Genomic DNA, 72,089 nt, shown 5'->3' with positions numbered 1-72,089 from the left:
CGTAAAGTTCTATTTTATTTTTGAGCTCATACAAACCTAGGTTAATGTTTTTCTGATCAGTTTTATTTTTTGACTGTGTTTTATTTTTTGACTGTGGAGTTTTTAAACATTGCAATGGAGATTTCACCTAGGTAAAACTACAAGGCCTTTATTGTCTTATGTGTTGTATGTTATGTGTGCACTGTTTTGTGTTGTATGTCTGTATGTGTGTATGTCCATATTTCATATATGAGAAGCGCTCATAAAAAAATGGATCCAAATTTTTTTTTATTCACGTGATTTAAATGGTTTAATTTAAATTAGGTAAACAGCTGTTAATGATTGTTTTTAAAGGTGGTTAACAGATCTGTTTGCTTACTAATTTAAATTAGGTGAACAGCTGTTAAGGATTGTTTTTTAAGGAGGTTAACAGATCTGTTTGTTTACTTTCACCTTTCCTTTTCATTATATTTAATAATTCTGTTCAGGATAATGTCTCTTTAGCATCATTGCCAGAATTTCCATCTCCATCCCAGTGCCGGTGAAGACTAAGATAAAACCAAACTACAGCTTCTATGATAGCCATCACAGTAAACTGCATAAACTGATGCATCAATGAAATTAACTCAACAAGTAATGCTCAATCAAGGACTCGATTTACTTTGGGAGGATATGGACATATTGATAGACTCCTCCGATTTGAACTGCCTGCAGAACTTGCCTGGACTATATATCAGTTGCATGCATTGTGAAATATCATCTGATGCAGCGAATTGTGGTACTGCTGGCATATCTTTGCTGATGGTGTCACCAGTGATGCAATTTCCTTGCCAGCGCACCCCATGTTAATTGTGGTAATGCTGGCATATCTTTGCTGATGGTGTCACCAGTGACGCAATTTTTCCAAAGGAGCCGTCAATTGGCTTGGTGTCGTGGCATTTCTGTATCCTCCTCCCTTCTACTAGTGATGGTCTAAAATTTGGGGGCCAACAGAGGTGAGGCAAGAACCTCACCCCCCCACTGGCACCAAGGATATTTGGGGGCCAACAGAGGTGAGGCAAGAAACCTCACCCCCCCACTGGTGCATAGGCCTTTCCACAAGCATGGCTGAATGCTGGACCGGTAGTCAGTGACGGGTTGATCTGATTACAGTGGATTCAACCTAAGACAGGAGGCTGACGCCTAAAGGTCAGTTTTCCCATGACGGGTAAGAACCATATGTTGAATTGGACAACCTACCAGGCACGGTCCTTAAGCCACATTGCTTGTTGTTTAATTAATCAGAAAGGGGGAGATGCTGAGGGCCATTACCAAGTAGGAAATTTCCTTGCCAGCGTACCCCATGTTAATTTCGCTGTTGACATTGCATGTTAGGTGACCCTGCCCAAGGACGAGGGTGGATCCAGGATTAGGGTGTATCCTGCAGTTTGAGGAAGTATCCCAATCCTTGGGTTTAGGGCGTTCCCGGTTTAAGACAAGGCGTTCCCAGTTTAAGACCTTGGATTTTAGGGAAGTTCGATGTTGAGGATTATTGCTGCTGGAATTAGGGCGTTCCTGCTGCCTAAGCTCCTGTTGAACTCTCGTGAGATTCAGAGAGCATTTTGGGAAATAAGCCTCGTGGAGTAGGTGAATTGGGCGGCAGCAGAACTGGGATTGCCAGAGAACGTGTGTGGAGGCCGGTGTGAGTTCGGGAATAAAGATTTGCTGTTTGAATCTACAAAGCTGTGTGGTGGCTCGTGATTCTGTGCCCAGCCAAGACTGCGGCATGAATGGGTACTGAATTGTGTCAAAGGCCTTCTCTGCTTCTATTGAGATGACTAGGTAAATTTTGTTTTTAATTCTTTTTATGTGATGAATTGCATTTATTGATTCAGTATATTAAAGCATCCTTGCATCTCTGGAACAAAACCAACTCGGTCGTGGTGTATAATATTCACATTTTGTTGCTAAACAGGATTTGCTAATATTTTATTAAGTATTTTTGCCTCTATGTTTATCAGGGATATTGATCTGTAATTTTCTTTCCTAGATTTCTTTCTTATCTGGTTTTGGTATGACTATGATATTGGCTTCATAGAATTAATTTAGACTTGTTCCATCCTGGGTTGGGGTTGTGACTCAGTTGTAGAGCATTTGCTTCACATGTGTGAGCCACTGTTCTCAGCACTGCATATAAAAAAATGAATAAAATAAAGATTCATCGGGCTGGGGATGTGGCTCAAGCGGTAGCGCGCTCGCCTCGCATGCGTGCGGCCTGGGTTCGATCCTCAGCACCACATACCAACAAAGATGTTGTGTCCACCGAGAACTAAAAAAATAAATATTAAAAATTCTCTCTCTCTCTCTCCTCTCTCACTCTCTCTTTAAAAAAAAAGATTCATCAACAACTAAAAATATTATATATTTTTAAAAAGAAATATCCCATCCATTTCTAGTTAAGAGAGTAACTTGAGGAGTATTGGCAATAATTCTTCTTCTTTTTTTCTTTTAACTTTTTTAGTTGAACAACTTTGTTTTACTTATTTACTTATTTTATGTGGAGTGAGGATCAAACCCAGTGCCTCACAGAGGCAAGGCAGACGCTCTACCACTGAGCCACAACCTCAGCCCCAGCAATAACTCTTCTTTAAAGGTCTGTAGAATTTAGCTGAGGATCCAATTGGTCCTGGGGTTTTCTTTGTTGGAAGGCTTTTTATTACTGCTTCCATCTCATTGCTAGTTATTGGTCTGTTTAGGTTTACTAGGTCCTCTTGATTCAATTTTGGCAGATCATATTTGTCTACAAATGTACCCATTTCTTCTAAGTTTTCCAATTTTTTGGAGTATGAGTTTCCCAAATAGTCCCTAATATTCCACTGGACTTTTGTGATGTTTGTGGCAATTGCTACTTTTTCATTTCTAATTTTATTAATTTGAATTTTCTCTTTTTCTTTTACTTAGTTTGGATAAGGGATTATCCAATCTGTTTTATCTTTTCAAAGACCAAGTTTTTGTTTCATTGATCCTTTGTATTATTTTTTTTCTTCTCAAGTTCATTGATTTAGGTTCTAATATTAACTATTTCCTTCCTTCTATTGGTTGTGGAATTGGTTTGTTCTTCTCTTTCAAGGGCCTTGAGATGCATCATTGCATTTTTATTTGAGATATTTCTGATTTTCTTATGTAGGTACTCACAGCTATAAAGTTTCTTATTAGAACCACTTTCATAGTGTCCCAGAGGTTCTGATATGTTGTATTACTATTCTCATTTGAGTCTAAGAATTTTTAAATTTCTCCCTTGATTTCTTTTATCACCCATTCATCATTCAAAAGAGTATTGTTCAATCTTAATGTGTTTACATAGTTTCTGTAGGATTCTGTCACAGTGGTTTCTAATTTCATAATATTATAATCTGATAAGATTCAAGAAATTATTTCAATTTTTTGTTGTATTTTCTAAAAGTTGTTTTGTGGCCTAAAATATGGTCTATTTTGGAGAAGCTTCCATGAGCCGCTGGAAGAAGGTATTCAGTGGTTGTTGGATGAAATATTTATAGATGTCTGTTGAGTTCATTTGTGAAATTTTGTAAGGATGCTTAGAATCATGGGTAGCAGGGTGAAGCATATTAAAACAAGGGAAATAACTCCATTTAATTACTCATAATTATCCAATTTTTATATTCCCCTGTGCTGAGGGCCATTGCCAAGTAGGAATGACGCATCGAAATTTCCTTGCCAGCATACCCCATGTTATATGGACTTGCCTTAGAATTTCGCTGTTGACATTGCATGTAAGGTGACCTTGCTCAAGGACCAGGGCGGATCCGGGTTTAGAGCTGATCAGGTTTGAGGAAGTATCGCGCTCCTTGGGTTTAAGGCGTTCCCGGTTTAAGACAATAGGGGTTTTAGGGAAGTTGGAGGTTGAAGATTATTGCTGCTGGAATTAGGGCGTTCCTGCTGCCTGAGCTCCCATTGAGTTCTCGTGAGATTCAGAAAGGATATTGGAAAAAAAGCCTCCTGGAGTGGGTGAATTGGGCGGCAGAACTGGGATTGCCCCAGAACGTGTGTGGAGGCCGGTGTGAGTTCGGGAATAAAGATTGCTGTTTGAATCTACAAAGCTGTGTGGTGGCTCGTGATTCTGTGCCAAGCCAAGACATTGGCATCCTTACATTGCCTATAAATTGCAGGGAAGAAACAGAAGTGTAATTACACAAAACAGGCAATATCTTGACTGGGTGACCAGAATGAATGTCACTGGTTCATGAGGGATAGAGAGGTCATGTAACTCCAGAGGTGATGTCCTGACACTTCCTATGTGGTATTGCTGCGGAAGATTCATGATGTCAGTCTAACCATGAGAAAATGTGAAAGGCAAAATAAAGCATGCTTTATGACTAAAAAAAAAAATATAGTGTGGGGTAGACCATAGTCTTCAAACATATCGTTGTCCTAAATATCTATTGTAGATAAAAAGGAAGGTAAAGAGAATACAACTAAATAAGAAACTTGAATCTGAATGGATCCCTTTTTTTTTTTTTTGATGGAAAGAGAATTCCATAAAGAACATTTTTAGATGAACTGAAAAAAATCGGTATATGGATGGTAGATTAGATTAAAAATGTTTCATCCATATAAAGTTGAGATTGACAAGTATATACTAGTCATGTAAGAAAATAGCCCTGTTTTTAGGTAGTGTACACTGATGTGCTTAGGACAGTAGGGAGAGGGTTTATATATTTAAAATATTTCAGAAAGAAAATGGTACGGAGGAGGGTTGCAGGTGTGGCTCAGTGGTAGAGCACTTGCCAAGCATGAGCAAGACACTGGGCTCCAGCCCGAGCGCCAGAAAAGGGGAATTAAAAAAAAAGATAAATGAGATTAAAATAATAAGGTAAATTCGGGTAAAGGGTACATGGTGTCACTTTACATTTGCAAGTTTGAAATTTTTTTCCAAAGGAGTTTAAAAATCAAGTAGGTAGTGAACATACTTGAATAAACATCAAGAATCAGAAAGTGTCAGTCTAGAGTTGCTTAGCAACTCCCCGTTACTGAGGCTGCCTTTGAACTCTCAATCCTCCTGCCCCAGACTCCCAATCAGCGGGGATTATAGACGTGCATCATCATGCCAGACTCCTCTGTCTTTTTGTTCTGTCTGGGGTTAGTAAATTGGATGGTGCCTGCCCACATCAGGTAAGGGCAGATCTTCTTTACACAGTCCACTGATTCAAATGCCAATCTCTTCCGGAAACTCTTACAAACAAACCCAGAAAGAATGATTTACCAGCTCCCTGGATATCACTTAGCCCACTCAAGTTGACCTTCAAAATTAACCATCACAGGGTCCCTGCTTTGATTTGTCCTGAAGCCCTAGCAAGGGTGCTTTTGCAACATCAGTGGAAATGTCCAAACTGTAAAAAAGTAAATAGCATTAAATAAAAATAATTAAAACACACACACACACACACACACACACACACAAAATGTCAGTCTAAATGTGTGTGTGTTTTCTTTTTTGGCCCAAGGGTTGAACCCAGGGGGTTTTAACAACAGAGCCATCCATATCCCTAATTTTTTCTATTTATTTATTTTTAGGTGACACAATATCTTTATTTTATTTTTATGTGGTGCTGAGGATCAAACCCAGTGCCTCAAGCATGCTAGGCAAGTGCTGTACCACTGAGCCACAATCCCAGCCCCAAGTTTTTTCTTTTTTATTTTGAGACAGGGTCTCACTAAGTTGCTTAGGGCCTCACTAAGTTGCTGAGGCTGGCTTTGGACTTGCAATCTTCTTGCTTTATTTTCCTGATGCACTGGGATTACAGGTGTGTGCCAAGGTGCCCTGTCTAAATGTCCTCCATGTTTTCCATGTATGTCAGTGGTAGGGTGAGTGCCTGGCATGCACAGGGTTGGGGTCCATCCCCAGCACTGCACACAGACAAACAGAACCTGCACTGGTATCCACACTACACCTTCTGGCATTCTGTGGGGACTGCATGATCTGAAGGAGCAACACAAAGTTGTTTTTATTTTTGCTATATGATGAGTGTTGACAACATGATGTATTTTAGACCATGTTAGAACACACAGTAATCACAGAGGTCATGGCTCACAGAGCCAATGGCTCTCGAACTTTTGGGTACACTGAGATCACACAGGAAAGTTCAGACGCTACTGAAGCCCGGCTCACATGCACAAATATTATGATTTAACTGGTTTAGGGTGCCCGCAACTGCACTGAGGATGATAAAAGCTCCCCAAGTTACTATAATGTGTAGCAAAATTTGGAAACTTCTGAGAGCTTCTGAAAGTTGGCTCCTGACCCAGCAACATGTGCATCATCAGGGAGCTTGTTAGAGATACAGGATCTCCAGGCAGTCTTCAGATCTACAGAAACAGAATCTGCATTGCAACAAAATATCCAGGCTTTTTTTTTTTTTTTTCCTTTTTCCTTGATGAGTTGCTAGGGGCCTTGCTAACTTGCTGAGGCTGGCTTTATCTAGTGACCCTCCTGCCTAGGTCTCCCAAACTGCTGGGATTATAGACCTATCCCACCTCAGCCAGCCCTCTGTACTTTAGAGAGTTAAAGGCCTGGTTTTGAGCAGTGTAACTCAAGGGAGCATCAGCTGACCAGCGTTACCAACAGCACCAGAGCCAAGGAAAGCTGCAATTTGGGGCCTTTCTCCAGCTGCACTAAATCAGTACTTCTGGGGGTTTTAAACTGTTTTAACAATTGTTCCAGATAATTCTTATCTTTTAACTTACGAAATTAAAATCTACATTTTAATCAGATTCCCACTGATTTGTAAACTCTAAGTGAGAAAAGCTCTGGCCTACAGAATTTTATAAAGGCTGCTGTTCAAGCTGCCTCACAGCATGTAACTCAGCCATGGTAATCACCAGCTCCAAGTAATGGTTTGTTTCAAAGGTTGTTCAAAATCTTTGAAAAGGTTTGAAGATTTGTTTCATAGTTATTTTTCAAACATTCTTTGATAAATGGTAATCACTTGCAGAAGAGTGGACTCTAGCTTATGAGTCAATCACGTGTGTGTCATGTAAAGTAGCTATCATCACCAACTACTTTTTTCTCCTCCTCCCCCCCCCCCCTCCTCAAGAAGTTCAAATCTCCCTTTAGGACATCCTAATATAACTCATTTCAATTGCACAAATCTAATTAGTGAGAAGAGCCTTTTGACCTTGGATGTCTTTCTAAACTAGGACCCACCTCCCTCCCTCTCTCCCTCTCTTTCCCTCCCTCCCTCCCTTTCTCCCTCCCTCCCTTCCTTCCTTCCTTCCCAGGGTCATTTTATCACTGATCTATATCCTCAGCCCTTTTTATTTTTTTAGTTTGAGGCAGGATCTTGCTAAATTGCTCAGGCTGGCCTCGAACTTCCCATCCTCAGCCTCTGGGGAGGAAGAGTCTTAAATAAATCTGCCAGAGAAGGCTTTTGTTTTCATTATCTTCATCCTTTTCAAGAGTCCATCAGAAGCAGGTGAACTAAGGAAATACTGAAAGTATTCAAACACCCCAAAGCAAGCATAGCACTGAAGCTAGACACACACACACACACACACACACTCACACACACACACACTCACTCACACACACACTCACACACACACTCACACACACACTCACACACACACTCACACACACACACTCACACACACACTCACACACACACACTCACACACACACTCACACACACACTCACACACACACACTCACACACACACACACTCACACACACACTCACACACACACACACTCACACACACACGCGCGCGCACACACACACATGCACAAATGGATCCAAGGAGGACCAGAATTGAGTGACCTGGTCAAAGCTGTGTCTACCACTTTTTTTTTTAACAGCTTAATTTGAACAGTGCAAAATACCTACATAAACTTTCAAATGTGTCAGGAAAGTTTGTCAGAGACCTGGATGTAAGCAACAGACACTGGGGGATGGGATGTTCATTCAGTGAAGTTTGGGCATTCAGTGAAGCCTCTGGACAGTCTTAATGGGCACCTTTTACTGAATTTCTATGCATTCAACTATTCTAGAGCTCTGTAGGGGGGAAGTTGTTTTTTTTTTTTTTTTTACAGTAACTGATAGTAAATTATATTTATCCATTCCAATTTAAAGTACGTTTTGCCCAATAAAAATAGAATTGCAGTAGAAAAGACAACCAAGACATTAGATTTTATTGCCTGCGGATTATAAACCTGTTTTCCATTCATTCATTAATCTTCCCAGGAATTCCCGATAGGAATCGCTAACTAAATGTATAGATAAAAGGAGGGGACAGAGGGGCAAATAGCCAAGACGCCACCCAATTTGCAAGTGATGCAGCCCAAATTCGAACTTGAGGCCTTCGCGCAGGTAGCGAGCCCTGCCGGCAGGTGCCCGCTGGTCGCCCAGCTCCCGCGAGACCCAGTGCTCCCGGGACGCGCCGCAGCAAAGGCGCACCTCCCAGGCCTCCATCCCAGGGCCGCGGAGCAGCCCGGAGCCTCCCGGCGAGCAGGGTCGTGGCTCGAGACCCCTAGGGTGGAGGGCCGCCACCCCTGAGAACGGAACTAAACGACAACCGACGCAGGGCGACAGCGAAGGCGACTTCCCTGCAACAGCCAGAAGCGTTACCATTGTGGCTCCTGGGACAAAAAGGGAAATACTCCCGTATCCTCCCCGTCGGGGAATCGAACCCCGGTCTCCCGCGTGACAGGCGGGGATACTCACCACTATACTAACGAGGAAGGTGGTGAGGTTTCCGAAAGAAGCGCTATTGAAGGGATTTCCGGCACATTGTAACCCCACCTGCACTGCTCTTCACAGAGGATTCCTAAGAAACCTAACCGTTTTCACCCTGGAAACTGTTATAAAATTCTTAAAAACAAATTCCCTACGTTACTCAACAAATATTAAAACAATTCTGCGGAAGTTCATGAATATTACTGTAAATAGGTCAATAGCAAAGAAAAGTTCATTAAGAGTAAAGAATGCATTAAACTTTAAGAACTCCTTCCACTCCATCCTCCCACTCTTCAAGTCATCCGACCGGAGATTTACTTCAAGGTTTACCTTTCCCTAGAGTGGTTATCAGACTACTATGAGTTAGAAGCTTCCCCTGATTCTGTTTGTGTGAATGCACGCATAAAATAATGAAGCATATATTGATTTATGGGTACATATGTATACACTTTTACATGGAATAAAGGCAAGTTCTTAATCTAAAGTTTGGTTCCTAGATTTTTCAGCGTTGGTATTAAATGCCGTATAACCTTTTAGCACTATTCCCATTCCTTGGAATATTCCAGGTGAAATTCCAGCTGAGCTCCCCAAGTGGCTTCACAGAAGATACTCATTGTTGCAATTCAAAGTGGCAGAAAATTGGAGGCAACATCGATGTCTACGAGAAAAATGAATGTGTGCCCTGCGAGGAAAGCAGTGGATTTCCTAGATCAGCCATAAGAAATCACCACAAACCGTGTGGCTTAAAACAACAGAAATTTACTCTTAGTCTTGAGTCCGAAACCAAAGGGTCAGCAGAAGCACCTTCCCTCTGCAGTCCCAGGGACGACTCTTTTTTTGATGCTGCCTGGTTGCTGGTGTCTTCCGACGGTCCATCCTTGACCTTGGCATGAGAACCGCACTGTCATCATTTATTTCTGGAGTGGGAATGCAAATTGATAGTCTTTATGAAGAACAATTTGACCAATTCCATTTCTAACAACTGATTCTTAAAATTGAAATCCAGCAGCAAGAAAGTGCACCTGACCAGCCTTTTAAATCACAAGGAATCAGAGACAGGTGGTCAGGTCAGTTGCCAGGACTGAAACTGGCCCAAAACAAACGCAGCTCGCCTGAACAGGGACTTGAACCCTGGACCCTCAGATTAAAAGTCTGATGCTCTACCGACTGAGCTATCCAGGCTCCGTAAGGGCCCCCTGAAATCGTTGTATGAAGTGACGAGTGAATCACCAAGCTGCCAGGGAGAGCTGGTCCCCGAAGTCACCAGGGCATTCCAAGGGCGCTGGGCCTCACGGCAACCGACCTCCATCCCCTCGAGTTTTCCCTTCGATCCCAAGCGCCGTGTGGATCACACAGATGGCGTAACGTCTCTCGCAGGGAGCGAGGCAGAACAGGCTCGGAATAGGGCGACCTCCACGGGGCCGTGCACGTTCCCGGAGCCGAGACGCCGACGGCGCCCTTCGAGGCCGCGCTTGCGGGCGGAGGCGGCCTCGGCGGAGGGAGGTCCAAGCTTCCGCTCACCCAGGGCTGCCGTCAGGAAGCTTCAGCGGGACCGGAACTGGGTGAAGGAGCCGACCGCTGCCTCCAGTGTTTCCTCTGCTCTCGGAATTGGCGGCTTCCCGTTGTCCTAACGCCGGAGCAACAGGTTGGCTCTCTTCCAAAGGCCGTTCCAAAGAACGCCCTCAAACCACCTCTCCTCGAGCTGCTCACGCCTTCGGCTCCCGGTGCCACCCCGTCTCCTCCCGCCCGCCCCGCGCCGCGCCTTTCGCGGCTCCGGATTCGCGGACTTGCTCCGCGGCTCCCGCCGCTCGGCTCAGGCCGGCAAAGCCGCCAAAGCTGGACCCACTTGCTACGGCACCGGAGCGCTCGTTTGTCCTTGCTCCCTGCGCCTGTGTTTAAAGACGGGGAGACTAAGCAGTGAGCGCGACGTGGCCTCGGTCACCGTAGCTTTCATAGCAAAGAACATCTGCAGGGCGCGAAGTGGGGGATGATCAGACGCCAGGATTGGAAAGTAGGAGCCGCGAATCTTTCCAACGCTGCTGCACAGTTGGAAAACGGTTCACTTCAACAAGAAGCAGAGGAGGAGAGGACGTCGACCTCCTGCGCGCTCCCCAGGGCAGCGGCCCCTGCCCACATTCCTGCAGAAACCTCGGGCCGTGGAGAAAGGTGAAGGTTTTTGGAAAAAGGCAACTAGCAGAGGATGGTTTCGATCCATCGACCTCTGGGTTATGGGCCCAGCACGCTTCCGCTGCGCCACTCTGCTTCCCCTTGGCGGGCCTCCTCTTAGATCCAAATACCTCCCTTCTCCGCCCTCTCCTGCCACCCCGCTCCTCCCCGCCTCCCCGCCTCGCCCGCCTCCCCCGGTGGCTTCCCGGCGTCAGCTGCGCCTCTCCGCCGCAACCTGCCATCTACAAGCCACCGAGACGCCTTCTCTCCAGCCTCGGAACCGGACGCGCGCGGTGGGGGGCGACACACCGGCTCCCGGGGCGGCTCGCGAGCTCGGGTCCCCTCCGCTTCCCCCCTGACTTCCACAAATCCAGTCCTGGAAGAGGGGTTGGGCAGCTGGTCAGCTAAGAGTGGGACAGCAGGGAAGGACCCAGGAGGGCCCAGGGAGCCTTCCTGATTTGTCACCCCCTGCCCCCTCGGCCACCCCCGCTTAAGAAAAGCTATTGTTTCGAAATCAAGCCACGCCCTATAGGTGGCCTGGTCCCTCCCTAATCACAGAAAGTGTCCTCACCCTGGCAACCAAAATATCCAGAGCCCCACGAGGCAAGCTCGAAGGGGGCTGTTGGAAGGGTAATGGGGAACCGGATTTCCCTAACTCTAGCACCACACTACCCTATCAGGCAGTCCCCAGCTGTCAAAGGTCAGTAGGTGGACCTGGTTGGGACTTCCTGGAAGCTTCCCTGGGAACTCTAATAAAACTGGAGAGCAGGAGGAACACCGGTCCTTCTCCTCTTGGAGGGCACACTCTCCCTCAAGACTGTCCTCTTCCCCCTTGTCTTATCCCTTCTAATAAACTGTTACTCAAGCGACTGGTCTGAAATCTTTCTGGTTTGTTTGCAAGGGTCTCTCAGGTCATCTCAGCTTGGGCCACAGGCCTTTTTCCAGTAACAAACCATGCTCCTTTCTTTCTTTTCAAACTCTAAACTTTGTTAGGAACCAGAAACCACAGTTCTTCAAGGGCAGAGAGAATGCCATTTCTTCAACTGAACTTGGCCATTCATACTCTGAAATCAGAAAGGTGCTAGAGTTGCTGCATGCACCCCACCTGGGGGTATGCTGACTGGTCCCTTAAATCATTGGAGAGGGAAATGTCCATGATGCTTTCAAAGGAAGCCACATAAGGTCAGCAAGACCCTGACCTTTTTCCTAGCAGATGGCACAACTGATAGAGAAAAACTTAATGAGTCAAGAGTTTTCTCACACAGCTGACCCTAACAGTAGATAGGAAAAAGAGTGATTTTTGAGCAACTTGGTTAAACATCTGGCTGGAGAGTATGACCAAAAGTCACACATGGATATTTAAGAAAAAGGTAACAACTCTTATAATGTAACTCAAAATATACACTTGGGTCAATCCTCCCACAAGTAAAACTGGGAGGTTGTAAAGGAAGTGTTACAAAATATATTTCCAGAGTCACGAGTTTGTTCTAATTCAGTTTGAGACCTACAAATTTTCTGAACCAGGGCTGGGGATGTGGCTCAAGCGGTAGCGCGCTCGCCTGGCATGCGTGCGACCCAGGTTCGATCCTCAGCACCACATACAAAGATGTTGTGTGTCCGCCGATAACAAATTTTCTGAACCTACTATATACATAAAAAATTTACTTTTCACTGGTGATAACTAGTTCTAGTATTTATCCCCTCATATTGGTATAAAAGCAAAATCTGATAGCATTCCAGAGCTCAAGGGAACACCTGTGCCATTATAAAAGTCAAATGTTGTGTTTCTAGAACCCTACTCATGTTTCTGAAGCCTTAAAGAACCTCTGCTCACAAATTTGTGACATGTCAGACCACACCCTACACTCCAATAGGTTACTATCCTTGAGGTCTTCTAGGCTGGCTGAGAACAATGATCACTTTTTGTGCTAATTATTTGCAGAAAATACTGCTTTGCTGCTTTTTTCTTTTTTGGTCTTGCCACACTCCCTCCCTCATTTATACCTTGTCTAGCCACCTGCCAACCACCATCATGGTCCTCTGGAGCACAGTGATGTACCAGATGTCCAGAGTCCACAAACCTTAGATGGTCTTAGAAATATGACCCATGTGAAACCAGAGTTCTCAAATGAAACTCACTTTCCACTTCTGTCTGTATAAAGTTGCAGGCCTCTGCAGCCAACAAGCATTAAAGATTCTAAATGACAGGCTAGCCCCTCCAATGCTGCAGGAGCTCCACACCAATTTCTTCTAATTTCAAGGTTCTCCCCTCTGAAACCAAAAACTGAAACCCACAGATTATAATGAATGAATGCTAAAGGCAGAGACTTATTGAATAGAAACCCTTGCAGTACAACAAAAAATCTCACCAGGTTTTCTCTGACTAGTGGTCTGGTCTAGGGGTTTATGTAGAGCTTGGTTAACGGCCATTGGTCTAAACTTATGCTAATTATGGTTTGAAAAAAAATACCAATGCTATTGGTCCAGATTTATGCTAATTGGGGTCTGGAAATATCCTAACACTATTGGCTAATTCTCCAGTCCACTTCCATTCAGGTCTGGCCCTTTTCCATTTTCTGGTGGCAGGTCCTGGGAAGTGGGGAAGGTCATGGGATGGTTTAGGCCTGCAGGTTCAGAGTTGCAGTGCTTGGTGCAGGGGCTTCTGCAGCAGGCATCAGCACCGTGCCCAGGCCTGGCTACCAAAGTTGGAAAGGTAGGCCCACCCTAGCTTGCAGCACTGCAGGGCCTTGGTGCCTGCCTGGAAGGCTCCATGGGCTGCGTGCTCCAGCCCACTCTGGCCACCTCTCTGCTACTCAGCTGCTGCTACTTAACAGGGACCAGTAGGCTGGCTGCCTGTCTTGGCAGCCCAGGAGCCCTGTCATGTGGGTCTGCCTCCCAACTTGTACCGAGGTCCCCAAGATAGACCAATGGAGGGTTTCCCAGACTTCCACAGCCAAAGCCCACCATTAGCTTGAAGAAGCCAGAGTGATCATTACCCCCTCACCCCTGACCACAGTCATGGACTTCTTCAGAGGGAGGATTGAGGCCGGAGACAGATTATCTGTAGGCAGATAGAAATGGGAACCTGGGAGAACAGGATCCCCCGACCCCAGATTAAAACCAGGCTAAAGCTTGTTTTATTTGTTATTGGCTGCCTACTGGAAGGCCCCACCTCCAAGCCCATAGTGGCCACCCACCACACTGCCCCCAAATTTTGCTTCAAGACCCTACCTCCAGCTAAAGCACATTGTCTCCTATCACTTCTTTGGCTGGTTGAACTATAATCAGGAAATCTCCTTCCAATGCAGAAATAATGCTTACATCTGTTTACCCACCTACTGGACAGGAACTTGTCTAGCCTCTTTCTCTTCTCAATTCTGCCTATCATTATTGGCCTTTCTGTTGGGTCCTCCCTGTCTGGGCTGTCCATCTCCTTTCTTTACAGAGGACGATCGGTGCCCCTACTTATCAAAAGGTCCAGAATATCCTCCTGCTGAGCTCCATTAGAATTGCTCAATAGCAGCACCTACAGGAATACTCAGCAGACACCCCCTCTCAGCAGGAAGTAGCTTAAGAGGCATCACTGCCCTTTCTCCTATAATCCCTTTCTCATCAAATAACAGGAAAAAGGCAGGAAGGTTAGGAAGACCTTGACACAGGCAATACCACTTTGAAAACATCCTCCATCTTCGAACAAGAGTCATCTCAATGTCACTCTGACTCAGCCTGACCTTAAATCTCAGACATTATGCCATTATCACACAAAGAAAGGAAATTGCTATATGAGATTGAAATCCTGAAAACATCTGGTTCATTATGAAGATTGCTGAGGGCCATTGCCAAGTAGGAATGACGCATCAAAATTTCCTTGCCAGCATACCCCATGTTAAATGGACTTGCCTTGGAATTTCGCTGTTGACATTGCATGTGTGTTTAAGAAAGGTGACCCTGCTCAAGGACCAGGGTGGATCCAGGATCAGGGTGTATCCTGCAGGTTTGAGGAAGTATCCCGCTCCTTGGGTTTAGGGCGTTCCCAGTTTAAGACAATATGGGTTTTAGGGAAGTTGGATGTTGAAGATTATTGCTGCTGGGAATAGGGCGTTCCTGCTGCTTGAGTTCCCGTTGTGTTCTCGTGAGATTCAAAAAGTATTGGAAAGCAAAGCCTCGTGGAGTAGGTGAATTGGGCGGCGGCAGAACTAGAATTTCCCCAGAACGTGTGTAGAGGCCGGTGTGAGTTTGGGAATAAAGAATTGCTATTTGAATCTACAAAGCTGTGTGTGGCTCGTGATCTTGTGCCCAGCCAAGACTGCGGCAGAAGATAACATCAAGGACCCTTCCCTGACCACCCTCAGCAACAGCTAATTACAAAAGTTCCCTCCTCCCTCACTCATAAGTACCCCAGGCTGTAAGCAGATGTCTCAGTCTCCACTGGGCCCCCTCCGCAGGTTTGTCCTGAAGAAACCTGTGTGGCTACTGAGCCACCTCCTCTCTTTACTTCCTTCATTTGGTTCTTACAGGAATTTCCCCTTAAATTTACAGAAGAAAGTGGCAAAAATAGTATGAAACATCACATGTCCCACTTTTGAAATGATAGAGTTTGGATTCCATCACACGTCTGATGAAGAGGCCCGTATTTTCTACTGCACAACCTTGACTTTAAAATGGCATTTCAAGTTCTCTATTTGAAGACCAAGAAGCAAAAAACAATAGCAAAAGCCCAACTGACTTCTGATCATTGGGCACCAGATAGGCTTCTGCAATTGCTGTTTGTGATGGCCTTTCTGCAGGTGTCAGGGTGGACATGAGTCAGGGCCTAGGATGGCTAGTTGATCAGGCAGTGAGACATCAAGGGTCCTGAAGACTCTGACAAGGAAGCAATGGGAGGGGAACTGGCACTTCCATTGCCTCCCGTCCTTAGCTGAGGTCCAGGTTGTGAGGGAAGAGTGTCCCCATATACATCTGAAGAGTTCCACCTGAACAGGGGACATGCAGCCTGTCCTGCAGCTTCCCCAGCTTGCAGGTGCCCTGTGGCCTTTCATCGTGTCCTGACTGACCCTGCCCCACAGGAGCGTGTGAGAAATGACATGTTCAAAGCATCTCCACCGAGTCCTCCAGGTTCTCGGGATCAGAAAACAGTACACTGGGTCTTGCAGCGCTGGGTAGAACAGCAGGAAATGATAAGCTTCTGAAAGCCATTAACTTGGGGTAGTAAATGAAAATGTTACTACGGGAGAGAATGGAAGGTAGACACTGGGCCAATACCTCTCACCTTAACCAAAGCAGGAGATATTAAATTTTTAATTTACTTTTTTACTCTGCAAATATTTTAGACCAAGACAAAGTGGCATGGCTGCTGTTCCTTCCACCTGTCATATCTGTCATATGTGTGGTATGATAACCACATCCTGTATCCGAACCACACATCCCTTCTCCCTCAGGCAGAGAGAAGTGAAGGGGGTTAGGTGGGTGAGGGGAAGGGAGAACAGGGAAGGGGAGGAAAGAAGAAGGAGAGGAGGAGAGCAGAAGAGAGGGCAGCAAGGGTGGGAGTGGTGAGGTGGGAGAGAAGACACCAGGAGAGGTGGAAAGGAGACTTGTGGGACCACGCCACAGTGGCCATGATTAGAAGTCTACAAATGTTGATCACAAACAGCACATTGAGTCAATTATTAGAATTTATCCAAGGTACCCAACATAGTACTGTTCAAGTTCACAAAGCAGAACATATCTAAGACAACAGGGGAAAAGAGATCTTTCCCTCCTGATAATGGTCAACAAGTCAGTGAATGGCCCCTAGGCTGCAGTGGTTAATAGGTCAGTAGGTAACCCCTGTCGATGTCAGGGACTCTCATGTCCTGGTCACATAACCTGGTTAGTACATAACTGCAGTGCTGTAATGGTCAGGGTGTTGGTAAGTCGTCCCCACCACCCCCACTCCCCCCAACCCCTGGCCGCAGTAGTCAACAGACCACTTGCCAACATGAATGAGAGCTGGAATAGCTTCTCAGCTATTTAAGTGTCCTTGAATTCCTTTCCATGGCAATGTCAAGGACTCTCATGGCTTGAGTTGAGATCACCTCCTTTATGGGACCTCCTCGGGACCCTCACCAGGTGACAGTGTGATCTTTGCCTGTTGAACTCTGTTTTTTTTTTTTTTTTTAAATTTATTTGTAGTTGTAGATGGACAACATGTCTTTATTTCATTTGTTTATTTTTATGTGGTGCTGAGGATCTAACCCAGTGCCTGACACATGTGAAGCCAGCATTCTGCCACTGAGCTACAGCCCCAGCCCTGGAATCTGTTCTAACAAGTGTTTTCAGAACACCCACTGAAGTGATTGCTGAAGTAAGAATTGTGTTCAAGTGCAAGGAATAGACAGCAGGGCTGGCATTCCTCCAAGATCGTGTTGCTTGCAGGCTCTGTGTAGCCACCAAAACTCTTGCAATATTGCATGTTTGCACGATAAGTGTTGCACTATGTATGCTTTGCATGGTAGGAATTTGAATGAATGCCCTGCTTTTTAAACTATGGATTTATTTATTTAGGTAACAGTAGAAGCAGTGGGTATTGAACCCAGGGGTGCTCTCCCACTGAGTTACACCCACCCCCACCCCCTTTAACTAATTTATTATTATTATTTTTTTTTAAGTTCTGAGATAGGGTTTCTAAGTTGCTCAGGCTGGCCTCAAACTTGTGATCCTCCTGCCTTGGCCTACCTGGGATTCCAGGCGTGGTCCACAGCACTTGGCTTAGAGGGAACATCTTGAGGCAGAGAAGTAACATCTATAGCCTCCAGTCCTCAAATTGCTCATGTGTTTGTAAAAACTTAATTGAATGAATGCGTTTAAGGATCAGAAAACTTAATCTCAGCACACAAGTGAAGAAAGAGCCCTGAGATTCTGTAAGAGCATTAAAAACAAGACACCAGCCTGGTGCAGTGACTGATGCCTATAATCCCAGGGACCCAGGAGTCTGAGGCAGGAAGATCACAAGTCAAAGCCAGCCTCAGCGACTTAGGGGTGCCCTATGCAACTGAAGAGACTCTGTCTCAAACTAAAAATAACTAAAATAAAATAAAACAGCAAAAGAAAAAATAGGTTCATGTGATTCTTCTGAGCATAAGAGACCTGTGTTTCACTGAAGTTGACACTAGGTATCTACTGGGATTGGTCCCAGGAGCTTCCAGCAGATATGAAACTCTGCAGATGCTCCAGTCCCTTATACGAACCGCCAGAGAATTTGCAAATAACCCATGCATCTCTCCTGCAGGCCTTAAGTCATCTCTAGGTTTCCCCTCACATAATGAAATGCTATGTAAGTCCCTGCTGTTCTGTATTGTTTCAGGGACACTGGCAAGAAAAAAAATCAGTCCATATTCGGTTCATGTGATTTCCCCCCCAATATTTCCCAGAGCCGCGGATAGCGAGGCAGGGCACCTTTCTTCAGGCCCCAGAAGACAGAGTCGAGCCCTGGGCCCAAGCTCGGGGTGGAGTCTGCTCCGCACGAACTGTGGACCCTCCCGGCCGGCGCGGCCCTCTTCCCCGGTGCTCGGACGACGGGCGCTCCGGCGGCGAAGCGGTGGGAGTTGAGGGTCTGGGGGAATCGGAACGAGCGCGCGGCCGCTCTGCGTGACGCAGCTTCGATCCGAAAACGTCTCCACGGAGGACGGGGACGGGGCGACCGTCCTCTGTGACCCGGCCGCACTTCTCCCGGCTCCTTTCCCCTGCAACCTGCGTCTCAGCGAAGGCCCCGGGTTCTTCGCCGCCTCGACCCGACGAAGGTCTTGGGTCGGGATCGCGGCGCGAGGGCGCCGGCCCGGGGGAGCGAGGGCCGCGGCGGGAGTCGGCGGCGCCCGGTCCGAGCTCGGGCGGGTCCGGACGCCCGCGGGGCCCCACTCTCCCGACCAGGCCCCGGCCTCGCTCGGAGTCCGAGGCCGAAGTCCGCGCCCCCGCGGCGCTAGGAGCCGAGTCCGGAGTTGCCGCGTCCGGCAAAATGGACCGAGTCCGGCGGGAGACGTCGGGGTTAAAAGAGTTCACAGGACACCAAGGTTCTTCATCCAGGGGGAGACTGACTTTATTATCTCAGCTCATCCTTATATATTTCTTTCAGACAGAATGGAAAGTTACTGGTAGGCGGAAGCAAGGACGGAGGGGGACACGTGGTTCTTGTCGACTCATACTAAGCCTTCAACCAGGAACCTTATCAGACCCAAGCAGGTCAGGACGTTCCCACATGACTGTTATAGGCTGAATAATATGGAAACAGACACCACAAATCTTTCAAGGCCTTGGGAGCTGGCCTCTTTGGCGTGCACAACAAGAAACCAGGGCCGGCACCAAGCCCCGGGGGCCAGGGGGAATCCGAGCCAGCAGTTCCCCCTCTTTTGTTTGTTGCACGTCAAAGGGAATCAAGTAGCCCCTGTCTTAGGTCGTTCACTGCCCTTACAGTGCTTACCCGTCTCTGGGGAGGCCCCATTCCCCTGTCTTAGGTTGCAGTGCAAGCGTGAAAGTTGCCCGTCCTGGGTACTACAAGATCAGCTCATTGTTGCCAAGGCATTAAGTGGTAGCGATCCAGCCAGTCATTATTGGGTCTCTAATTGGTTCCGGTTCGACAAGGCATAGAGTCAGAGGAGAGGAATAACAAAAATAAAGAAGGAAAAGGGGGTAAAAGGAGGAAGGCATGAAGCAGGGATCATTGTAGAAAAATCATCTTCGAATCGGTCGGAGACAAACTTCAGCAAAATCATCCTTGGTTTGTAGGCGTTGATAATGAACCTGTATTGGCTTAGAAGTCAGAATGTTAATTTGATCTTTAATAAATTGTGTTATTCTATTGACAAGGCAGGGGCCTATAGCAACTATAAGGAGAAGACCGAAAAGCGGTCCCATATTGTGAGTGGCGGCATTTGCTTTAGCATTGCCTTCCGCCAGAGGCCCAGGAAGCTCTGAATGTCCTCGGATATGTCCAATGAATAAAGGATCTCGTCTAGCCCAAACAAGAAGCTGAACCGTTTGTAATTGTTCCATGATAGTAGATTGCCTGCCAATATAAGGGGCTGTTTCAATAACTAAGGCTAAATTGGCAACATAGAGACTATCAGTATACATATTAAGTGGGGTGGAATTGTAAAGTTTAAGGGCCATAATTAGAGCCTCAACTTCTGATCTTTGGGCAGACAGTTTAGGAACAGGGTGTCGAATTACTTGAGATCCATAAAAAACAACAGCAAATCCCCCTTTAGCTCCGTCTGTATAAACAGTCTGAGCTCCTGGGATAGGTTCCCCTTTAATAATTTTAGGAAAAATAATAGGACATTTTTTAAGGCCTTCTAGAAGTTTATGTCGGGGAAAGTGATTATCAATTTTACCTTTGAAATTACAAAGAAAAAGACACCAAAGATCATGTTCTTGTTGTAATTTTAAAGTCATATCCTGGGTATAAGGCTGAATGAGAATGTCAAAAGTTTTTCCAAACAGTGCATCACCCAAGTATTTGGCCTTCCAGATCAGGTTTATCACTAGTTCATAAAAGGGAGTTATCACCCGAGAGTTAGAAGCGGGTAGATGGACCCAATAGATGGGACTTGTTTGTCAAAACACTCCAGTAGGAGTTAATTTTGATGGCAGGATTATAAATGATAGAGGTATAGAATAATCTATCTGGGTAACCTGCATCTTTTGTGGGGCTGTTTTTATTAACCTGAGTGCCTTCAAGGCTTTTGGAGTAGGTTTTTACAGGGAGGTGGGTGAGGGGTCTCCTCTCAAAAGGTCATACAGGGGTTTAAGTTAGTAGTTCAATATACTTAATATTTAATCAACAATGTGAATTTATTTACCAAAATTAATCTTTATCTTAAACAGTAAGAATTATTAGGCAATAAGGATCTTTCTTTAAAGAAGTAAACTTACATTTTAATAGGTGTTTATCATATCAAAATATGGACAAAATTTTTGCTCACATTAGTATAGTTAAATTAGGAAAATAACCTGAAATACCCTTAAATTAATTATAGTCAGTTTAGTATATATAAATCTCTTTTTTAATTGTTCTAACTTTTTACATCATCTGTTTAGATACCAATATAAAAATCTTTCTCTCCCCCTTTTTTTTTTTTTTTTTTGGAAAATGAATATAAAGACCTTGTTTTACCCAAAGATGATTTTTTTCTTCTTTTTGGGATCCATGTGTGCCTTTTCTTTGTTGAAACATCTTTTTCTTAAAAAAAAATATACTTTGGAACAATTTCTGAAAACCTTAGAATCTATAAACAAATTATTATACTTTGATAAGAAATATCAATGAAAATACAGTTAAAACCCTTAGATATTTTGTAGAAATAATTATAATAATTTATCATCTTATAAGTTTAAACAGTAACCTTGAGAATTAGAAACTACTTGATTGTATTTTCACTTAAAAGCAAATTTATAGTAAACACATTTATCTCAAATATCTGTAACTGAAAAGGCAGAGTATCTGATAAATGTAGATATAAAACATAAATTATGGGTTTCCTGTTGAAGAAAAACAATTAGGCAAATATATATTAACTAATCAATTAGGCATGTGCTAATTAATTTATAGATTAACAAATATAGGTTATTTAAATATCTAAAAAATATATATTAAGAATAAGAACTTAACTTATAATTGTATTAACTTTATGTAACCACGTGGTCTTAAAATATTTGGATCCATTTTAATTTATTTTTAACTAGGAGTGTACTTTTTTATGTGACGTCACTTGATGTAACTGAAATAAGATCCTTGAGTATACATTTTTATTTTTATAGTTAGCAATGAAAATAAGGATTTTTTGGTCATCACAGGAACTTTGCCGGCTTGTTCCTGTGGCGAGCAAATGCATCCTCATGACCTCTAAAATTAAAAGTAAAATATAAAGAAGCATATTTGATATCTCTCATCAATAGAACATTATTTAGTAACACAACTATAAAGAAAAAGTCAGGTTATTTAACTTAGAACTAGCTTAAATTTAGGACTGTAACATAGAAACCTGTAGAATTAAATTTTGTCTGAAAAAGATATCTTTCGTTAGCATTTACAGGTAGGCATCTTTTAAAAATACAGGCTCTGAGCAGCTCCGGTAGAAATCTGAAACACAGTAGTACAGGTTAGTGGCTGGAAGGTGGGACTAGAAGTCCTGTCTGAGTGACTGTGGAAGAACCAATCAGTAGCCCGCAAAAGTGTGGGAGGTGGGACCAGGAAGCCGCTCTTCCGGCCAGGCATCCCATGGTTACCATGGTGATGCAAACAGCATGGAGTCTGTTGCCCATTTTGGGGGCAAAAGTTCCCCAAGTTTTCCTAACCGATTGCATTTTGTTTGATTTTGTCTGCATTTTTCCCCGCCTGGCCAAGATCTTACTGCGGTAGCAGTTTATTCTGTCTCTGGATCTCCCCGTACACTCTGCCTTCTGGGGTTGTCCTCGTCCCAATCGGGGTTATAAGGAGGGAGCACAACAGCGATCGGGGCCGTAGGTGCTTTAAATCTTGACTTCTTCATTTGACCCTCCAGTTCCTCTATCTCCCTTTCCAGTTCCTCCTCCTGCCAGCTGTTACCATGGAGCCCAGTTAGTAACTCCCTTATCTTAGAAATGTACTCAGCACTGTGAAGCCCAGCTCAAGGCCAGAGGCCTTGTTTACATTTTTTTTGTGAAAAACTAGTAAGGGAGTGTCTAGCGCCTGGAGTGCTGATCTTTTCAGACAGTAGCCAAATAAAACAGGGCAATATGAAAATAGGAAATTTATCCACATTGAACTTTTTTGTAGAGATTCTTTTGTTGAAAATCCTAAAATAAGCCATGGTGAATATTCTGGAGAAGGTCAGTTAAGACTTTTTTGTGGGCCTATTAGGGAGGGGGAAGATGAGAAGGCAGGGTTGAGAGTAGCTAGGGTGGATCTAAGAATGAAGAAGGAGATGTGAAAGAATAATGGGAAAGGGGTAAGGACTCTGCCATTTGCTCTTCCTGGACCTTGCCAAGGACTTGTTCACATTCTGCAAGCTGTTCCTTAATCTTTATTTTATCTATTAACAAAGCATCTTTAACCAGTCTCCATAAAGAGAAAGTGGCGATTGGGATACTTTCCGGACCTTGATCCCTCAACAATCTTTGTAAATCACATCTGACCTGATCCCAATCATTGTTATTAAGAAATCCCCCTGTCAGAAACCAAGGACATGCCTGGGCAATAACTTCAACGAATTCTGTTGCAGTTTTTGTTTTTATTCCGGTTCCCTGTGTGTTCAACAGCTCTCTGAGTTCGTTGGCCAGACGAACTTTGGCTGCTGAGTTACCCATGGTAGCTACCTGTTCCTAGTTTAAGTTTCAATTTTTCCCCCTTCTCTTTACGAAGGCTTTTTCCCCCTTCTTTTTACGAAGGCTTCTTTTCCCCTTCTCTTTACGAAGGCTATTTTTCCCCTTCTCTTTACGAAGGCTTCTTTTCCCCTTCTCTTTACGAAGGCTATTAATCCTCCCTCTTCGTGGAGGGAGCCCCGCCCGCTTACCTTCCGCGATCTCGGTAGGAACCTCCAATATGCCGCGTCCGGCAAAATGGACCGAGTCCGGCGGGAGACATCGGGGTTAAAAGAGTTCACAGGATACCAAGGTTCTTCATCCAGGGGGAGACTGACTTTATTATCTCAGCTCATCCTTATATATTTCTTTCAGACAGAATGGAAAGTTACTGGTAGGCGAGAGCAAGGATGGAGGGGGACACGTGGTTCTTGTCGACTCATACTAAGCCTTCAACCAGGAACCTTATCAGACCCAAGCAGGTCAGGACGTTCCCACATAACCGTTATAGGCTGAATAATATGGAAACAGACACCACAAATCTTTCAAGGCCTTGGGAGCTGGCCTCTTTGGCGTGCACACAAGAAACCAGGGCCGGCACCAAGCCCCGGGGGCCAGGGGGAATCCGAGCCAGCACGGAGTGTCCGCGCCTCCGGTGAGCCCGGGGCCGCAGGGTGGAGGGCCGGGCTGAGACGTACCCGTGGGGACGACTGAGCCACCCGGGAGGGAGGGACGGCCCCGCCGGAGCATCCGGGGGAAGGTCAGACCTGAGGAACCCACCGGCCTTCCAGAGCCGGTGGAGGACGAGGGCGCCCCCGCCTGGGCTCTGTAGCTCCGGGGTGAGAGCGCGGGTCTCGTCCACCCGGGGTCGTGAGTTCGAGCCTCACCAGGGCCGGCCCTCTCCGGGGTCTCAGCTGTATTCAGTGTCCTTTTACCAAAACAAACGGCACTGACCGGGCACTAGACACGAACTCGGGCTCTCATTCTGTCTGGTCTTCTCAGAGTGCAGAGAAGGGCTGCTAGCAGAATTACCAGTTCTCAGCGGAAGCTCCTCCTGCCAGCCAGACCTGAAGCTGCCCTGAGCCGTCCTCACTGGGGGCTGGCAGCAGGGCTCCCTGTCGGCCTGCTCTGAGCACCTCTTCCTCACCGGCCACCTCGACCTCGAGTCCTGACTGGTCTTCACGGCAGCTCTGAAGACGGATGGTTGGCTCTATCAGACTCAGACTGGGGCTCAGCTCCCCGGGACAGTAGGAGCCCCAGCCCTGCTCAGTGACGATGTGTCTGATGAGGCCCGACCACAGAGGAGCAGCTGAGCCCACAGAGCCGGCCAACGCCGTGGAGGTACCACGCGTGGCCCAGGAGCCACAGCCAGCTGTCACAGAGGGACCAGGTGGCCCCTCCTGATAGGATTCCTGACGCTCTCAACTCATCACCCCACACTTGGAGCTGAGCGGTCCACAAAAGCCCACCAGTGACGACCTCTGAGTGATCAAGGTCATGTTCCAAAATGGCGGGTGAAATCCACAGTCTGAATGGGAAAGTAAGAGGATGGAGTTTCCGCAGACTACATCTGTATTGAATGATTCATAGTGCCCACAAGACACGAACTTGTCAAAAACAAACTTTGTGTTGTGGAAACAGTGTGACACGATTTATAGTAGTGAGCTTGAAAAATCGACTTTAAATTGCTGAAGAACCAGGATGGGGAGAAGCGATTCATTCCCTCTAAAATCAGAAGGAGTAACTTCCTGTGGCTTGTAACCTGGTTGTTCCTGAAAATGCTCCCACATTTTATGAATACTGCCTTATCTGCACGAAGCTTCCTTCCTTCCTCTTGCCCAGTACTGCCCCTGGAATCCATCTCACCTGTCCTTTGGCCTTCACTCTAGGTGAGAGGTGCCTTTTTGTACCTGCATTTGCACCCCTTTATCATAGCCTATGCCTCTAATGACTAGGAGAGAGTAATGCCGTGGATTCCATCACTAAAATAACTTACTGAGAATGGAAAGTAGCCTCCCTTAAGACTGAGTTACAAGCCAGTGGGTGTCAAATATACTTGATGAACACATTTTTTTTTTTAAAGAAGTGCTGGTGGGTTGGAAGTGTCACGTTGTGGCCAGTGCCTGTGCACCTGGCCCTGGGCTTCATCCCCAGTATGCTCCACTAGTGAGTGAATGAAGGAGAGGTGCCCTTCTAGACCGCAGGTGCTCTATGGGCATCTGAGTTCATCAGGAGATCATTCAGCCTGGTGTCACAAGAAAATGATTCTGAAAACTAAATCCATCTTTATAATAATTTTACCCCGCTAATTTCAATAACATTCACAACTTACCCACTACACTTCAGGGGATGCAGTTTTGGTACATATTGATAGAAAGCTGTTAATTACCTGGCATCAGTGTTTACTTAAACATCTCAACACACTAGGCAAAATAGACACCAGACGGTCTTGTATGTTTTTTGGGAAATGGCCTGTTTTTTTTTTTTTTTTTTATGTTTTGTTTGTTTGGTTGGTTTTGGTAACATTTATTTTTAGAGTTTTTATTTGCTTATATATTTGTTTTTTCTAAAATCCAAAGAGAAGCTAATTGCAGTGGTCAAGCCTGTGATCCTGGCCATTCGGGAGGATGAGGCAGGAGATGGCAAGTTCAAGTTCAGCCTGGGAGATTTAGTGAAACTGTCTCAAAACTAAAAATTAAAAGGATGGGAATGTAGCTTGGTGGTGAAGCACTCCATTCCTGTATTCAATCCCCAGAAGAGCAAAATAAGCAGACAAATAAGATCTGCCCTCACAAGCAAGAAGGGAGGCATGGAGAGTGTTTGTGGTGGGTGGACTCTGGCTGACCGTCTGGGGTGGGGCTGACGAACAAAGCAAATCAAGACAAGCAATGTTTATACCAAGGCATTGGAATTGATTTCTCAGAAAAAGCAGGGCTGACAGATGTAACAACCTGCACAGCAACTGCCCACACCTCCCAGGACCGAGTGCCCCTAAAGCCAGGAGAGAATGAGAAACAGCACCAGCTGTACAAAATGATGAAATGACTTCTTTCTTCCCTATCTTGCCTCTTTGTTTTCTCCTCTCCACTGATCTCTTTCCCACTCAGACCAGTTCACAAATGACCAAAGGTTCTGGGCACAGGCAGGAAGTTGTATTCAGGGCCCACCAGAGAAGGGGAGCCACCTCACTCCTAAGCACTTGTCCCTGCAGCCTGGGTCTGGGTTCTCCCAGGACTGGGTAGTGTGGGTGTCCGGTGTAGGCTGACCTCAGAGCTCTCCAGGAGAAGGGACGAGGTGCCTAGGACTCCAGGCTCTGACTCTTTTCTTCCCTAACTCGGGCATGATTGGATCTGCCACCACAACCTGAGGGCTGTTTTGTCATTAGCATGAGATTATAATGAGTTCCAATGTCCACATGGCATTTGAAGCAGATGGAGTCAGTCTGGAGTTGCCCTTTGGGGTGGGAGTGTGATAACCCAGTGGTCATCAGTAGGAAGCATGTAGGCATCCACTTTAACTTTCTGCAAGCAAGTGGCATCTGTAAGTGAACATGCTGACAGGTATTTTAGGACAATGGGCTGTTGGCCTTGTCAGCTCGCAGGCTGATACACTGATGCAGTGGGGGTGGGGTGCCAATGTCTTGGCTTGGCACAGAATCACGAGCCACCACACAGCTTTGTAGATTCAAACAGCAATTCTTTATTCCCGAACTCACACCGGCCTCCACACATGCTCTGGGGCAATCCCAGTTCTGCACCGCCCAATTCACCTACTCCACGAGGCTTTTTTTCCAATATGCCATTTGAATCTCACGAGAACTCAACGGGAACAAGCAGCAGGAACACCCTAATCCCGGCAGCAATAATCTTCAACCTCCAACTTCCCTAAAACCCCTATTGTCTTAAACCGGGAACGCCTTAAAACCAAATTATCTTAAACCGGGATATTTCCTAAAACCTGGATCCACCCTGGTCATTGAGCAGGGTCACCTTTCTCAAACACACATGCAAGGTCACAGCAAATTTCCAAGGCAAGTCCATTTAACATGGGGTACGCTGGCAAGGAAATATCCATGCGTCATTCCTACTTGGCAATGGCCCTCAGCAGTGGGGGAAACTGAGCTGAACTCCCAAAGTGAGGAAGGTAGCTAGAGAGTCATCGCTGATGATGAGTTAGGTCCCGTTAGAGGAGTCACCCATAGGAACATCAAAGCTAGGGGGATTCTTGCTTAGCTAGTCTAGCAGGATGATTCCTAGAGACAGACTGAGGATTTTCATACAAGGACTATAACAGGGACTTTGAAGCTGCCTTTGCCAAAAGTACTGACTCTTCATCTGAGCCGCAGATATCCAATGGGTAGCTAAAAGTGGGATGAAGCTTGGAATCTCTGCCTTCACTTGGCATGTGTCTCCTTTCTAGAACTTGTGCCAGTTTCCTGCTGGGCAAACATGCTGCCCATCTAAGGTGTGCCCCCCTAGAGCTGTGATCCTCCCCCACAAGGCTGAGGCACCAAGGTAAGAGTAACTAAGGTGTTTTCAAGACTTGCAAGGACATCATAACCAAAAGTTTGTCAACACCCTGCCTTCACAGTGGTATGCCTGAAGGGAAAGCGAGGAACGAGAGATGGGTAAGTGAGAAATGAAAGATGGAGACACACATGAGTTTATTTGTCAGAGCTGACAAATAAAGTCCATCTCTCTAAAGTGGAGAGAGGCAAAACAGGCTTGGGTTCTAGGACTTTTATGGGGCCGGCTCAGCCGGGCAGGTCCTAATGCAGGGGTTAAGAGCTGGGTTGCTATGAGGGAGTGGTGAGCCTTTCTCAGAAAGGCCTTTGGGTGGGAAAGCAAAACGTTTTCCTTAAAATGACTGCTGTCATTCAAGATGGCCGTTCAGATGCTAAGCAAGGACCCAAGACCCCCAGAGAGCTGCCTAGAGGTCCTGTGTCATTGCCCACACCTACAGGCACTAACTCCATCCTGCCTTTCTGAATCATTCTCTCCTGCAGTCACCAGAACAGTACCCTGGCAGGGAGATCACCCCATGATGAGGCTGTAGCCTTACACAGAGGGAAACTGAGACTGCCCCGGGGAATGGAGCTCTAGGCCAGAGGTCTGACTCTGGGATCCGCACAAATCAGGCTACTCACCCCAAAAATCAAAGAAAAAAGTAATGGTGAAAGGCAGGAAAGAACTTGACTCAGCAGAGCTCTACCAGGAAGACAAGGGGACCAGTGTTTTGAGTCCTGTCTTTGGGCTGCCAACATGAGCTCCCAGATTATATAGAACAGGGACCAGAAGGGTGTGTGGTCAAGGAGTCTTGGTCATGTTGTGGTCCTGGTGGTCAGTATATCAGGATTGGCCAGGTAGGGCCTTACTGATGGAGGTGATTACTTTTCCCCTTTGTTTTTTTGGAGTGAGTGGTTGGACTTGATTTGTTGGGACCCCCACAGTTGGCCTCTGGCCTAGGGTCCACCAACAACTTGCTACCAGATCTTCATCTCTTTGCAAAGCTGGTTAAAGACTCAGGGATTTTCCTGTTTATTGCATTCATGTTTTTCCATATTTTAAACATAATATCATGTAGCACCCTGAAAACAACTTGCCCACATCCGTAATGACATTATTGTTGGTGAAACCAGAGTTTTGAGATGAGACTAGATCCCCCATATCGCCAATTTCCTTCTGGGTTCTTGTCTCACAAATTTGAAGAATAAAATCCACAGAAGATAAAGGGAGGGAAGAGTAAACAGTGGAATTTATTTAAGTGAGAAGGGTGTGGGTTCAGGTGTGTTGCTTAGGCCTTGAAATTGTTCCTAGTGCCTTTTGCATTTAAATGGCCCTGGGCATTTCCTTCAGACTCAGCACCAGTTTTCCCAAATCCCTATCTCAAGGAGATGATCTTTTTCTTTTCTTTTTAACATCAAGAATTTAAAACATTAGCTTTCTGAGTAGTTTTCTTGGTCATCATAACTTTTTGCTTACAAAGCCCAAAGCCTGTGTGGTTGACATGCCTTCCGCAGGGAGTACTGGAGGTCTTGTGCAACTTCATCCCTTAAGATGGGCAGTCCCAAGTGCTGGGGATATAGCTCAGTTGGTAGATATAGCTCAGCTGCATGCCCAAGGCCCTGGGTTCAAGCCCTTGTGAGTTGGGTCTCTTCTGTCTAGATCCAGCTGTAGAACCAGGAGACTATGTAAATCAACAGTGTCTGGCACATGTTTCTTAAGAACTGTTCTGGCCCCTGGGAGGCCCATGACTGGTCCTTGTCCCAGATGCCAATTCTATAATGAGAACATGGTTTTGAGAAAAAGGGGGAAAAAGTTTTATTGCTTTGCTAGCAAAGGAGAAACACAGGGGACTCTTGTCTCAAAGGCTGTGACTCCACCCATCAGCAGGAACAGGAGGCTTTTTAAAGAGGTGGTTCAAAGGCTACATTCCACTGAGTTCTCTGTTGGAGTTGTAATTCACTTGTTAATTTGGGAGATAGGCATTTCTGTGATCTTCTGGTGCCAACCCTTAAGTCCGGATTACTTCATTCCTATGATGGGTGGGAACCCAGGACAGATAACTCTGCCTAGGACGGGGAGAACAGTAATCCTGTTTCCGCTGAGATTAGGAAGGGGGAGAGATTAGGGATGAGCAGGGAGAGAAGAAGAGAAAGAAGTCCATTTAAAAAATAAATTGCAGTGGAAGAGCAGCAAGGGCTATATTCAAAGCATAAAATGAACCACTGTTGAAAGCACTGTTCACAGAGTCCACACAAAGTCCAAAGACCTGCCCCCGAAACCTCACGAAGGAGATCTATTGTCAGTAGCATGAGGCCAAGCGACAGGGCTGTCCCTCCAAGGAGAGCAGCTGGAGCCTCTAGATAAAATGGCTCCTGATCTAAGATGGCGAATCTGATGCCAATAACTAACCTCTCTCTGCTTCTAAGGTGGTGCCTCTTGTTGCAAATGGCAGAGAAGAGACAGGGGCTAGGCAGCTTTCTGAGCCTCTATTTCTGTTATAGGGACATGAATCCCACTCTGACAGGGCCCTCGTGGCTTAACCACTTCTCAAAGTTCCCAATACTTAGTACCACAGTGGGAATTACATTTCTTTCTTCTCCTTGTTTTTTTTCCCCCTTGCCTTTGGTAACGGGGATTGAACCCAGGGGAGCTTAACCACTGACCCACATCCTTAGTCTTTTATTTTCAGACAGGTCTCACTAAATTGCTTAGAACCTCAATAAACTGTATAGGCTGGCCTGGAACTTGTGATCCTCCAGCCTCAGCCTCCCAGAGGTGCTGGGCGAGCCGAAAGAGATTAAATTTCAATATGAATTTTAGGGGGACAAGAGAAAAACATTCAAACCATAGCAGGGTTGTAAACTCATCTACTTTGGGGAGCTACTGTTTCTGGTAATGATCTCTGCGGGTTCAGGCGGGGTCAGGTCTCCCGCCTGCGTGGAGAGAGCACAGGAGATCCTCTGGTGGGGCGGTTGTCCACAGAGGAGCCCGTGTGGCTCACCCTGCCTTCACTTACAGGTGTTTTTAAAACACGCAGTGAGCACGACGGTAATCCCAGCAGCTCCGGAGGCTGAGGCAGGAGGATCACGAGTCCAATGCCAGACTTCGCAATTTAGCGAGGCCCTAAGCAACTCAGCAAGGACCTGTCTTTAATATATATATATATATATATATATATATATATATATATATATATATATATATATATAAAGGGGCTGAGGATGTGGCTCAGCGGCAAAGCGCCCCTGGGTTCAATCTCTGATTTAAAACAAAACGCGCCATGGTACCCCACAGTAATGCAACCGGCGTCCAGTCGTGGAGCAGGTCCTTTTCCTTCGCTCTGGCCTTCACTGGTGAGTGGAGAAACTTAGTGCAGCTCCTTTGTGGGGTGCTGTGCGGTCAGGACCGCAGCAATCCAAGAAACCCCCATCTCGAGCTCCCCAGGTGTGGTGCCGCTACCTTTTCCCGGATTAAAACAAGCAAGAAACGCCACCGGCCGTCACCTTTAGAGGCCACCGGAGGTGCAGGGTCTCAGACCCTGGGGGGGGGGTCCCCAGGAAGTCGGCCCGCCTCCTAGCGGGGAGGGCTCGACGCCGCGCGGCCTCCGGCAGGCGCGCGCTCAGCCTGCTCGGCGACGCGGAGGGGTTCCCGGGCTGCGGGGAAGGCTGGGGACGCCGCGGGCAGAGGTGCTGGCCCTCGGCGGGAGCCTGCTGCGCTGCGAGCCGCGGGGACGCGCAGCGGGGCCCGGGGCTGGTGCGCTCGGCTGGTGGCGGGTGTGTCTAGGGCCCGGCCGAGCGCCGGCTGCCGCACTTCGCCCCAGCGCTCGCGTCTTCCAGGAAAGCGTTCGGGCGATGCCGGTGAGGAGGGGCGCAGTCTCCCTTCTCGGGCGAGGCTGGCTCGGTGCCAGAGGGTGGTTCCGCTCCTCTGGCAGGGAGGCGGAGTATCTCGGCCACCTCGTGTTTTAGGCTGGGCGAGTCCTAGTGGGGGCGGCGACTGCCGGTGCGCTCCGCCGGGCTGGGCTAGACTTGGCCCGGCGCAGGTCGACCGGGCAGACATCATACGGGTTGGACTGGCTGGGCTCGGCCGGGCTCGGCTGGACTCGGCAGGGCTCGGCTCGGCTCGGCAGGGCTCGCCGCGGTGCTGCGCGGCGCGGGGTGCGGTTGACTCTGTAGAGCACGCGGGGCGCACGCGGGAAAGCATGCTCCAGTGGCGCAATCGGTTAGCGCGCGGTACTTATACAGCAGTATATGTGCGGGTGATGCCGAGGTTGTGAGTTCGAGCCTCACCTGGAGCATGTTTTCTTCCCTTCCCGGTTTCAGGCATTTCATTATCACGCCTCTCGCTTGAACGTTATATTTTCCCTGGTGAGAACGCAGAGATGCGTAGGAGATAGGTCGTTCGGTCTGTTACACGGGAGCATTGCCTGCGCCTGTTGGAAGAAGGCCTGCCCTTCTGAGGGACTGCTGGGCTCCGCGGGGACAGGGCGCGGCCCACGCGTGCGTGCCGGGGCGGCTCCGCTCTCCTCGGCGCGGGAGCGCGCACGGGGCTTGCAGGCGGCGCCGAGCGCGGCCCGGGAACCTAGCCGCACCTCCTGCGCAATAAACTCCCACTGGGACCACGAGTGCCCCTCCCCAGCGCGAAACGGCAGGCCCACGTGCTCGGTCGGTGTGAAGGTTTTCCCAATTTGTTCGCAGACTTACATTCATCTCGAAGCTTGGTTTCGGAATACATGTGTGCAGGCTCCTCGGTCTCACCTGAATCCAGCCTCACCTGGATGGTATTTGGGCTTGCACGAAGCTCTTTATTCTCCTCCTGTCCTTAACCGTGAATATTTCCTTCCCACAGTTCTGTCTGCAGCTGCCCTCTTGTGTAATGATATTCCCATTTTGTTATAGGGGTTGGCTCAAGCGCTTGTGTGGGCCGAGCATTCCCATGCCAACTTTTCCGCAAGCTGGAGAACCAGGAAAGCAGTGGTGTGATTCAGGTGGGCGAGAAGGCCTGGAGAAGGTGGCGTGGTGGGGGTGGGAAGCCAGTGGTTGCTGGTTAAGTGCCAGAAGCTCTGAGAGCCCAGAACTCTGATGCTGGAGGGCAGAAGACCCAGCAATGAATTCCTGCTTTATTGCCTTTTTGTTCTGTGATCTTCAACTCCTTGGAGGATGCCAGCCCACACGGCACAGGGTGGGGGTTGGTGGGTGTCTTCTTTCCCAGTCTGATTCAGATACTAAACTCTTTCAGAAACATCCTCAAACACACAGTCATATGTGTCTTATTAGCTATCCGGGTATCTTTTAACCCAATCAAGTCGACATAAAATTAGCCTTCACAGGTCCAACCCTCCAAGGTGGCACACATAAGCATTTCCTTAATAAACCATAAACTGGAGCTGGGGCTGTAGCTCAGTGGTAGAGTGCATGCCTCGCATGTGTGAGGCACTGGATTCAATCCTCAGCACCACATAAAAAGTAAATAAAGATTTTTTAAAAAGAAAACTAAATAGAGGGGAAAAAAACCTATAAACTGCACTTCATCTTCAATAAAAACAGCAACCAGGCCATAAATCAGCCTGCCATAATGCAACAATTCTGCATGCAATTGAAAACACCCAAATCCCTTCTCCAGAAGAGAAGTAAAGTCCTTACACTATATTTACTCTTTTCCTGATATCCTGTGGCTTAAAACCTATGGAATGCAAGGAGCCATACTTAAACCCTGATATCAATATGACTTATGTTATATGATAAGTGTAAAGGTTATTTTGAATTGTCAACTCGATTGGATTAAGAGATGCCTAGGATTAAGGAAATTATGATGCATCTATGAGGGTGTGTCTAGGAATGATTGGCATGTGCGATAGCCAACTGAAATGGAGAGCCCCTAAGTGTGGGCAGCACTGTGCAATAGGATGATGGCTTGAACGCAATAAAGTTGTAGGAACAAGGAAGCAGCAACAGACACAAGCTCCATTATTGAACAGGTTCTTGATTGCTGCTGCCATGGTCAGAGGATATCGGGCTCTCGATTCTTTCACTCTCCAAGGCGGATTCTCCAGAAGCCTTTGATCTTGAACTAGGGTAGCACCATGTGTTTCTCTTGTTCTGGGGCTTGAGCCTCTTGGAGGGCACAGCTACAGGTTCTTCCGGCTCTCCAGCCTGCAGAAGGCCCTTGTGGACTATCCAGCTTCTGGCCTCATAAACCAACCTAATAAGTCCCCCTTTCATAATTACATTTCCTGTTGATTCTGTCCTCTAGAGAACCCTAATACAATAAGAAACAGAGGAAAGGGAAAGATATTTGTCCAGTGCATACACACAAAGGTATTCATAACAAAATGGAAGGAAATGCTCATGAATTATGTCCTCTGTAACTGGCCACAGGGTCCTAGCTGGTGGTCATAACTACTTTCCTCTACACCAATTCTAGACGTTCCTTGTTTTTAGCAAGCACTTCAGTGGTCATGGTTCTTTACCTAGCAGGGTGACCCACACCTTCTTTACTGAAGGGTCTGGGCCATTCTTTGCACTGCCTGGATTGGGGTTTAGTTTTCTATAGACCTTAACCACAGGATAATGTTACCAGAGTCCTAACCCACAGGATTAATTTGCTTCAACAAATCAGATCTGACCACTCACCCCCAAAATATAACAAATGGAAAAATAATGGTAAAAAGCAGGAAAGGTGCTCTCATCAGTGTAGCTACACCAGGAAGTTAGGAAGCCCAGTCTCCCGGGGCTGACAGTGACTTTGAGGTTTTATGGAAAGGGGGATGGGTGCAAGGATGGGGGTTTGCAGAACTGGAAGTTTTGCCTAGCTGCCAAGGCAGGGGATCTTGGTTAGGCATGGCCTGTCCATCATTATTTCATGGCTGGTCTGTCATGATCTCGTCTGTGATAACAAAGTTGCTGCTCCCTTGGGCATAGTTTTGACTCTTATCACAAGTGGTCCATCAGACCTGTTCTTCCTAGACTCTCAGGTGACTGTGGAAGAAAATGGCTCAGGAGGTCTCAGAAGGAGGGAGGAAAAAGAGAGGCAAAAAGGGGAGCACATGAACTTAGCAACAGGGCCCTCCTTCAAACCCCCACCATCAGGCCACCATTCCATTTCCATGGGGGCAAAGGGTGGAAGGGCATTTTTTTTTCTTAACTATTTCTTGCTGACGGGGGCACTGTAGGTACCTTGGAATGGAAGACTTTGTTTCTTGTGCTTTTCTGAGAATGTAACACCAATTGTCATGTTGGTGTGATTAGTAGGAGCACCAGTCTTAAGAATGCAGTGTGTTAAACAGCACCTAAACAGGAGATGGGAAGGGGAAGTAAATGTTAAGCACCTCCATTTGGAAGGATTGACTGCAGCCAGTACTGGACAGTGTCAATGGCAGCAATATTCTTGTCTAGGTCCCTCACTGCTTTGGTCATATTTTTTGAGTCATTGGGGATGTACCCACAGCACAAGCTCCCCTCCAGTGGCATTCATACTTTCTAGTATGAATTTTGGAGGACCACCTTGTGGATTTGTGTGGTCTCCTCATTTAAGAGGGTGATGGCTATTGGACTTGATTAAAATCATGCTTAGCTAGGGCTTCGGCTTGTAATTCCATGTCAAGGCTGCTCCTGGGGTCAACAGAGCCACAGGGTGGAACAACCAAGGCCCCTTGTATGGTGCCTTATATTGGTTTTTACCACACCCCAGTTATGTAGACTTTGGGAAAACGGAAACAAATTGTCCCAGTAGGTCTGTAGGGCAATCCCATGGCCATCCCCACTGAACAGGCTGTGTCCCATGTCCTTACAGAGCGAGTTTGAGCCGTGTGGACTCAGGTGTCATCATTCCATCGCACAGGGCCCCTCTCGCCCAACTGAACTTGCTCTACAGCTAGCCACCCAACTCCACGGTGCACCTGAAGCCCAGCCACCCCTCCACACCAGGAGACCCTGACATCCTCTCCTACCAGAGCAAGCACGTGCTGTTTTGTGGCAGCTGCTTTTAGAAACACCTTAGGGTCCTGTTGCTTAGAGGAGGGGAGTAGGCATTTTCCCACAGGTGAGGGAAAAACCATCTTCCCAGATTCCAGACCAGCGGGAGAATATGGGCAGATTGGCTGCCTGGTTTTCCAGGGCAGGGGTTGGTGGCAGAGAGAGGTGGCTGTTGTTAGCCTGCTGGAGTGGCAGTAGGATGGTTCATGTTTGTTCAGGTGTCTTGCCCGAGTGTTGCTTTTTGAAGAGATATTTCAGGTCTTCCAAGGGGTTCTCTGTCCAGCGGGAAGATTGTTGATCCTGAAGAGGGTCACAAGGGTCATTTCCCGTGGTGTCCTTTTATCTCAAATGTGGTGGATCCACAGCAGATTTTGAGGAAGTGCGAGTGGCAAGAAGCTCATCACAAGAGTCTGTCCACTTCTCCATCAGCTCGTTTTCTGGATCCTGATTTCTCCATGTCTTCACGGGATTCAGTCTCCTGGAGGACAGGGTGTCAGGGTCCTCGGGGTAAGATCTTGTCCCAGAGGAAGCACAGGCCTCAGAACTTGAAGCTGCTCTTCGTCATGCTTCCATTTCCCTATTCTGAGAGTGGGGAGGAAGTCTCCCCTGGGTCATCTCAGCAGGGTCCAGTCCGTAGCCTGTGTCTAGGGGCCACCCGACTGCAGGGAAGGACCGCAGGCAGCACCTCTCCCTGTGTTCAACTGGCCTCTTGACAGGTTGTGGCTGGAGCTTCCTCTGGAGCCTGGTTCACCTTTGTCTCACCTGTCAGCTGATTCTGAGACAGCGGGTGTCTCCAGTGGACTCCTAGAGCGCTATCCACCAGCTGCATTACCTCAGAGACAAAGGCAGGGCTCAGTGTGTCGCCCTGGAGGTAACGGCCTTCAGGAGAGCCCGAGCTGGTGAAGGCGATCCCCCACTCACTGTCTTGACAGGGTCACAGTGAGGATGAATGCTGGCAAAGCCACACTGGTTGGTGGGTAACCGAAACCATGAGACCCTTTTTTATGTAATTGGGACTTTGCATTTTCATGCTTATGTTTCTCACAGGAGGCATGAGTATGTTAAATGCCAAACAATTAAATTTCAGATGGCTAGAACAGAACAGGTAGTTCATGCCTTGGAAGCTGTTCTGCTACCCACCCCTCAGCATATCAAGGACAAAATAAAAGGCTATTCTTCTATCTTAGTACATTGTGGACAAACCTAATAACAGACAACAATCATCCTCTGAAAAACAAACTCTTTGAGAACTAGCGTACCTTGACTGAGAAACAAATTCTTTGAGAACTAGTGTACCTTGACTGAGAAACAAAAGAAACTCTCTGAGAAAGCAGCTCAACCAGTTTTATGAGAATAAATTTAGGAATTAATTAAAATAGCTTTATAAGACACAGTTTTAGAATAATGTTAAAAATATTATTTACATTCTTAAGTTTAGAAATTATTAAGTCTTTAGTTATATAGGTTTCTGATATGCTTTAAGGATGATTCATAAACTTTAGGACATTTTAAATATGAGATTTAAAGGGACTTTTTTAGATGGGAATTTTAGATTAAAAATAAAGTGCAGGTGTACTTTAGGTTAATGATTAATTAGGAGACTTAGAGTCTGGTTACGTAGCTTGACATTAGTTAATAAGGAAATAACATCTTGGGAAAAATAGTAAATCTTGGGAAAATCTGAAGGATGTAAATTGGTGACATGTTTTATTGATGAATCTGTACTTTGATGATTGTATGGCTGGGGGTCATATCCTGGAAGAATGTAGATCGGTGTGCTCTCAATCATGGTTAAGGAAATGTCATGTCTTGGCAAAGTTTTAAGTTATATAATCAATGACGTATTGTGAATCTATAATGATGAGAAAAATTGTAATAAAAAGGGGACCCAGAGAAAAGCTGCTTTAGCTCTCTCTCTGAAGATTGCTCAAAGGGAACGACTCCTGTCTCATCATTTCGCCGACGCCACTCCTCCTTCGGGACTCCCTGGACCCCGCCGGGGCAGGCCCCCGGCACCGAGCCACTTCCGAGGCCTTTTCTGTCCCAGGGGGACAGGCCTCTTCACCCCACTGGGAGAGCTGTCAACCAGCGCCAGTAGCATGGGATGTTCCCAGCAGCCCCAGGCATCTGGGTGAAGCCCACCTGCTGATCTTCAGGGGCCTGGCCCACTGTGGCCTGGGCTCTCGGCAGCCTTCCTGTTTGGGGTGGTTCTTGGCGCAGAGTGACATCTTTGTGTCACCTCTTTATTGCTTGACACATCCTGGCCTCTGAGGTAGGGTCTAAACAGTTCAGTCAACACATCTCACTTACAATGACACCCTCGCTGACTCCACTCCAGCAAACACTGGGCAGGAGGATGACTCCGTGAGCGCTTGTCTCCCAGTGAGGGGAGGCCCGGTCTTTAAAGCCCCATCCTCGGGCTTTCCTCTCATCTGCTTCTGAATATTCAGGAGAGAAAGAAGTCAAGGCAAATTTGGCATGAGGATGCCAAGGGCCTGGATCTGGGTGCCACTGCGTGCCATCTGGCAGCCTGGCCAGCCAGGTGACGGCTGTGGGTGATGATGGGGTTTCCTTTTGGATGTCAGGGGCAGTATGTGGTGGTCACTGCTTGGCTCGAGGAGAGCCTCCAAGAGACTGCTGATCTCCTGAGGAAGCTTTCCTCACTCCTAGAGGTAAGGAGCCCTCTTTCCACAAACCTTGTGGGAAAGGACCAGATTTTGGATTGGTTAGCTTTTTTTTTTTTTTTTTTTTTTTTTTTTAAAGAGAGAGAGATTTTTTTTTTAATATTTATTTTTTAGTATTTGGCGGACACAACATCTTTGTTGGTATGTGGTGCTGAGGATCGAACCCGGGCCGCACACACGCCAGGAGAGCGCGCTACCGCTTGAGCCACATCCCCAGCCCTGGTTAGCTTTTTACCTTTTGAAAACTTACCTTTTGTCTGGGACTGTGGCTCAGTGGTAGCACACTTGCCTTGCATGTGTGAGGCACTGGGTTCGATTCTCAGCACAATGTATAAATAAATAAAATAAAGATATATCAACAACTAAGATAAAAATTTTAAAAAAAGAAAAGAAAACTTTCCTTTTGAGCAGGTAAACCTTGGGGGGAGGGGTTTGACTCCCTGTATTCACAACTGCATACCCAGCGAGGCATTTTCCCTTGTCCATGAAGCGGCTTCCATCTGTGCAGAATTTCCAGTCTATTGTGGCTGACCCATCAGACCTAGACGGCTGGCAAAGACAGCAGTAAGAACTTCCATGAAGGCCGGGCACAGTGCTGCATGCCTGTAATCCCAGTGACTTGGGAGGCTGAGGCCGGAGGATCATGACTTCAAAGCCAGCCTCAGCAACAGCAAGGCACTGAGCACCTCAGTGAGACCCTGTCTCTAAGTAAAATTTAAAAATAAGGCTGGGGAAGTGGCTCAGTGGTGAGTGCCCCTGAGTTCAATCCTGGGTACCAAAAGAAAAGAAACTTCCACATATTTATGGTTTGAAGTTGGGGGCTCAGGACCTGTGGGCAGCGGGGTGGCTGGGTTTAGCCAGTGTCTGCCCCTTTGTTCCAGCAGGGTGAAGACCTGGTGTGGCACATAGACAAGACTGGCAGCCAAATGTAAATTCCTCAGCTTCCGTTAGCACACCACAAGTGGCAGCTACTGCCTGCAGACAAGGAGGCTGTCCTTTGGCCCTGAGGGCTAACTGCTTTGAGAATTTAGCAGCACGTTAGGGGACTTCCTTCCCTCAGCAACCAAGTGAGAACTTGCAGCCCAATTCCTTGTCACTCATGCACATACAGTTTGAATGACTTTTTAAAAATCAGGCGGAATCAGAGCTGGGACATCAGTTGGTCTTTGAGAGATTTAGAGGCAGTGTGACACTCTGTTGTCCAAATTAGGGGCTCAAGTTCTATCCCAATTAAAGGTTCATATAGGAGCTTTGCTATAAGCCACAGATCAGATGTCCATGTCCTGCAGTAGCCCATCTCCCAGGAATCCTCATGACTGTTTGCAGGTCCAGGGACCTGAAGGCTGGCAATGGCCTTTTCTCTGCTAGTCTCTAGTCTTCATCAGCCTTCTGTGCCAGAAACCCCAGACAAACAACTTCTTCCTGGTAAATTTGTACCTAGTGACCTCACTTGGTCAGGTGACTGACTCTGAATGGTGTTTTCTAGGCAGAGCTGATAAGCGGGACTGGTGATCTGCGTATCTTCTACAGACTGGAGCAGTACTCCCAGTGGAGCCAGTCTTTAGCCAGTACTTCTCCAGAGATCGTGGGTAAGTTTTGGAATCGCAGGGACAGTAGTGCCCAATAGTATGGAAGGTGGGTTTTGATGGAGGATCTGTCCATTCAAAGGCAAAAAGTAATTGTGACTCCCCTTTGAGTAGGATGCAAAAGAAGCATCTTCTAGATCAAGAACAGTGGGCCATCTACAGTCTGCTGGGAAAGCACTTGGAAGGGTATGACGTCTAGGCACTGTAGGGACAATGTCATTAAGAGTTCATCAGTCTCAAACAAAATGACACTCCTCAGATTTTTATTTTTCCATTTGTAGTATTGAAAGATGACTGGCAGGGCTGGATCAAATGGCATTACATTTTTTTAAGTATGTGTTGGATTCCTTTGAGTGCCTCCTGTCACTGAGTATTGCTTTAAGCAGGGAGTGCCTTCCTTTAAAATAACCTTACCAGACTGGGTGGGGTCCTGTTGCCCTTGACTGCCTGGTTGACCGGTTGCAGGACTTCAGAGGCGTTGACCCCCTCTGGAGGTTCTCCTGGACTCATGTCAGCTGAAGATAAAGTGCTGTCCAGGTGGCTCTGCCACCAGCATCTGCTGCTTCTCTGGGGAGATGCTTACCCTTTGAGTTTGCAGAGCAGGTGTCTCCCCGCAGGGGCATTGGACTCCCAGTGCACACAGAAAGCTTGAATCAAGAGCTGGCCCCAGGCTGCTCTCCAGAGGTGGCAGGGAAGTCTGCTGCTGGGCTGTGCTGCTGCTCCTGTCATGGGCACAGGGTACTGGTCCTTTGCGTTAGAGGGGTGGCACCCCTGGTTGGTTAGGAAGTAGGTGGGCAAGTGCCCCAGGTGGGGAAATAGTGCAGGAGCTCTGAGAACCCCCCCCCTCCGTCCTTGGCAGGGTCCCCTCGACCTCTGCCTTCCGATGCTTTGGCTCTTTCCCGAGCTGAACCCTCTGTGAAAGAGTCGGGGCACTTTTCATTCCAGTAGCCATTCTCATCACAGTATGCACATGGATCTTCTACAAGGGCCTCTTCCCTCTAGGGTAGGACCTCTAGTTCCAGGTTTCCATCCTGGACATTTTAGATGAAGAGGGTGTCTTGTTCAGCTTTTTTTTTTTTTAATTTTATTAAATTTTTTTCCCCAGTACCAGGTATTGAACTGAGAGGTGCTCAACCACAGAGCCACACCCCCAGCCCTTTTTTATTTAGAGACAGGATCTCACGGAGTCGCTTGGGGCCTCATCAAGATGCTAAGGCTGGCTTTGAACTCATGATCCTCCTGCCTCAGCCTTCCTAGTGGCTGGCATTACAGGTGTGTGCCACCCTGCCTGGCTTTGTTCAGCCCTTTTTATTGCTCTGTCATTATAGACCTTATAGGCCATGTCTATCACCTGAGAAGGTCATGCCTACAGCCACCTTGATTTTCTGTAATTTCCTCCTAATACCAAGGGCATTCTGCCCAGTGAAGGTCATATGGAAAATTTGTATATCTGGGGGCTTCTGGGTATAAGTCAGCATATTGCCTGAAAGTTTGATAAATTCTTTCTAACCTGGCAAAGGGGTAGTCATTCTCCCCCTATTGTAATTGTTGTATTTACCTAAGCTTATTGGCTTGGGTGCCCTCACCCCATAGGAACCTATCAAGAAACTTGCGATAGTGGTTCAGTCAAACATCACTGTTGTCATTCAGGTACCAAACTGGATCTGTCAGGAGTACTGTATTTCTCAGATCAGAGGAGCTTAGAGGGTCGGCCTGGTGGAGGATCTAGGATTCCTCCTTAACCTTATTTAAAACAAATCATCTCTGCAGGCATCATTATATAGTGTATGGCTTGTCTATCAGCCCAAGCGGGTCATTGGGTTGCGAAAATGCTGTAAAGAGTTCCACTATCATTTGGAGGGTCCTTATGATAAGGAGGTGAGAATTTTTCCTTCCAACTTAACAAGTCAGAAGTAGAAAATGGGGTATAAGTTCAAAAGTAGCCCATTGGTTGGCCTTGGGCATTTAGCCCTTCTGACAATACTGTCACTTGGGGCAATGCCCTGCCCCGCTGTGGTGAGCCCTGCTCCACTGGGTTTGATACCACTGGCTTTGGGAGGCACCTTCCCTGGGGTTGTGGACACTTCTGCTGAGTAGGGAGACCTTTTCCACTAACAAAAAATAATTTTTGGAATCTAGATTCAATGTCCCCAGGTCTTTCAGGATCTTTCCACACAGCTCCCCACTTCGCCCCCATAGAGATCCCATATTTTACCCTTAATGCACCACTTCAACACATATACCTGTGCGGCTAGTTTTCAACTTGTGTTTCAATTCAGTTGATCACAGGATGAGCACCTGTGTTTGGTTTTCAGCAATTTCAGCCTCACAGTAACAGGAAATGAGGCTCCCTCAGGGTATACCAGAAGCCCTCAGGCCTTGAGGAATTCTAACCCTTGAGCTCCTCACCCTTTTCTTTCACACTGTCCAGCAATGCTAGAAGCCTGTGCCACACGTCTTTAGTTTTCCCCAAAGTTCCAAGTGTCCTTCATGGAGTGACTTACTGTCACTGTCTTGGCTGGGCACAGAATCACGAGCCACCACACACCTTGTAGATTCAAACAGCAATTCTTTATTCCCGAACTCACACCGGCCTCTACACACGTTCTGGGGAAATCCAAGTTCTGCTCCCGCCCAATTCACCTACTCCACGAGGCTTTCTTTTCCAATACTTTCTGAATCTCCTGAGAACACAACGGGAACTCAAGGATCCGGCATGCCTGAGGCAGCAGGATACGCCCTGCAGGGTATACCTTAAACCTGGAACTTCCCTAAACCCAAGGACGGGATACTCCCTAAAACCTGATCAGCTCTAAACCCAGATCTGCCCTGGTCCTTGAGCAAGGTCACCTTACTAAAGCATACATGCAATGACCCAGTGAATGTCCTCTAAGCAACATGGGGTACGCTGGCAAGGAAATTTCGATGCGTCATTCCTACTTGGCAATGGCCCTCAGCAACTTACCTTCTGGACTCTTACAGACAGTTATCGAATTCTCCAGGCAGATATTTGCAGATCCTTATAAACAGTCTACATCATGGACTATCAGTGTTCTCTTTATAACCAGAAATGCTTAAGTCTAGTCAGATCAGAGAGTCAATTCCAGAAATCTCAAAACCAAGTCAGAAATCTTTTCCTTAAGATTGTTTTTTCTATTTTCACTACTGGTAGCAAAAATCTGGGTTTGTCAGGACTCTACAGAGAAGCAAACCAATGAAATATGAGAGATATAAAGGAATTTGTTAGGTAATTGGCTTATAAGTGCTCAGAAGACCAAGAAAACTCATCTTCCCTCTGCAAGCTGAAGAACCAGGAAAGAGTCAGGCATGGTAGGGCACACCTGTAATCCTAGTGACTGGGGAGGCTAAGGCAAAAGGATCACAAGTTTGAGGTCTGCTAGGAGCCACAAGCAGATAAATGATGCATGGCACCTTTGCTTGTAAAGTGACGCCAGCTAGCCACTGAGATGATATGATTATGTTAAGATTTACATTCATATGCAAATTGGGCTCCTGCTGTTCACCTTGGCCTGCTACCGGACTCAAGTTATGGGACTCCTGGAGAGTTCCCATTGGTTGGGGAAGGATAGTAGGAGGAAATTCCAGGGGAGGTCCGCCCCCCCCCCCCCCCGCGGGATGGGCGGTTCCAGCGGACACCCGCGGGGGAGGACCGGGTTTGGCTTGCCGGCGCCTACGGAGTATTGGTGGCTTTTTCAAAATAAAGTTTTGTTCCTGCTTGAGTGGCTCGTGATTCTGTGCCCAGCCAAGACTGCGGCATTTGGCGGCCCGTGCGGGGAACGCCTGAAACTTAGAGGTGAGTAAAATTGCTTGCCCCTGAGGGAAGGCGACAGAATGGGTGACCATTTAAAAAAACAATGTGTTCTTGTTTTGATTTATTTTGTTTTTATTTCAAGCTCCCTAGCCCAAGAATTTTCTCAGGCGAACTGGGAAAAATGGTTGGCTCAAGGTTTGAAGTTATTCGGCCCTGAGAAAGAGAAAATTGATACAACCATTCTCTGCTCCGTTTTTGTTTCATTCTGTTTCGGCTTTGTTTTATCCTATCTTATTGGGTTACGTTACCTTTATAGTAGATTAGAATCCAGTAAAAAACAAACCGAAAAACTGTTAAGTAAATTGTTAGAGGTCCAGATTACGGTAGAAAAAACGCTAGGTCAAGCAAAAGAGAAGGTCTCTCAAGCTAGTCAGACAGAGGAAAATTTAAAGAAAGCAAGCTTAGAGGAAAAACAGCCATCAGGTGGAGAATTACAACAGGAGGTTGCTACTAACTCCGTTCTATCACAAGAGGGCGTAATTCAACCAACAGCTCCATCTACCGCTGAGCGGCCCTCAACTCCCGTAGTTGATGGACGGGATTCTGAGGCAGAACCCCAAAGATTAGCATGCCCTGTACTTGAGCAGGCAGGAGGTCAACGAATTCACCGTGCTTTAGATTTCAAAACAATAAAGCAATTAAAGGAGGCTGTAACGACCTATGGGCCGCAAGCTCCCTTCACAATAAGCATGGTCGAATCTGTTACCAACTTGGACATGACACCAGCAGATTGGGCTAACGTGTGGATCTGTGCTGTGGGGAGCCATTCTGACACGTGATTGGGTGACTCCCGTTAAGGGCCTGAGGCACTCTGGCTGTGTCGGAGTTATCCCGACCCTTTCCTGATGAGAGAGCCCATCCGTGTGGGGGTGTGCGTAACCACTGACCCTGGAGACCCAATCACTGACCCTGACCTTGGAGTACAGCCCCCCCTCAACCTTCATTGGATGGAATTCTCCCCTGAATCTCTTGTTTCCCCCAAATAAAAGGCTGATCCCCGGCGTGTTCGCTCTCTCTCTCCCCTGCTAGCCCAGAGTAATCCTCGCTGCCCTGCTGAGCGGCTTGAGGGGGGAAACAAAGAGACGAGCCGTCTTGGACCTAGCATTAAAATAAGGTACTGTCTGTGTGTTTTATTTTGATCTCTTCTAACTAACTGAATGCCAGAACCTCATTAATGAAACCACTGCGCAGGCCGCGTAGTAGACTGTGCTAAACGGAGGACAATATTTGTTATGGAAGGTTGCCAATGAGGAATTTTGCATGGAGACAGCTAGGCGAAATGCAGAAGCTGGTTACCCTCAAAGAAATATAGATATGCTATTGGGAAAGGGACCTTATGAGGGTCAAAGACAGCAAATTGAATATGACCCTGGCGTATACGCACAAATTGCTGTAGATGCAGTTAGGGCATGGAAAACTTTACAGGGGCATGGAGACTTACAAGGTCAATTATCTAAGGTAATACAAGGAACTAATGAACCTTACGCTGAATTTGTAGATAGACTTATTCAGTCAGCCTCTAGGATATTTGGAAATACAGAACAGGTAATGCCATTTATAAAACAACTGGCTTATGACCAAGCAAATCGTTGCTGCAGAGAGGTCATTAGACCATGGAGACATGAAGATTTAAACACATATATTAAATTATGTAGAGACATTAATGAACAAGGGCAAGTCTTAGCAGCAGTACAACAGGCTTTAGATGCCAGGCCAAAAACATGCTATAATTGTAATCAAACAGGACATTTTAAAAGGAGTTGCCCCATAAGAGGAGGGTTTAACAAAGCTGGGTATCAAAGGAATAGAATACCGGGTATTTGCCCACGATGCCATAGATGGAAACATTGGGCTAATGAATGCCGTTCTCAAACCACCATAGAGGGTATTCCATTATCAAAAAACGGACAAGGACCAAGTGTTTACCCACGATATCGTGGAGAAAGGCATCAGGCTCCATTGCCAAAAAACGGACTAGAGGGCCCAATGCCCCGGGGCCCAAAACCACAAATATACGGGGCAATGGAGGAACCCAGCAGCACCATCAAGGTAGTGCCCAGGACGCATTATCCATTAAATCCCTCATCAGACAAACTAGAGGGAGCGCAAGGCTGGACATCTGCGCCTCTGCCAGAGCAGTACTAACTCCAGAGATGGGAGTTCAAATCATTCCCACAGGAGTAAAAGGACCTCTTCCCAAAGGAACAGTAGGCTTATTATTGGGACGCAGTTCTTCTACACCAAAAGGACTTATGATAAGTCCTGGGGTAATTGATCCCGATTATGAGGGTGAAATAAAAATTATAGCTAGTTCTCCAAGAGGTATATCAGTAATTTCACCAGGAGATAGAATAGCACAGTTATTAATAATACCCAGCCTGCATGATAAATTTTCCAGTTGTATTGTAGAAAGAGGTTCCAAGGGATTAGGCTCCACAGGTGTAGATTGGGCTATGCTGTCTTTAAATTTAGATTCTCGCCCAATGCTAAAATTAAATATTCAAGGACATGACTTTAATGGGCTGCTGGACACAGGTGCAGACCTTAGCGTCATCTCTCATCAAGAATGGCCAAAACATTGGCCATTACAACAAGCCACTCAAACGCTTCGAGGCCTAGGAGTGGCAACAAATCCCCATAGAAGTGCTATGGTATTAGATTGGAGGGATCCTGAAGGATGTGAAGGAACTATACAGTCCTATGTATTGGATCATCTTCCCGTAAATTTATGGGGACGAGATGTCCTAGATCAATTAGGATTGACATTAACAAATAACATCAATCCTAACGCGCCCACTACTAGGGCTAAACAAGGCTTTAGGAAAGAAAAAAGATTAAGAGAACAAGAACAAGGTATGACAGCACCTATTCAAATAGATCAAGAAATAAGTAGACATGGTTTGGGTTTTCAGAAAGGGCCACTGAGACAATCAAAATTACTTGGAAATCAGAAAGACCAGTGCGGGTTCCTCAGTGGCCCCTGACTAAAGAAAAGATACAAGCAGCCCATGACTTGGTCAGACAACAATTAGTGGAAGGACATATACAACCTTCCGTATCCCCCCATAATACTCCCATTTTTGTCATTAAAAAGAAATCTGGTAAATGGAGATTATTGCAAGATTTAAGAGCCATTAATAATGAGATGGTTATTATGGGACCTGCTCAATCAGGGATTCCTCAATTGTCTGCTTTACCAAAAACCTGGCATGTTTTAGCTATAGATATTAAAGATTGTTTCTTTTCAATTCCAATTCATCCCGAGGATAGTCCACATTTTGCATTTACTATCCCTGCACTGAATCATGAAGGTCCTGGTCAGAGATATGAATGGAAAGTACTCCCTCAAGGGATGGCTAACAGCCCAACTATGTGTCAAATTTATGTTAATAAAGCAATCCAGCCACTTAGAAATCAAAATCCTGAACTACAAATATTTCACTATATGGATGATGTGTTATTGGCGCATAAAGATAAAAACACATTACTAGAATGTTATGCCACACTTACAAACTTATTGAAAAATTATAATCTAGAGATAGCAATAGATAAAGTACAATTAAATCTTCTAATTAATTATTTAGGAGTTGTATTATCCTCAATCATCGTCTGTCCACCAAAAATTCAAATAGGAGTAGATCAACTCAAGTCACTTAATGACTTTCAAAAGTTATTAGGAGACATAAATTGGATAAGGCCTTATCTAGGCATACCAACAGGAGAGTTAGGACCTTTATTTGATATTCTAAAAGGTCCATCAGATCCAAATTCACCCCGCATGTTAACGCCTGAAGCAAGAAAAACATTAAAAATCATTGAAACATATATGGAAAATATGCATTTGGATAGAATTGATATAAGTTTGCCTTTATTATTTATTGTACTACCAACAAAAAATATTCCTACAGGAGTATTTTGGCAGGAAGGTCCATTATTGTGGATACATTTATCTTATTCTCCTAACACTATTCTTACTAGATATCCTGAGGCTGTAGGACAATTAATACTCAAAGGAATAAAAACAGCAAAGGGAGTGTTTGGGATTTCTCCCAATAAAATTATTATTCCATATACTATGGATCAAATTGATGAGTTAGCTAATGAGTTAAATACTTGGGCAATAATCATGTGTAAAACTAGTGTTTCATTTGATAATCACTTACCATCTAATCCCTTGTTGTCTTTTTGGTCTAAGCATCCTGTAGTTTTTCCAAAAATGACAAGAAAAACCCCTATCATAAATGCTCCAAATATATTCACTGATGGGTCAAACAATGGTACAGCAGCCGTAGTTACTCCTGATCAAACTTTTACATTTTTAGTATCCAAACAATCAGCTCAAAAGGTAGAGCTTAATGCAGTATTACAAGCTTTTGTGATGTTTAAATATTCTGTATTTAATTTATTTTCTGATAGTCAGTATGTAGTTAATGCTATAGTATCCCTTGAAGATGCTGGTAGGATTTCACCTTCTTCTACTGTTTTCTCTTTGTTTTCCACTATACAAAGTCTAATCTGGGACCGAAAAGATCCATTCTTTATAGGTCATATCAGGGCACATACAGGATTGCCTGGAGCCCTTAGTATGGGCAATGAACTAGCAGATAAATCTACACATGACATACATATTTTCTCCACAATAGAAGAAGCTATAAATTTTCATATTAGGTTCCATGTCAATGCTAATACTTTACAAAAGCGTTTTAAAATAACTAAAGAACAAGCCAGACATATAATAAAGCAATGTCAAAATTGTGTGACATTTTTACCACAAGTTAATCTTGGAGTCAATCCTAGAGGACTGATACCTAACCATATTTGACAGATGGACGTCACACACTTGCCAGAATTTGGAAAATTAAAATATTTACATGTTACAGTTGATACCTCTTCCGGATTTTTGATGGGCTCCCTTCATGCCGGAGAAAAAACTAAAGATGTTATAGCTCATTGCTTACAAAATTTTGCCACTGTGGGCATTCCAAAACAGTTAAGAATGGACAACGGTACTGGTTATACTTCCACCTCTTTTAAACAATTTTGCTCATCATTTGGTATTACTCACATAACAGGAATTCCATACAATCCACAAGGACAAGGCATAGTTGAAAGAGCTCATCAAACTATTAAAATGTACTTATTAAAACAAAAGGAGGGAATTGGAAAGGGGTATATATCCCCCAAAGATAAACTTAAAATAACCCTTTTTACTCTAAAGTTTTTAAATTTGGATTCATCGGGACTTAGTGCTGTGGAAAGACATTTGTACCCAAAAAATGTACATAAGCCTAAGGTACTTTGGAAAGATATTCTAACAGGACAATGGAAAGGCCCGGATCCAGTGATAGTCTGGAATCGGGGCTCTGTCTGTGTTTTCCCACAGGAGGAACAGCAACCGATTTGGATTCCAGAGAGATTAACTAAAACAATTTCTACAGAAAAAGAAGATGATTTGACTCAAATCCATAACAGCTGACATTCAGAGCTCCAGCTTGGCTATTCTTACATCTGTGACAGTGATTAACCAAGGTGTTTTTTTTTTCAATATCTATTTTATTATTGCATTTTTCCCACATCATAAAGTTCTATTTTATTTTTGAGCTCATACAAACCTAGGTTAATGTTTTTCTGATCAGTTTTATTTTTTGACTGTGGAGTTTTTAAACATTGCAATGGAGATTTCACCTAGGTATAGCTACAAGGCCTTTATTTACTATTGATCTGTTTGTTTACTTTCACTTTTCCTTTTCATTATATTTAATAATTCTGTTCAGGATAATGTCTCTTTAGCATCATTGCCAGAATTTCCATCTCCATCCCAATTCCGTTGAAGACTGAGATAAAACCAAACTACAGCTTCTATGATAGCTATCACAGTAAACTGTATAAACTGATGCATCAATGAATATAACTCAACAAGTAATGCTCAATCAAGGACTTGATTTACCTTAGGAGGAAATGGACATATTGATAGACTCCTCCAATTTGAACTGCTTGCAGAACTTGCCTGGACTAGTGGCTTGCCGGCGCCTATGGAGTATTGGCGGCTTTTTCAAAATAAAGTTTTGTTCCTGCTTGAGTGGCTCGTGATTCTGTGCCCAGCCAAGACTGCGGCAGAGGTCAGTCTTAGCAAATTATAGAGGCCCTAAGAAACTTAGTGAGCTCCTGTCTCAAAATAAAAATAAAGAATTAAAGACTAGGGATGTATCTCAGTGGTAAAGTGCCCCTGAGTTAAACTCCCAGTGACGCCCCTCAAAAGGGCAGGGAGTGCCACTCAGTGGTGGTCCAGCAGTGCCTGGGGCCCTGGGTTCAATCTTCAGTACAGGGAATGGTGCTGCAGGTCAGCCTATCTCCCAGGCCTAAGGAGGGGCAGGGGCTGGAAGGCCAGGCACTTGGAGAGTGAATGGCTGAGTCGAAAAGCCCACTATTCCAGCCCAGGATAGCAAGTCCGCCCTCTGCCCTTCTCTTCTGTCTGTAGCCTTCAACTGGTGGTGATACCTGAGCATGTTTGGAGGACAAATCTTCACTCTGTCTGCTGAATGGAAACACCCTTATGAACATGCCCAGAAACACGCCCCTGAATATTATTTCATCACCTATCTGCACATGCCTTAGCCCATTCAAGGCAGCCCTTACATTATATTTATTTCCTTACTAACCAACTCTACCAATACTCATCATGACTATAATATTTCTTTCATGTGTGTAGGAATCAAGTGTCTTGCTGACTGCTGGACATTTCTCACTGGAAATTCCCACAGGTCTGTGAGATCAACAGGTAGGAAGATCACTAACCTCAAATCCATTCTCCCTCCTATGCTCTTCACCTCAGTGTAGTCACTCTTGCCACATCCGTCCTAGGTACTGAAGTTACAGCAGGAAAGGACAAAAGAGGAAGCCTTGGCTCTCTGGAGCCCAAGTCCTAGCAGAAAAAGATAAGAAAGAACAATTACAAATAATATATGATTGGTGTTGTGTTGCATGACAGCCACTGGGAGGCTGAGGCAGGAAGATTGCAAGTTCAAGGCCAGTCTCAGCAACTTAGCAAGGGCCTGTCTCAAAATAAAAACTAAAAGGGGATGTAGCTCAGTGGTAGAGCAAGCCTGGGTTCAATCCCCAGAACCAATGCACATATACATTCATACCTAAGTATGTAATTAGGTTATGCGTTGATAAGTTCTGTGGGGAAAAAAATAAATGAACATGTATAGAAGATGGCAGAGTCTGTGTTGGGTGCTATCTTATATAAGGTTGTCAAAATCAGTTTCTCGGAGTGGCTGACTCCTGAGCAGAGGCCTGGAGGAATTACAGGGATCTCAGACACCGATGGCAAGGGTGAGTCCAGCCTGGATGTGGGAGCCATGCCCAGAAGCACAGCAGGGAAGAGGAGGAACAATCCTGCATCGCTTATGTTTCTTCGGTGAACCTGACGTGATATGATTGACATCACAGACTGTGACCACGCAGTGCTGAGGACCGTGGGAGTAAATGTCCAGAGGCACAGAGTTGCCTTTGGGGTTGCTCCTGTTTCTGCAGAAACCTCTGACCAGCAAGGGCTGAGATAATCCGCACGATCCGTGCCTTGGCTGGAGGGCTGGCTCTGCAGTAGGGGATGATACCAACTCTGCGGACTTGTTCAAAAGCTGCAGTGCACTTTCCTAATGGTTCTTTCCCTACTGAGATATTTGTATGCAGTAAAATTCACCTGTTTTAAGAGAAAAATTTGGTGAATTTTGGCAACTGTATTAGTTTCCTATTGCTGCTGTAACAAATTAGCACCAATTTAGTGGCTAAAAAAGTGTTGTTTTACAGCTCTGTGGGTCAGGTGGCCAAAATGGCTCTCAAGAGGCTAAAATTAAGATGTTGGCAGGGCTTTATTCCTTCTGGGAGTTCTAGGGGGAGATTTCATTTTCTTGCTCTTTCCAGCTCCAAAGGCCACCCACATTCCTTGGTTTATAGCCACCTTCTACCCAAAAAGCCCACTATTGCATTTCTCTGACCTCTGCTGCTATGCTTGCATCTGCTGATGCAATCTACGTTGTCATCTCCACCCTGTCTTGGACATGAGGGTCTTCTGAATGCAGCACAGTGTTTATTTTTCTATAATTTCACAGAAGTGTGTCATTCGGAATGGAGGCCTTTGCTCTCTTGTTTCACTTAGCATGGAGGTGTGCTAATTCTGAAGACCCTTTTATGTTTTTGTTTCCTCTTTGGCAGTGCCCCTGTTTCTTCTTCCACTGGTGATCACTAGCATGTGCTTCAGAGCCTGGTAGGAGCTCCATCTGCTGCAGTTTAAATCAGATGCACTCCTGGGCTTCAGGCATTGCGCTCAGCACTTGATGTGTGCTTTAGACCTACTGGGGTTTTTTTTTTTTCCCTTGAGCTGGGTTCTCTACTGCCCAGGCTGACCTCAAACTCCTGGGCCCAAGAGCTCCTCCTGCTTCAGCCTTTACAGTAGCTGGGACCACAGTCATGTGCCACTGGGCCTGGCTTTACAACAGCACTCTAATCTACAAGGAGGAGACATTGGTTCTGTAAGTGCAAAGACATCAAGCCATGGTATCTCACAGTTTTCAAATAGTTATGATCAGTGTGTGTGTGTGTGTGTGTGTGTGTGTGTGTGTGTGTGTGTAAAACAGTGTAGGAAGTGATTCTGTTAGGATCAGTGGGTTCTATAACACCCTCCAGAATCTACTCTTCCTTAATAGATCAAGGCTTTCATAGTTAATGTGAGTACAGGCAGTGCTTAAAGCTTTTAAGATGGGGTCCTAAATTCAAGCCCTTGTTATGAAATTTGAGCTCAACTTCTAATCTTCTGAGTAAAATTACATAGAACAGAATTACAGAATCCTGACACTACTATACATCCAAGATAGCTAGATGAATCTGAATTTTAAGATTCACCTTGTTAAAGACATTGGAAGGTCAGGGAAGCCATGATGAGGATGAGAGTTAGAATCCCACAGAATGGGGACCGCTCTGTGGCAAGCTGGAAGACACTGCATTTTTTATGTCATTTTTTTTTTTAAATCATGTGCTACTGAGACTGGCTTGGCTCACATAGAAGGACTACTGGGGCAAAGAGAAACCATGTCCTAGAGGGGGCTTGAGGTTTCTAGAGACAGAGGAAACCTCTTGTCAAACCTTTCAGATTCCTGACTACATCACAGTAAAGAATTTAATATGAGTCAGGTTAAAACATAGAAGGGGGTGCTTATTGTAAAGTAAAGTGCCCACCCAGGTCTGAGCATGGGGGACCCCAAAAGCCTAGCACCATGCCTAGACAGACAGGTTGTGATTGTTGCCAGTTAGGGAAGCTCAGATTCACAAGGGGCTAGCTATGGATCCCTGGAATTGGGATATAAAATCCTAAATGAGATTTCATCAAATAAAACCCAGCCATACATTACAAGAATAATCTATTATGACCACATAAAGCTTGTTTTATAATTCAAGGTTGGTTTAACATATAAAAATATTTTACCACACTAAACACGGAGAAATTGTATATACCTCTCTCTCTCTCTCTCTCTCTCTCTCTATATATATATATATATATATATATATATAGAGAGAGAGAGAGAGAGAGGTCACTGGATCCCTATTCATAATTATAGTGTGCAAACTAAGAATAAAATGGATCTTCTTCAACGTAGCCAGGCAGAGTGGTGCAGACCCCTGGTCCCAACCATTCAGGAGGGTCACCTGAGTCCAGGAGTTCTACACCAGCCTGGGCAACAGACATGTTGTCCTTGTTATGAAATTTCATCTGTTTTGTTTTAACATGTATTCTTCCATTAAATTAAAGATATGGGGTGGAGGAGCTGCAGTTAACCTTATACTTATTAGTGAGACATTAAAATCTTTGTCCTCTTGAGACAAGGGACAAGATGAGGTATCCACTATTGTGGAGCGTGGTGACTTGGACCCTGGTCTTTGCTTGGGAGCTGTGGCAGGTGCTGCAAACTTCAAGCTTGCCTGCTTTGCAGAAACTTTCCCACAAACAACCTTTTGATGATAAAACCTAAATAAACGTGCTGTGCTGGCTCTGGGTCACTATTCCTCCATCAGAGGTCAGTGTCCCACCCAGTCCCAGCTTTCTCTTTGTAAATTTTTGTGTCTTTCTTAATCCCCCATCACCCCTTGCTGATTTCTAGGGTTTGGCCATGCAGGTCAAGGCACAATATCATATTCTCCATTCAGTATTGTGCCGGTGGCTTTGAGCATTGGAACAAGGCAAGAGAAAGGGAAGAGCAGGAAAACCAGGAAGAAAGAAGCAAAGTCAGTACTAATGCACTTGACATGGTTGCATGCTTAATCCAAATTAGCTAGCATCAATGAGTAAATTTAACAACCTTATTGTACATAGAGTAGGTATATAAAAACAAACGGCTTGTCTCTACCCTTGCAATAGTTAGAAATGAGATTTTAAGAGAAATACCATCTGCAAATATCAAATATGGAGCAGTTAATCTTTTAAAAAATATTTTTATATTGAAAATTACCAGACACTTGTAAGAAAAATTGAAGACTTAAGTAAACAGAAGAGTATACCAGGATTCTGGCCAGAAAGATTCAATGTCACTAAAATGTCAGTTTCCCTCAAACTGACTGATGGAGTCCATGTAACCACAAACAAAATTCTGGCAGGGTTTTATTTTCAGGGAGGCTAAGAGGGCCTATGGTTGGTTGTAAAATTTGTCTTGAAATAATAATTTTTTAAAACCCAGAATAGCTGAAGCATCTTGAGAAGGAAAAGCAAAATTGGAGATTTTTTTCCCCCAGTAATCTAGGACATCCATTTTGGAAAATGGTTTAGCAGCATCTAGTAAAGCTAAATACTCCTGTGTTCTGCTATATTAGGAGGTGTTATTATTTTAAAGTTACAGAAGTTGAAGGTGTGGTATTGGCATAAAAGTAGATGTGTATACCAATCAGACAGAATAGAAAGTATGCGCACGTGTGCACGTGTGCGCGCGCACACACACACAGAGTTTTCTGTTCTTTGACAAAGGAGACATTGCTATTCAGTGCAGAAAGTTTTGCCTTCTCAATAAATAACATCTGGGGAATCATATCCCTTCTCATAGCATGCATAAATATATATTATAGACGTAAACATTCAACGATAAAGGCTCTAGAAGAAAACAGGCAAATTTGACATAGACAATTATTTCTGATATAAGATGCAAAAAGCAACAACAACAACAAAAAAACTACCGACCATAAAGACATATAAGTTGGACTTCATTAAACTTTGAAACTTCAAAATACTAAATTAGGAGACCTTCAGGCATTCCACAAACTGGGACATATTCACAATGTGTGTGTGTGTGTGTATATATATATATATATATATGAAGGATTTATATTCCCAATACGTAATGAACCCCTAAAATCAATGAAGCAGTGAAAGCCATCTCAATTTTTTAAGTGGAAAGAAACATACGTAATGGTGTAAAATATTAGTTAAGGAAAATTGTAAATTAAAACCATGAAGAGCTATCTCAACCTCCTGGGCCAGGTATCTGAAATCACAGTGACTTACAGCACCAGATGCTGTGCTGACACCCTAGTGTTGCTGTTTAGAGTAACCTGGGACATCTGGTGTTGAGGAGCCTTTGCACTGTCTCTAGTTTAGGGTTATCACACAAAGCACCATCCTGCAATTGTTGTGCATGACTTCAGAAGCGTCTAGTAGAGCTAAATGGTCTGTGTCCTGTGACTCTCAGCACTTCCTCTGTCTATCTGTCTACCTGCCTGATAAATGAGTTCTTATATTCATCTGAAGTCATGCACAACAATTTCAGGATGGTGCTTTTTGTGATAACCCTAAGTTGGAGACAGTTCAAGGGCTCCTCAACACCAGGATAGGTAAGTAAAATGTAGCATATCTGTTAAACACAAGTCGGTGGAAAGGAATAGACCTGTTTACAAGTAAAAAACAGATGAATCTCAAATATGATTTGGTGAAAAGTCTTCTCAATAAATAACAGTTATTTGGGGCTGGGGATGTGGCTCAAGCGGTAGCACGCTCGCCGCCTGCGGCCCGGGTTCGATCCTCAGCACCACATACAAACAAAGATGTTGTGTCCACCGGAAAAAAAAAAATCTAAAGGTAATTCAGGGGATAGTTTAGTGAGAGTGTTCTTCAAGGCCCGGTTGGTACGTTCCACCTTTCCAGAGGACTGGGATGGTAGGGGATATGAGAATGCCAGGAGATGTTGAGTGCCTTAGCTACAGACTGTGAAACATGGGAAGTAAACTCAGGACCATTCAACAAGTACCAAGAGAAATCTGTACAGCTTGACCGGGGGCATATGGGTGAAATTCGGCTGCCAATCAGAGCAAGGGAGATGTCCTCCTGCCTGGTGTAAAGGGAAGGCAGGTGGGTGGAAACTGGAAGTGGGACTGTTTTTTGGCAGATTTCACCGGAGGCAGCGAGGGTAAAGAGAAATTGTAGGTCCTCTGGACAGAGTTTAAGGTGGAAAGTGAGAAATTGTTTTAAAGATGTGGTGTTAGGGTGAAAGAGGTGGTGAAGGAAGGTGAGCATCTGTTGAGTGTCAGGTGGGGAAGAGTCCATCAGGGCTGTTGGAGGGCAGTGGCCCTCGCCTTAGAGTCTGCCTTGTTGTTTGGAGAGTGTTACAAAGGAGGTGTCTGTCTGATGGGATTTACAATGTGAGATTCTAATGGCAGTGGGAAGCTTTGAGGCCTGGAAGAGATCGGAGATAAAGGGGGCATTAGTAATTGAGGTTCCCTTGGTGGTAAGGAATCCAAAGGAATCCTTGGTGGTAAGGAATCCTTCCAAAGAGCAGAGTGGGAGAGAAGTATGTGGAGAGCATATTTGGAGTCAGTGTAGTCGTTGAGGGGGGCTCCCTTTGCCAAAGTGAAGGCTCTGATGGGGGCAACCAGTTCAGCCTGCTAATTGGATGTGTTATTGGGGAGGGGAGCCACTTCCACAAGGGAGGTTAGAGAGACATACCCTGCCCCACGGACTCCCTCCTGGAGGAAGGAGAAGCCCTCTGTGAAGCATGTGTATGTTGCCTGGAGCAGGGGCCTTCCTGTGTGTGGGAGGGGTGTGGAAGAAGCGCCCCCAGAGTTTCAGTGCATGCAACGGGTAAGGGGAGAAGAGGTGGAAGGGTCCTGAGGAGCGGGGAGGAGGGTAGCAGGGTTTAAAGGTGAGCATGAGTGGAAAGTAAGACTAGGATCTTTCACCAGGGAAACCTGTAGAGATAACAGGCCACAATGGGTAAGGAATGGAAGCCCTGGTAGGTGGGGAGTTTCTTTAGGTGATGGAGAGCCAGGATGGCGAGTGGGGCCCCAAAGGTGAGCTTCTTTGACTCGTTAATGAGTAGAGAGGCTGCGGCCAACATTTATAGGCCAGGGACCCATCCCCAAAGGGTCAGGACCCTTCAATAGATAAACCACAGGGGCAGAGGTTGGCCCCAGCATGGGTCTGATGAGGACCCCGGGAGCAAATCCCTGCTTTTCAGGCACCTAAAGGTGAAATGGCATTTGAGCTCAGGGAGATGGAGAGCAGGGGCCTGGAGGAGGGCCTGCTGGAGCCTGGTGAAGGGATCTGTAACAGAATGCAACAGGGGTTCAGAGAGTGGGCCCCTGGCCTCATAGAGAGGCTTAGCCAATATAGAGTAGTTAGGAATCCAAGCTCTGAGGAATCCTGCCACTAGAAAGGAGCTTTGGATCACTGAACCCATATGGTTGCACAGTTCATATCCTTAGGAGCCTTTATCACTTTTTTTTTCATTCTTTCTGTTATATTCAGGAAAATTTGGGTTGATTTCCCCACTGTCTGATTTTTAAAATCATCTTTACTTTGTATAATTATTCTTGAAAAGGGCAAAAAAAAAAAAAGGACAAGAATTTTTTTATGTTTTCTGAAATGTAACATAAAAAAAAAAAAAAAAGACTATTTAAGGGAAGTGGTGAGAAAAAAATCCAGCCTGAGAGCAGGGTTAAGTAGCTCAGGTGGGGCACCTCAGATGCAGGATCCTCAGGTCCCTCGTGCAATGCTGGGTTTTGCAGTTGTCTCCCCCTTTTCATACCCATTGGCTTTCACATTGCTACTTGGTGCAAACTAAGCTACACTCTTAGGTCCACAGTGCCTTTTGTACAGGGGGCGCATACATTTACCACTATCATGAACAAGACCTTCGTATATCCTCTCCTCCATACACTTGGTGCCTCTGCAGCTTCCAGTTGTTCCTTGAGGGAAAACAAGAAAAACACTGCCTCATTTGGTGTGAATGTGGATGTTGTTGAAGACACTGACAAAGTAGGGCGGTGTGGCTCAGAGACAGAGCCTTTGCTTAGCAGGCGGTAGATCCTGGATTCCAACTCAAGCACTGCTGAATAATTTATAAATAAAACTAAAAAAATAAGAGAAGCCAAGGTCTAGGTGTTTTTAATTCTCTGCCTAACTCTCTTTGTTTCTGCCTTCACTTAGATTCTTATAGGAACAGTCTTTGCTGCCAGCATCTTGAATTTTCTAAGAAACTTTTCTCATTTTTCAAATCTTTAGTTGTTTGCAGCTTCAGGAATAGTCTCAGGGTCTGATTAGTCATTTTACTGGGCAGCAAGAGATAATATCTTAAGCAAAATTGAACTTTAGTAATATTTATCAAGATTACGTGTGACATATATGCACACACACACATATATGTATGTATACTGTAGTAAAGTAAAATATATTGTTAATTAATATTATTTTGTAATTAACGTGAATGGGTGCAGGGTTCCCGCAGCAGGGCTTGAGCTGGGTGCTGCGTAGCCCGGCAGCGAGATGGGCCCTGGCCACCCCCTCAAGGCCGAGTCGGGGTAGGACCCCAGGTATCTGAGCGAGGAAGGAGGTGACGCTCTCGAAGTTGCAGGTGCAGGAAAGGAGCTCCTTCCGCGGAGGCTCTAGGGGACCCAGGGCTCCACAGACCCAGTCGGAGCCAGCGGAGGACGCCGGCTGCTGAGCCCGACCGCTCCCTCTCAGGTGGTGCATCAAGAATCAAAGCTCAGCACTTGCAGCCCCAGGAAGGGGCTCTCGAAGGCTAGAGAAGCACCAGGTCAGAGCCCGGTGACACCGTCTTAGTCTCAGAGCCCACACTTGTGCCTGGGACCGTGGTCAGTGTTAGGATGGTTGTTTTAACTGTTAAGTCAGCTCCTTGGTTGAACCATCCCTGGGCGTCCGAAAGCAGCGGAGCTCGGGAATCCCAGAGCTGACACAGCCCGGAATGTGGAAAGGGGGTTTCCCTCCTTCGTGCCTACACCGAGGTCGCACCCGGAGCCACCCGCGCTCGCGCCCACTCGGCTCCCCGGTGCCCTGCGGGCGGGGTGTGAGGGACACCCGGCGAGCGGCGGGGGCATCCCGCAGGTCAGGCTGCACCCTCACGCGGGCCCCTTGGCGGTGGATCAGCTGCGAGTCGTCAGACCGAAGCTGGCAGTTTGCCACCTGCGCACGGACGCGCCTTCGCCGAGCCCCGCCGCCTTCGCCGCCGACAGCAAACACGGAGCAGCTGCCTCCCGCGAGACCGGCTCGGCTTCCGCCCGACCGACTCCGTGGTTTCTAGTTTGAATCTTGGGACGAGAAAGCCTATGGACCTGGCTTCAAAAGGTCTCTTTTGGAAAGGCTGAGAAAGGAAATACGTTTATTTTCAGAAACACGGAAACGTCGAGGAATCGAGATGCCACTTTCCCCCAAACCCCGCCTCCTCCGTCCGGCCGGTTAGCTCAGTTGGTTAGAGCGTGGTGCTAATAACGCCAAGGTCGCGGGTTCGATCCCCGTACGGGCCATGACGTTTTGTTCTTCACCGGCTTAGACTTCTCCAAGTTTGACCTTTCCAACGAGGACTCTTAAAAAAAAAAAAAAAAAAAAAAAAAGGCGTGAGGGGAGGCCGCCCAAATTACAGCTTTAGGGAAAACTTAGGGCGGACCTTGGGAAAGTCGGAGGAATGGAAAGTCGTAACTTCAGAGCCACTGCGACTCGGCCCTCGGTGCCGGGCCTTCCCAGGTTCCAACAGTCTTGAGCCCTCCCGGTGAGCGAGGGGAAGGAGCCGCGGAGCAAAAGAAAGGCGCATCCACGTTGTGGTCTCGCTCACCGGGAGGGCTCAAGGCTGTTGGAACGTGGATGCGCCTCGCGCTCGCTTTCCACGCAGCCCACCTAGGGGCGACCGCAGCGCATGCGCAGCCGAGCTGTTCGGTCCTTCACTCTTTATCACCAAAAAAAAAAAAAAAAGACGAGCGAGAGAGAGAGAGAGAGAGAGAGAGAGAGAGAGGGGGAGAGAGAGAGAGGGGGAGAGAGAGGGAGAGAGAGAGAGAGAGAGAGGGAGGGAGGGAGGGAGAGAGAGAGAGAGAGGGAGAGAGGGAGAGAGAGAGAGAGAAGAGAAAGTTTTTTGAGAGAGAAAGAAGAGAAAGGTTTTTTCGGAGTCCGTCAGTTACCCGGTGCGAGGCCCTCGGAGGTCGTGAACTGGCCGTGGGGACGGCGCGTCCCTCCGCTGTCCCGCGCGAGGCTGGGCGGGTCGGAGCCCCGCTTTCTTTTCCTCCGCGGCTCCTTCGCCTTTCCTCCCGGCCCTTCCCCACCCTGCCTCCGTTCTAGAGACGGGAAGAGACGCAACGAGTCTTGAGTTGGACGGACAACAAAACGGACCGACGAGCCAGCCAGGAGTCGAACCTGGAATCTTCTGATCCGTAGTCAGACGCGTTATCCATTGCGCCACTGGCCCGCGGCGGTGGGGTCTCGCAGTTACGAGCCCCTCGTGTCCTCCGCGGCTCTTGGCGCAGGAGGAAACGGTTCTCCGGGGACGCCTCCGAGAGACGGCAAAGCACGACCCCGAACGGTGCGGGAAAAGCCTGTGTGTCTTGGGTTTTTCTGGCATAACGTACACTCACATAAAAATGCCTATTGAAGAAGCGACCGGTAGTGAACAATCCGTGTTATTTTTAAATGGCGTGTGGCCGTCACTTCGGGAGACTTCAATCAGAGTCTTTTCTTCCTGTTTAAAAAAAACAAAAAGGTGATCCCTCACCGTGGGCAGCTCACTGTGAAACGGTACTGTACCTCAGAAGGCACGCGGACATACAACTTAATAGAAGTATTATAAATCAGGACAATGTGACTTAAAATTTGCGAAAGCAAAAATGGCTAACAATGTAAGCAGACGAGTTTCACGGGTTTGCCCCGGTTACCGAGACAGGGGACAAACTAAGGCTGCAGGAGGTGAGGAAAGTCCTCTATTCCCAAGTTGCAATCTGTCTCGTGGAACATGGAAAACGCAATCGCTGTGAGCAGGATTTGAACCTACGCGGGGATGCCCCATTGGATTTCGAGTCCAACGCCTTAACCACTCGGCCATCACAGCCCCTGACGTTGTAGGGTGTACACATTGCACTGAAGACCACCATAAACCATTTGCCATGTAGCATGAACGGGATCAGACAACGTCCACGGGACACTCTTTTCCAAGAGTCTTCTATAGTCGAAGCCCAGTTCCACGCACCTTAGGTCACAGCAACCACCACCACCACCACCACCAACACACACATTAAAAACAAAACAAAACAAAACAAAACAAAACAAAAAAACAGCAGACTGACTTTCTACAACATTTGCGATCTATTCTGTTGGCCTGCGGTGTGTCAGTCACTGTAGAAATAATGATTGCAAAACAAGCAAGAATCCTTCTATAATAGAACCCATTATCTAGTGGTAAATAAATCCACCGTTGACTCCGGGAACCGCTAGAGGACCAGATAAATGTAGTAATCTCTGCCCAGTAGGGTCCCTAGCGGCTAAGCTGCTTCTGCTTCTGGCTGGTGGCAGCTCTGCGGCTCCCTGCTCCATCTCCACCAGTCTTTCCCACATTCGCTCTTACTCCTGAGCCATAGTCGGCTGAGACTCACACTTTTAGGCAGTCTCTTATTGGCACTTCTTGCCTCTCTCCCTCCCTAAGGTTTCCACCCCAGTTTCCACCTCCATTTCTGTATTTATCACCTTTTGTCATTTGTGTAGTTCTCTCTCCCTTTCAAGCAAGAGCTCCTGGGATATGCACCAGTGTCTTAATCTTCACTTGTCTTTACTTTCTGACTTGCGAGGCATAGAAAACTTATTTGGTGCACAGTGCAGCTTTGTTACTTGAACATGTATCTGTTGCTTGAACAAATATCCAGACTCAATCATTTTTTCCCTGTTCCACCCTCCTACCAATGTCCTCTCTTCTCCCTCACCTGGCACATGCCAGAGTCACTGCCTAGCCTCACTCGACTCCCTTGCCTCTGCATCTGTACGTCTCTGACCATCTGTACTTCTGATGGCCAGATAAAGCACACAATTGGCTGAGTGGTCTCACTTTAATTCAGGACAGTGTCTCTCAAATAGTTTTCAGGGCTGACACATCACTGTACCCTAAGACACTAGATCATCCCACCCCACTCCTGCTGTGAGTGCCTATTTATGACCTTCCCTAAGCTCAAAGCCCAACCCCTCCTCTCTCATCTTCAAGTTCAATTGATGACTTTGCTCTCTGTTTCACTGAGAAAGTTAAAGCAATCAAAAGTGGCTTCTGCGAACATCTACCATTACCCCACCCTGCCTCATCCTCTGTAGAGAAGCTGTGTCCTGTGCTCTTGTGGAGGGGACCAGTGACTTGCAAAAGCTAACGCTGATTCCCAGTCACAGCAGCAGCTTTTAGTCCTTCTTCTTCTTGTGACACGTTCTTTACCTGACTTTAGGTAAAATTCCCATTGTCTTCCACTTAGTGATGTACATTAAACCTTCTTCAACAGCTTTTCATGGTTTGAGGGCTCATTGCATGTTGTGGTGAATAATATTCCACTGTATCCATTTGCCTACTGAATGACAGCTGTTGGTGATTATAAAGCTGCTATAAACGTGTATACAGGCATTTGTGCAGCTGTGTTTTTAGCTCCTTTGGTTAGAGGCCAAGGAGTGTGATTGCTAGATTGTATGGTAAATGTATGTTTAGTTTTGTAAGAAATTGTCCAACCGTCTTCAAAAGTGGCTCTAACAATTCTGCATCCCCCCAAGCAAAGAATGAGTTCCTGTTGCTCCACATCCTTGTCAGCTGTTGGTGTCGGTGTCATTGTTCTATTTTTGGTGGTCCTGATAGGTATGTAGTGGTATCTCATTGTTTTATCTTGCATTTCCTTGATGATGTATGATATTCACATGCTAATTCGAATTTTGTATATCACTTTAATGAGATGTCTGTTAAGATTTTTGACCCATTTTTAGTTGGTTTGTCTGTGTTTTTATTTTTGTGTTTTTAAGGTTCTTTGTATAGTTTGAGCCACAGTCTTTTGTTTGAGATGCCTTGCTTATCTTCTATGGCTTGTCTTCTCTTGATGTTGTTTTTAGTTCAGCAGAAATTTTTAAAATTAATGAGCTTACCAATTATTTATTTCTCCACAAGTCATGCCATCAAGGTTTTTTTCCTGTAATCTTCTAGGAGTTCTGTAGTTTTGCCTTTGACATTTAAGTTCATGATCTATTTGAGTTGTTTTTGTGAGTGGGGTAAGGTTAGTGTTTGGATTCATTTATTTTTTGCATGTGGATGTCCAGGTTTTCCAGCACCATTTGTAGAAAAGACAAATGGTCTTTGCTCCATTGTGTTGCCTTTGCTCCTTTGCCAAAGACCAGCTCACTGTGTGTGCAGGTGTGTTTCAGGGCTTCCTCTTCTGCTGCACTCAGTTGTGTCCCCCATTCCTTCTCTTTCCTCACCTATTTCTTGTCGGTCTCCTTTACCAGGCCCCTGCTGTCCCACCCTCTCAGGACAGCTGTGTCTTATTTTAATAAGTGTGTGATCAGCTCCTTACCTACACCAGGCCTTGTCTTCAATATCATCTCAGTGGTGAATTACACCCCAAACATTACATTAAAAAATGAGAAACTCCTCCCTGCCAATGTCTTGGCTGGGCACAGAATCACGAGCCACCACACAGCTTTGTAGATTCAAACAGCAATTCTTTATTCCCGAACTCACACCGGCCTCTACACACGTTCTGGGGAAATCCAAGTTCTGCTGCCACCCAATTCACCTACTCCACGAGGCTTTCTTTTCCAATACTTTCTGAATCTCACGAGAACACAACGGGAACTCAAGGATCGTGCCAGAGGCAGCAGCAGGATACGCCCTATCCCCCCCCCCCCCCCCCCCCCGCAGGGTACACCTTAAACCTGGAACTTCCCTAAACCCAAGATTGTCTTAAACCAGAATGCCTTAAACTTGTCTTAAACCGGGAACGCCCTAAACCCAAGGAGCCGGATACTTCCTAAAACCTGCAGGATACACCCTAAACCTGGATCCACCCTGGTCCTTGAGCAGGGTCACCTTTCTCAAACACACATGCAATGTCACAGCAAATTTCCAAGGCAAGTCCATTTAACATGGGGTATGCTGGCAAGGAAATTTCGATGCGTCATTCCTACTTGGCAATGGCCCTCAGCACCTCCCATTCCAGGATTTTTCCTCCTCATTCTTTATTTTTTCTCCTCACCACTTATAATCATCTTTTAAACACACTATATAAGTTATCTCTTTTGATTATTGTCTGTCTTCCCTATGAGAATGCAAACTCTAGGAGGGCGGGGGTTGTGTTAAATGCTAGATTTATGGAACCCAAAAGTGTCTGGCAGATGGATGACACTACTTCTCCCTACCATGTCAAAATCATCTTTAAATGGTTGCTTAGCCTCATTCTCTAACTACCAGTGTCTTTTTATAGATTCTTTCTTCTCTCAGAAAACTGCAATAGAGAGGAACACTTTAGTCTGACACACATGGGTATAAGTATTGGTTCCAATTTCTACAATTGTGTGACCAGGGGAAAGTTATTTAACTTATTTAGCCTTTCCTCAGCTTCTGCATCTGTAAAACAGGTTAATGACTGTAAACAACAATTGTACTAACCACTTAGACTTGTTAGTTTATTTATGAAAGATCTTAAATAATTGATTTAATAGCTAGTATTAAATGGTAATTATTAGTATAGTTCTGATGACTTCTTTCCCATTATTAGTTTCAACAGCATGATATGTAAACTTCAGAGATATGGGTTTTGGGAATTTGAAAGTCCATCCATATCCAACCGGATACTAAAGAAGACTAAGTGCTGTGGAGCCAGGAACACCGTTTGAATTACATCTCACATACTAGCGCCACATGTTGGTGAGGTCCGTTACCCTTGAAGCCTCCAGGTCTCCATTTAAAATTAAGAAAATAAATTTTTTTTCCCAGAGAGTCATGGTAAGGGCTGTTTTATATTCAGCCCGAATCCAGTAAGTGTCTAGTATGTTGTCAGCACTGTGGATTCGTTGATGAACGAGAACAGACCCTGCCCCTGCCCCTCTTGTCATGGGAGATGGACAGGAATCTGGTAATCGCACTGATACATGCAGTCTGTGCAAGAGAAGGGAGCCCGTGGTGCCACCAGGAATCTGGGACTTTTCACTAGGGAGTTTAAGGAAGAAAGTTCTCAGTAAGTAATGAAGCTGAGATCTAACCATAAGTCAGTAGGCAAAGGCAAGGGCCGTGCTTTTCACCTGGAAGAGGCTCCAAGGCAAAGTTCCCTAGTGACAGGGAGACCTCTGAGAGCGACCCCACCCATCAGCTGGGAGCACAACCTGCAAAACTTGGCAGAGGGCCGACCTCAGGCGGAGAAGCGCTCAGCAGGGGGCGCCGATCCGCTTCACGCACACACACGAGTATTGCCGAACGCAACGTCCATGAAATGCGCGGTATTCTCACGCTCTTCTCTCTCGGGTCAAAATACCCGGGATCTGAGGTCCGTTGTGACTTAAACTCCAAGGAAATCAACCGCACTTCCTTCCATGGTGGGGAGAATTCTCGGTGTCACAGAGTCCACTGACACAGGGCCGCAGCGGGCGGCCTCGGCAGACTGCGTCCTGGCTGCACCCCCGCAGGTCGCAGTCTCCACAGCCGCGCGGTCACTCAGCGCCGGAGCAGAGTCGAGAGGAAGAAACGAGTTCCCTGGGTGTGGTGAGGAGGGTGTTTCGCCCTCCTTCTGCAGGACGTCCGTTTTTAGCAAAATTGGTGATGAAACAAGCTGGCTGCCGTTTAAACTCTCCCCCCTTTCCTTTCTTGTTCTCGAGAAGTCCTGATTTCAGAAATGGCCGGGCGCCCTCCTTTCTCTCGGGACGGTTCCGCCACGTCCTGGGGACCTCAGAGGAGGCCACGGTCCGGCGGCGGCGGCCTTGGCTCAACCGCGAGACCAGGCCCGCGCTCAGCGCGGCTCTCGGGACTGGAGACTGGCGCCCGCACCTCTGCGCGCAGCGGCCGCTCACGCCCGGGGAACGCGGTCCTTCACGGGGCTGCGGCTGCCCTCCGAGGCCAGTTCCTTTCTGTCGGCTCTTCCCGCTGGGAATCCGCGTCTCCAGGTGGAACCTTCACAGCTCCAAAGCGCGTGGGCGTTTTCACGTCCGGGACCGCCAGAGGGACGCGTGGTCGGAGTAGGATCCGGGGGCGCGCGGCGTGCACAGCAAAAGGACGACGGCAGCTGTTTCCGCCCGGTTTCGAACCGGGGACCTTTCGCGTGTTAGGCGAACGTGATAACCACTACACTACGGAAACGAGCTGCTTGGGGAACGTTTCTGAAGGCAAATGAATATTCTTTGCTGCCCTGGCTGGGTCCAGAAACTGTTTTCCTTGCAGAAAAATTTCTGCTCACAGCGCTGCTGCCCCCTCTGGTTTTCGACTTGGTGAAAGGAGAGATAACATTCGCCAGGGACCGGTATTTAGCAGCAGAGACCCATTCGCCGAATGAACCACTCTCAAGTTCATGGTGTTCACCGCAGCCCCCTGCGGTGGTTGCAGGCAGCTTGGAAAGGGGATTTCGCCCCTGGGAACCGAGTGGAGTGGCCCTGATCTTTGGGAGCAATTCAAATATGTAAGCTCCGAACAGAAAGAAATTAGACTGGGGATGTGTGAACGGAAAGAAATGGGAATGTATAGGGTGCATAGGGGAAGAAGGGATGGTCTTCTAAAGAGAGGGAAAAAATGATGAGAGAAATTGGAGAGGTTAGGGATAAACCTCTCCATCTACTGAAGAGTTTTTGTTTTTATCAAGGTGTGATTGACATACATTAAAAAGCACAGGTCTGTGAAAAAATGTGACATCCCACTGAAGATTCAACTCAGTAAACACCAAGATTAACATAAAGAAATCTATAATTATTCAAAGCCACCTTGAAATGGCTGAAGTCAAAGATAAAGACATCTTAAAAACAGCTGGAGAGAAAAGATTACATTTTAGGTTAAAAATTTAAACTGAACAATAAATATTAATTTATTGAACTAATAGTTGAATAAATATTAATTTATATTTAATAATATAAATTTGATAATTTATATTACAGAAGGCAGAAGGAACAAAGAACAGGTAAGTCAAATAGAAAACAAACAATACAATGATGGATTTAAATCCAATCATATAAATAATTGCATCAAATGTAAATGGGATAAGACATTAAAAAATGTTGTCAGATTAGGTAGTAAAATACTAAAAAAATAAAGAGGCAATGCAAGCTGAAAATAAGAACACAAATAGGTTAAAAGCAGTGATGGGTTGTAAAAACACCAATCATGAAAAACTGATGTAGATATATCAATATCAGACAGTAGACTGCACAGCCAAAGGCCAGAGATAAAGAGGGATAGTACATAATGACAAAATGATCAGTTCATCAGGAAGAAATATTGATTTTATATCAAGCCAATTGAGAGACTAAAACAACAAAATAGAAAATAGCAACCCACAATCATGGTTGGCGAGTTTAAAGACACCTCTGACTAATTGGTGAGCAATGAGAAGAAAAGAGGAAGTTGGCTGTGATAGATACCCAGGAAACGCTACCTAATCAGCGTCTAGAGCGTCATAACCAAACTACAGAATGCACACTATTGTCAAGTGCACAAGGGAAAACCACCAAAATAGAGCCATAGAGAAAGACTGGGTAAAAATTAAAGGATTAAAATTGTTTTAAAAATCTGATTTGTAACAACAACAGAATTAAAGTAGAAATCAGAAGCAAAAAAGGTAATTAAAAAATCCCAGATATTAGGATACATAAAAACTACATTACTAAGTAACCCCCATTTTAAAGTAAAAGTACCATTATAGCCAGAAAGTATCTTGCACTGAAAGAGTGAAAACGCCACATAAAACTAGAGTAGCACTGAGAAGGGAGACGGGTTTAAATATGGAGGTGGCCGAGAGCAGGAGCTGACCCCTAGGAAGATGTCTTGTCTGGTAAGTTAGCATCTTAGCTGTGTTGAGAGTGGATTTAGACCACCGACGTTGAAGACAGAGGAAGAACAAAGAGGGTTCAGTTTAGTTCGGGGTGCTGTGCTAGTGGTGACCCAGGTAGAGATGGACCTATACTCTTGAGATTTGAGGGAGATTTCACTTGGGGATTATTTTGAACTGTCAGCTCCCGACAAGCGGACAAGATCCATACAGTGAAAGAAATTCTGAGAGACACGGGAAATCGGAAGTAGTCGCCCTGGTGGTCGCACGGTTAGATACTGTTGGAGAGAAAGGGCCTTCCCCATCTCCTCCAGGCATGCCCCAGTCCACCTCACCTGGAGCTGACAAGTTTCCCGTGATATTCAAATCAAATCGCTAAAGTGTATCCACACCAGCGCCCAGAGTCAACTTTTAGATCCACCGGAAAAGAGCCGGGAGCCTGAGAAGATTCGTTGGAAGTGGAATTTCCAAAAGCACAAGGTCCCGAAAGGCCCCGCTGGGATTTGAACCCAGGATCTCCTATTTACTAGACAGGCGCTTTAACCAGCTAAGCCACGGAGCCAGCCCCGAGGGCCTCTTTTCGTTATGCAGTATTTGAATACGATTTCAGACTTTTGTAAATGATGTCACTTCTGGAAATTAATTCGTCAGATCATTCGAAAACAAAAAGGGGTAAATACCGCCGTCAAAATCCAAAGAGAGCTTTCGTTTCTAAAGGGAGGATATGGAGAAGAGATTGGAACGACTACCTCCCTGGGGAGGGGTCATGCTCCGGCATGGACACTGGACCACCCTAGCCTCTGTTGGCCAGGCAGGGGCCTTTGCTGAACCCCAAAGGAAAGACGAATCCCGGTGTTGCAGCTCGCCTGCGCTCTTCTTCAACGTGGAGAAGGAGGGCTCTCCTCAAAGCTTCGCACCTGACACCGGGATGCTTCAAGGACTGAGGATGTGAGGTGCACCTGTCAGTGCTCGGTCTGACCCCACCCGCCGAGCTCCAGGCACTCGGCGCCCAGCCTCTTGCGGTCTGCCGCCCGCCCCACTGCGGAAGGAGGAGCCGCCTGCGGAAGGCCGGCGCCGAGCTCGGCCGCGCGCAGGGAATCCTCAAAGGTTAAAGTAGAGCTCTCCGGGTCCTATGCAAAAGAAGGAGCAAAAGAAGCAGGTGGCTGCGACTTCTGAAGACCTGGCTCTGCGCCACCGCACTGTTGGGGAGTAGTTTGTAATTCAGGAGGAAAAAAGCGTGTCAGCGGTGGCCGGTTAGCTCAGTTGGTTAGAGCGTGGTGCTAATAACGCCAAGGTCGCGGGTTCGATCCCCGTACGGGCCAGGTCTAGGGTTTTGTTTTGTGATTCTCGCTCTGGGAATCACAAAACTCTGGGAAGCAGCTCCATCACAACAGAGACCACATACTAGTTTTACGTAGATGAACAAGATAACATTTTTTTTAAAACAAATATCTCTCTAAGGTCATTTGCATAAACAAAACATCAATTTAACTCAAGCACAAAGTTAAAAGATTGAAAATTTTTCTTTCCATCTTTATTCTCTATCTGTCCAATTCTCACCATCCCTACCAGAGGTAATCTCTTCTCTTAATTTCTCATACTATTTCTTTCCTGGCTTTCTTTATACATATACATGTAAATATTTGCATTGATTCTTACTCTGTACTTCTTTACGTAAGTGAGGGCCTCGTTTACTCGTGTGAAGCCAGATTTAAAGATAGGTAGTTAGTGTAGTTTGGTAAATCGGGTCTAGTATTGAGTAAAATCTAAAATGAAGGCCAAGTTGAGAATGGAGCCCGGGAAAGCAAAGCAGCACTTGGGGAAATTGAAATGTTTATGTTCCCAAGGCCCAGAGCCCATTCTAAAGAAATGTTAATGAAGCAGCTCCCGGCAAATAGGGAGGTGCTAATCAGAAGCAGCCCCAGGCCCTTCCTGCCCAGATTACTCCTCTGGCCCATCTGCCCCTCACCTTTTGGGCCTCCCCACCTACTTTCTATCACTGCAAGAAAACAGAACAAAGGGCAGAAATGCGGGAAGAAAGAAGACCTTAGCTATAAAAGAGGGAAGACCTCCCCCCTTCCATGGATTCCACCTCTTGGGTCCCCTTCTTCCTGGGGTGGGTGGGGGGGGGGGAGGAGTCTTTTCTGACGTCCTTAGTAAAGCTTCTACTTTCCACTGTAAACTGGCCTCAGGGTACTTCTCTGGTGTTATACTTCAGCATTGGGGAAGTAAACAGCGGTAACAAGTGTATCTGTCTTGTCAATGAGCAACTCATGTTACTCAGGCTCCAAGTATAAAAATATCGGTCCTCTTTTTCTTCACATATTTTACAGGTAGTACTCAATTATCCAAAATGTCTCCTAAGTTCAATAGACTCATTCTCCGCACAACAGCCACTTCCCAATTCTCAAGTTCCAGGAGGTTACTCTCTATGCTGCCTTAGGACCCTCTGGGCCCTGTCCGAGAGTGAGGTTTTTGATCACACAGCAGGGAGTATTGAAAGACCCCCGGACCCTCAAATCCCCTGTCCAAAAGAGAACTAGCGTCACACTGGCTGCAAAAGCAAGAGGCAAGTTTATTAACACACAGGCGCCTGCGGGTGCACAGCAAAACCTCAGCCGAAGCTTTGGTGAACTGGCACACCGGGCTTTGGGGTACAGATCTTTTATAGGGAAAAAGGAGTTGTTTTCCACCTAGCACAATAACAGGTATTTTTGAATCCAGCATACACATCACTTAAAGGGTAAACTTGTTTTTCACTATGATAAACTTGTTTTTCACTATGATAAACTTATTTTTCACTATAGTTTCCCGAAAAACTCATTAATCTCACAGGTTTACATTGTGTTTCCTCCCTGTTCCCGCTTATGATCCCAGTTTGCTCAAGCATGTCCTGTGATGTGGTCAGGGTGCCCTTTCTAACAGGTCATGTGGTGAGCTCACCTGTTTACTACATACTTTCTACTTTTCATAATCCGGCCTTAGGTTATGGGGCTGGGGTCTTTCAGTATCACTGGAATGACAGGTGCACAGCCAATCTTGTGCTTCTCTGTCCCACAGCCCCTGAGTCTTCCTGTGTCTGCACTGAGCTGCTTTCCCATTCTCCTCACCCATGATGGTGCTTCACAGTGCAGTTGGACTAGTCAACTAGCACTTGGAGTTAGACCTAAGGGTTCCTGATAAATTTCCCAATGCCTCCTTCTAAAAGTGCTGTGACAACCCTGAAAGTTTGGTTCTGTAGCAAAGGATGTCTAGCTTTTGGCATTTCTAGTGTTGATATTTTCAGAAATTCTTTGCATTTATTGAACACTGGCTCTATCTTTCTTTGATGGACTTGTCTATTCAGATGTTTGCAGATAGTGACTATAAGGTGAGACTCAGGCAGTGGGGGGAGAGTCCCACCTTCATGGACCCTACAGACTAGTGGAAAGAGACAAAAGGTAATGCTCTTGGCAGAAAAGAACTGTGAAGAAGAATAAAGCAGAAAAACTCCTAAGGAGCACTCTGTCCTCTGGGGTGGACAGAAGACATCCTACTGAGGCAGGACAGGAGTTAAGACACCACCTCTTCCTTGGCTTTGTGTTTTTGGAGGACTGAACCTCATTTGCCCAAGGGAGAGAAAACCTGGTAGAAGGTATGGCTCATTATGCTATCCAACCTTTCCACAGGCTGAGGGCCAAAAATCTCTCCCATACTTTTTATTTCTTGGAGGGCTTGGAGTCTAACCCCGGGCCCTGTGCATGCTAGGGAAGTGCTCTACCACTGAGCTACACCCCAGCCCACCCCATATTTTCTCCTGCCCACTGGAGCCTAGAATCATTCACCTGCTAATTAACTGTATAACTCTGACATTCTATTTTTTTTTTCTTTTTTCTTTTTTTTTTAAAAGAGAGAGTGAGAGAGGAGGGAGAGAGAGAGAAAGAGAGAGAACTTTTAATATTTATTTTTTAGTTCTCGGCGGACACAACATCTTTGTTGGTATGTGGTGCTGAGGATCGAACCCAGGCCGCACGCATGCCAGGCGAGCGCGCTACCGCTTGA

The sequence above is a fragment of the Spermophilus citellus genome, assembly GCF_964194105.1.
Source record: "Spermophilus citellus genome assembly, chromosome: 5".
NCBI classification, from domain to species: domain Eukaryota; kingdom Metazoa; phylum Chordata; class Mammalia; order Rodentia; family Sciuridae; genus Spermophilus; species Spermophilus citellus.
This window is presented reverse-complemented; position numbering follows the sequence as displayed.